The 72,089-nt window shown below is 36.2% G+C and overlaps 2 protein-coding genes across 12 annotated transcripts in view; both read left to right on the top strand.

The window, feature by feature from the left end:
- The window catches only part of LOC144979806 (uncharacterized), a 95,381-nt gene extending 94,504 nt beyond the window's left edge, over nt 1-877 (top strand). For all 8 annotated transcript variants that reach the window (XM_078926913.1, XM_078926916.1, XM_078926914.1 and 5 more), the window contains one exon: nt 749-877. In XM_078926913.1, coding sequence (XP_078783039.1) covers nt 749-759 — 11 coding nt within the window. In that variant the 3' untranslated portion in view covers nt 760-877. The remainder of the gene's footprint in view (nt 1-748) is intronic.
- A 10,941-nt stretch (nt 878-11,818) lies between these two features.
- LOC144979804 (uncharacterized) lies at nt 11,819-59,270 on the top strand. 4 transcript variants are annotated; one of them, XM_078926906.1, is made up of 37 exons: nt 11,819-12,017; nt 13,823-13,997; nt 14,383-14,523; nt 14,844-14,983; nt 15,904-15,979; nt 16,496-16,648; nt 17,259-17,560; nt 18,074-18,150; nt 18,914-19,084; nt 19,407-19,454; nt 21,162-21,291; nt 24,939-25,034; nt 25,522-25,611; nt 25,827-26,075; nt 26,551-26,664; nt 29,285-29,579; nt 30,274-30,447; nt 30,977-31,262; nt 31,625-31,830; nt 32,103-32,329; nt 32,829-32,923; nt 33,528-34,858; nt 35,440-35,629; nt 36,870-37,475; nt 37,923-38,029; nt 38,336-38,529; nt 39,374-39,629; nt 40,941-41,377; nt 42,319-42,537; nt 43,546-43,772; nt 48,755-49,178; nt 51,121-51,294; nt 51,789-52,173; nt 52,683-52,987; nt 53,237-53,761; nt 55,056-55,716; nt 57,253-59,270. In XM_078926906.1, the coding sequence occupies exons 2-37, from the start codon at nt 13,883-13,885 to the stop codon at nt 58,320-58,322; spliced, it is 10,296 nt and encodes a 3,431-aa protein (XP_078783032.1). In that variant the 5' UTR covers nt 11,819-12,017; nt 13,823-13,882; the 3' UTR covers nt 58,323-59,270. The 4 variants fall into 4 exon arrangements, with proteins under 4 accessions (XP_078783032.1, XP_078783035.1, XP_078783034.1 ...); XM_078926909.1 differs by having other exon boundaries at nt 40,941-41,236; XM_078926908.1 differs by having other exon boundaries at nt 32,106-32,329.
- The last annotated feature ends 12,819 nt before the right edge of the window (nt 59,271-72,089 follow it).

Genomic DNA, 72,089 nt, shown 5'->3' on the forward strand with positions numbered 1-72,089 from the left:
TATGAAGGAAATAAAACATTGTTCAATGCATTGGTTGTGGTAAAACCATGGAAATAGTCAATACAGTTGTCCTAGGGAAATATAATTTGCACAGTTTCCCTCGTCCACCCAGCAGTGAGCTAGGCTTGTCTGATCTGGCCAAAAGTACTTTTGCAATAGATTATCAATCCATTCTTTCAATAAATTATTCATCTAATCAAAGGGGAGTAAGCAATTATTACTTGTAAGCAATTGTTACTTTCCATGGACAACTACAGAAACTAGTGTGCGGCTATGTGGTCTAGTGGTATGACACTCGCTTTCGGATCGGAAGGTCCTGGGTTCGAGCCTCATGCTCAGCACATAGTTGAGTCCTTGGAAAAAGCTCTTTACTCACATTCTCTCACCATACTCAGGTGTAAAATGAGTACTTGGCCGTTTTTTGTCCAAAAAATTGTAATATCGCCTAACAGGCGTCATCTCCCGTCCTACATGTTAAATGTTGCTGTTGACCAGGGACCCCTTGTAAAGCGCTTTGAGCACATTTAGTGGATGGTGCGCTATATAAAGCTCATTGTTAAAGCTCATTCTTTAAACTGGAATTAACTCCTGCTTTATGGGCTTTATGGCTCTGGTGGACAACGTTAAAAGTTAAAAAGCAGTTTTTGCACAACCATGTCTGATGGTGAAAGAAGAGCTCATGAATATGTATATTAATATCTATTTTACATTTATTCGTTTATCTTTCTTTACATTCTCTCTATTTCAGATATTATATGAGGTTAAAGGTGAATAGCAGCAAACAATTCACACATACTGTCATTGTTTTCAAAAAACCTTGAGAAAAAAACAACCCAGTGAGTTATTGATTGATGAAAGTAGTAAACGTCAATTCATCAGATCATCAGTAATCAGAGATCATGGATCATTTCAAGATCTTGACAGTGGCCTTAATCCATATGATAATTCATTCCTCACTATCTTTTTAAAATTTGTTTTCACGTAATGAACTGTCTCCAAATGATATAATATTATAGCAATAGTACTTAACCAAATGTTTTATACCGTCTTCAATTATTATGTATATGCCCATGCTATAATGTTCAGTCTACACAAATGGCTGCCAATGTTATCTTACAATTTGAAACAATATAGGCCTACATTGCATTCATAAGATATTACAATTTTTATTTTTTATAAATTCCAATTACTTATTTCTTTATTAAAATGAAAATACAGTAAACAATATACAATAAATTCTTGTGCTATAATGATTTTTATTTAATGGATATAAGATAACGTCAACGTTGCAGACGTGTCTATATAATTTATACATTTTGAAACACGTATTGTATATGGGGCTCATTTGTTGAACACAACAAGCATACTGTGTACTCAAATGATCTTTCTTCAAGTGGTGACTATCTAATAGGTGTGATGCATGTAAAGTTAGTACATACAAGGACATCTGAAGAAATATTTGGCTAACTGCATACGATTTATCCTACTTTTATTTCTTTTGGGGGTTTTTTTTGGTTGTTGTTTTTTTTTTTTTTTTTTGGCTTTTTCAATCAGAATACTAATTTTCAATTGATTTGGAAATTCACTGCTTTTTGATTGGTTGGTAAAAATGAAAGCAAGAATAAATCTGTGGTCACAAATTTATGGATGGTATCGTCTAAATGTCACTATCACTCATGAATAGTGTCTTTTGTGTAATGATAATGTAATTAGAATCTTTTTCTATTTATGATATATTATATATTATATATCTGCTTTATATCAACTTTGTGTTGTTTTAATACCAATACAAATTCACCACGTTTTTTTTTTCTGTAGAAGTCTTTCAGTAGCCATAGGTTTATGGAAGTGGAGTCTATATTGGTTTATGTTGCATACATTTTTAATTGGCAGTAAAAATTTGAATTCAATCCTCAGAATACGATACTGGTCTATTGCAAATGGACAATTAGTTCCATATGATCTGCTAGAAGAATAAATCTCGTATTTATAAGTGCGTTGATCATAAAGAGTCCATGGAATAAAGGTTCAGATTTATTAATAATTTGTTTTTATTCATTTGATCTAATGTCAGAGTCACTACTGAGGCCAGAATAAAAATCAAATTTAGATAGGTTAGTTTCCTAGAAGTTTTTTGGTTTTTTTTTTAAATTTTTATCCAGTATACTAAATATAGACAGTGTGTTGAGTGTTTTACATTCACAACCCACGAATTATATGTTGATGCTGAGCAGGGTTTCTGGCCTCCCAAGGTGGGCAGGGTGGCACTTATTGTCTCTTCTATCCTCTTGTATCTGTTTTCTAATTTGCTTTCTGTCTCTGGCTTGGAATGAGATTACTTGGTTTTGTCCTGGTCTGGCCGAAGTCAGTGGCTGTGAGGGAAACAGTCAAATCTATAGTTATTGTTTTGGGAGATAATATTTTTGTGTTGTTAGTTATGGATTCTGTTTTGGATATATTCTGTAAACATTTGAGCGTATTTCTCTTAGAGGGATCCTGTGCTAGTGTCTGGATGAGACTTTTATTTCAGCATCTTGATCAATGTGGTATTTTTATTTCTTCCTTTCTTATTTTTTTAAGTTGTCTTGTTTTTAAGTGTCTTGTTTTTACTAGCTTCTACCAGTGTAAATTTTATCAAAGAACGCTTGTTATGAGTGTAGACAATTTTTTTATTGCAAGAATAAATTCGTAGATTTGTAGTTTCAGTTGTATTTATTCTATTTACATAAATTTTACTGCCGGTTTCAATTGCCTTAATCATGGATTTATGTTGAAATTTAATTTTCAACGAACTTTCTAATTGAACAACTAATTTATTAAATAAAAATGTTTTTTACCTGTTATGCCAAATATGATGATAAATTGTGATTGATGATATGTGATTATACGCCCCATTTTCAGTGTGGTGATTTGCGTGATGATACTTAGTTTAGCTTATTTATTGGTGTAGAAAGTTTGTAAAAGATGTATCTACTATTAAAGATTTTTTCATGTGAATGTTTTTTAAAATTCTATTTACTGTAATCCTATTTTTTCATGACACAACGATTTATATTGCAGAATGTATTTAAGACAAAATGTATCTCTTGTTACTCTTTATTTATTTGTTGATTTATTTACTTATTCGTCTATTTATTTCTGGGTGGGGTTCCCTACCTCCCATAGTGGGCAGGGGGGTACTTGCTGTGTCTTCTATCCCCCTGTACCTGTTTTCCAAATGCTTTCTGTCTTTGTCTTGGAATGAGGTTACTTGGTTTTATCCTGGCCCTGCTGGAGTCTTGGCTGGGAGGGAAACAGTCAAATGCATAGTTATTGTTTTGGGAGATGATATTTTTTTCCTTGTAAATCATCTCTCTGTTATGTATTATTATTTTTATTTTGAATGTATAATGTAAGCATTTGAGTGTGTTCCTCTTTGTTGGATTTTGTGCTTGTGTCTGGATGAGACTTGTAGGTAATTTCAAACTAAGTACATTGGTGGTATGCTCTTGGAATCTACATCTGATCCCTATTTGTTCTCGGTTCCCCTTTGTCTTACTTTTCTTGGGTGCTTTAATTGTAATTCTAGAACTTTTTACTATACCATTTTCTTCCTTTTTACTGGCGCTGATATAACCTAAATGTGTTGCAAGCGCCGTAAAACCCTTAAAAACAAAACAAAAAAACAATACTTGGTTTTGTCCTGGCCTTGGCTAGAATCCTAGCTGGGAGGGAAACAGTCAAATGCATAGTTATTGTTTTGGGAGATGATATTTTTTTTCCTTGTAAATCATCTCTCTGTTATGTATTATTATATTTGTTATTTTGAATGTATAATGCAAGCATTTGAGTGTATTCCTCTTAGTTGGGACCTGTGCTTGTGTCTGGATGAGACTTTTAGTGATCTCAAACTAAGTACTTTGATAGAGTGCTTTTGGAATCTACGCCTGTTTCTTTTTTGAACCAATTCCCCTTTGTCTTCCCTTTTCTCGGATGCTTTATTGTAATTCTATAACTTTTTACTATCCCATTTTCTTTCTTTTTACTGGCGCTGATATGACCTTAATGCGTTGCAAGCGCCGTAAAACCCTTAAAAACAAAAACAAAACAATATATTTATTTATTCATAATTAATTTATTGTTTTTATAATTTTGAAATATATATTATTTTATCTTCGAAATGTTTAATATCTTAAGCCAAATATAAACATCAAGTTCCATCTTTAGTTGAATATGATTTCATTTTTGACTTAGTATGAGTGTGTGCGCTATCATCTCTGGTAGTTTATTTTTTATATTTATATTATGTTTGGTTCTCACCCATTTGCATTTAAAAGCATTTCAACGGTCACAACTAGTGATTTTAAAGTAGTTGTTTAGATCGTTTTCCATTTAAAACATTTTTTTCGGGTTTGTTGTTTTGTTATGGTTTCTTTTTTAATCTTAATTTTTTGTTTTTTGTTGGGGTTTTTTTTGTTGTTTTTTTTTTTTTTTTTTTTTTTGGGGGGGGGGGGGGGTTGTTGCTGTGGGGTGTTTTTGTTTGTTTTTTTTTTAATTTGTGTTCTGGGTTTGTTTGTTTTTTTATTTATTTATTGGGTTTTTTTTTCATTTTAATTTTCATTTGTATGAATACCGTAGTTCTGAATTTTAAAATAGAGATTGCATGATTGCGTTTTTTAAAATTCTGTATTGAATCAATAATTTTCATAGTAGTAGGTATTACAGTTGTATTTAAAGTTATACTGTAAAGTGTATAATATTATCATGACAATATGCCATTTCTGTGATAAATCGAAAGATGACATATCAACAATAAATTTACAACCAAAGCTTTCTGTTGTTTTACCTTTATTATTTGAAGTTGACATACGAGGAGCTTTTTTCTGGGTTGGGTCTTTGACCTCCCATGATGGCCAGGAGGTCACGCTGTGTCTTCTGTCATCATATTATTTATTTTCCGAGTTGCTTTTTATCTTTATGATGGGATGGGATAACTCGTTTTGTCTTAGCCCTGGTCGTAGTCCTTGACTGGGAGGGAAACAGTCAAATGTATACATAGTTATAGTTTTAGGAGATGATATGCTTTTCCTTATAAACCATCTCTCTGTTATTCTGTTATGTACAATTTTTAAATTGTAGATTGTCCCAGTGACAAGAAACAGATCTGCAGGAGTAATAATAATTATAATTAATTAATATATATATATATATATATATATATATATATATTATATATATATATATATATATATTATATATATATATATATATATATTTATATATTGTTCTTGTCCCTCGATTCAGATTAACCGAAGGGATTTCACTCAGCTTGATATTGGAATAACGTCCGTTGAGAGACGTTTCCAACCTACAACGATCGAGGAAAACAAACGAAGACCTGTTCTAAGACAGGACAACTTTTCGTTTTCTTCCTTGTCGGTCGTTGTAGGCTGTAGGTTGGGAAGTTTTACTCAACTCATATATTAATATATTTTTGGTTTGTTAACATTTAAATGTGTTCCTATTAGAGGGGACATGTGCTTGTGTCTGGATGAGATGGTTCCCTGCCACCTAATTCAATGTCTCCTCTTGCTGGCGGAGAAACTTGGCAATTTCTCCCCCAGTCTCGAGGAGTTGATGTCTCGCCCCCTCGAGGGATTGGATTCGTCCAAACCGACTTCTATCTCGTATATTATGCAGCTCTGTCCGAAGTCAGGGAAACTATATACTTGAGAGGGGTATCCCCGTTCTCTCTCTTTGTTGATCTTATTAAGCCAGTTGTTTGTAATCGTCTCCCGATGGAAATCGGGGGCCTGGATGGCTGCATTATCGGGCCCATTCTCTAAGCGTTGTTGACAGCGTTCCCGACACTATATGCATGGACTTGCGAAGTTTTACATCAACCTTCTCTGTGTTCTTGCCTTTAATGGATCACAGCCTTGACGTTTGGTGGACACTATATGCATTGACTTGCGAAGTTTTACTCCACGTTCTTGCCCTTAATAGATCAACGCCTTGACGTTTGGAAGAAGTGCTTGGAGGCATACCATGGCCAAAGGAATTACGGTTGACCGTCACTAGACCATTCCGGGTGTCGAGTTGATACGCGGGCGCATGGAATGGCCCGCCCTGATATGTGAGGGAATGGAGATCCAACCCGGTGCCCGAATGGTTTCGGCCATCCCGTGGCTCCACACTACTACAGCATAATCCGGGCGGCGAATCCGTTGCCGTTTTCCTGTGCAGTCGCGAACCCGCTCGGTAGCCTCGTCATAACACATACCACGCTCTGCGCTTTCGAGATCTTTGCCGCAACGGGTACATGTGGGACATGTGAAAGGTCCAAAAATTGAACCACACAACTGATTTCGTCGCGTTCCGTTACGCACGTAGTGCACGGTAGTCACCATTGCAGTCACTGTCTTTTGAGTGTTGGTAGCTATGGATCGTAGCTATCGAGATAACATCCCATATATGAACCCGGGAGAAGTTTATTTCAATTCAGATGACCCGCAGGGATTTCACTCGGCTTGATATTGGAATAACGTCTGTTTAGAGGGATTAGCGAGTTAACGAATACGTTCCCAACCTACAACGATCGAGGAAAACAAACGAAGGCCTGTCCTAAGGCGGGACAAATATCGTTTCCTTGTCGATCATTATAGGCTGTAGGTTAGGAACGTTAACTTGCTATGTAGGCTACCCTAATCTGCCTCTCTATTTTGCTACATCTATTTCCGATCATCATCTCCCACCACGTCCCTTATTTTTGTTAGGGTTCCCGACACGATGTTGAATAATAATGAATAATGAATGACTTTATATAGCGCCTACTGGGTGGGGATCCTGACCTCCCATAGCGGGCAGGGGGGGGGGGGGTACATACTGTGTCTTCTATCCCCCTATATCTGTTTTCCAACATGCTTTCTGTCTTTGTCTTGGAATGAGATTACTTGGTTTTGTCCTGGCACTGGCCGGAATCCTAGCTGGGAGGGAAACAGTCAAATGCATAGTTATTGTTTTGGGAAATGATATTTTTTTCCTTGTAAATCATCTCTCTGTTATGTATTATTATTTTTATTTTGAATGTATAATGTTAGCATTTGAGTGTGTTCCTCTTTGTTGGATTTTGTGCTTGTGTCTGGATGAGACTTGTAGGTGATTTCAAACTAAGTACATTGGTGGTTTGCTCTTGGAATCTACATCTGATCCCTATTTGTTCCCAGTTCCCCTTTGTCTTACTTTTTCTTGGGTGCTTTAATTGTAATTCTAGAACTTTTGACTATCCCATTTTCTTCCTTTTTACTGGCGCTGATATAACCTAAATGTGTTGCAAGCGCCGTAAAACCCTTAAAAACAAAAAAACAAAAACAATATAGCGCCTAGATCCACAGTGTGCTCAGAAGCGCTTTACAATGCAAATAAAACACAACAATAAATTGATAATTTAAGCATAAAATCTATCATATTGGAATAGCATTAATCAATTTGTAATTTAATTACCACGTACTGTGCTACAAGATGAAAATTTAGGATATCTATAACATGTAGGCCTAATAGAAATGTTAAACATCAAATGATTTCCTAAAGAGATGTGTTTTAAGTTTCATTTTAAAGTTTTCAAATGTCGGACATTTTTTGAGGGATGAAGGCAGTTGGTTCCATAAGACGGGTGCCGACTGGCTAAAAGATCTCTCACTTAAAGACGATCTACAGCGAGGAACCTGGAAGAGATCATGACCACTGGATCTAAGTTCTCTCTCCGGCACAAAGAGATTAACCAAGTTTTGTAGGTATACAGGAGATGTCTTATTAAAACATTTAAAAGCATAGCTTCGACTTAGGAATCAAACGGTTCAAGTAGAGGGAAGTAGATGAGCGGAGAGAGCGATTCGGATTGTAGATAGAAAGAAGAGACGTGAAGTAGTTGGGAGCAGTGCCATGGATGCACGTAAAACAGTATCAGGCAAGTTTGTAAGCAATCCGCTTCTCCACAGGAAGCCAATGCAACGACCGCAAGACTGGGTGATGTGTTCTGACTTGTTTGGTTTTGTATTTTGTAACAATACGAGCAGCTTTATTTTGGAGTAGTTGCAGTTTGCAAATTTCATCATTGGTCACTCGCACCATAATTCTATAAAGACAAATTAGGAGCGACATCTAGTCATCTCCTTGTTTGTTTTTATTGATTCAGATTGGCCGTCTTCACACTTTCCCAAGGTCATTGAATGTTCCATTTTGAAGGGATATCTGCATGGGCATGGCGTAACTATAGTACTCTAGTCGGCCATGGATATCAGACATAATTTCTATGGTCCAGGTCCATGTTGCGAAGACCCGCGCCATGATGTATATATTTGCGTCATGCCCGCGGCCCAAGATATGGCCTTTCTTAATATAAGCAGTACCCTATATCCCCGCTGTTTTATCTGCACCCAACTCTGATTAAGCTAGTCTTGATGCTCTGAACTAAACAATGTTATTCAGTTTTGACTCTCCCGAGGTAGCGAATCCCAGATATGTCGGCAGTAAAAATATCGCATTCGAGCATTGGATAAACTCCTTAATGATTTTGGTGATTTGCAGGGACGGCTGGTAATAATGGGCAGGGTGGGCAAATACCAGCCTGTTTTTTCAAGTTATATGCTGTATTATCAGGTCAGAAATAATCTAATTTAAATTAGATAATTTCAAAAGTTACTACTTAAACTTGATACTTCGTACTGAAATCAATTTGTGTGTATTTTTGATAGATTGCGAATCACCATGCATCATGTAATGCATAAACCAGGATACGCTCCTGTTCTTTTTTATCACCCCCCCCCCCCCCCACCACCCAACCACTCCACTCCGCCCACATCGTCATCTCATCGTCACGTCGCCTGACGGCGAACTAACTCCGATTTTTGCTGTCTGGCCTCTCTAGTTCTAGGTCGGGCTAATTCAAATGAGCCCACCTTATTAACCAGTGAAAACTAAATAGAGATTTTGGCAAACGAACTTTTTCTTATTTATTGCCTTACTTGTGCTGGTACCATTGATGTAATGACTTTGGGAATGTTCCAGTATTGAATTAAATTTATTAATTTACTAATTTTATATCAATTTAGTATTAATTTGTGTTGTTTTTATATATTTGTTTATCCATTTAAACTTTTCTTTTTTTCTCGTTTTCTTTAGTGCTTCTCAAAACTCATTTATTTAAATTGTTTTCTTATTTGTTTTTGTTGTTGTTGTTGTTTTGGGGTTGTTTTTTTTGTTTTGTTTTTTTAACAAATTAATTTGTTAGTTTTTTTTTTTTAATTCTTAAAGTAATTACCGCTGTATTTTTATTGCCAGACAAAATAATTTTGCAAAACAATGTCATTTTCTATTGTATTCCGTCTAATAAAACAAAACACTTTTATTCAAAAGTCACGACTAAATAAATATATAAAATACAACCACCATTTTGGTTTTCTCTGAGAAAAGGAGAGAGTTGAATTCTAACTAAGTTATAGAGGAAATACGGAAGGGTGGGCAGATTCCGTACTTGCCCGTCCTGAAGCTAATACATACATAAGATAGTTCGCGATGAAGAGGCGGGAAGCTCGGGGTTGGTTGGGTAAGGAGTAAAGATAACACGGTCGTTATAGTCTAACGAATGCATGAGGGAAATTGGTAACATTATTTTGTCTTAATTGTATTGTATGAAGTATTGGCGAAAGCCTAAGATTAAATAAACTTTGTTTTTGTTTGTCTTATTTTGACTATGGAACTGATATTTGTCATAGCAGACCTGCCTACTTGAAATAGGAAATAAAAATCGTAGTTTTCAGGGCTAATAAAATCGTAGATATTTTAACTACCCTTTAAAAAAATGACCGGAATTTCGTCTCTTTTGATAGATATCAATTTTTTAAAAACGAGAACAAATGATTGGAAACGTAATAATGATGTGATGGTGGTAGTGATAGTGGTAGCGGTGGTGGTAGTAGTAATGATGGTGGTGGTAGTAATGATGATGGTAATATTATTATTGTTATTATTATTATCATTATCATTATTATTATTTATTATTATTATTATTATTATTATTATTATTATTATTATTATTATTATTATTATTATTATTATTATTCATTATTATTATTTTATTGTCATCATATTATTATTGTTATTGTTGTTTTTTATTATTATTATTATTATTATTATTATTATTATTATTATTATTATTATATTATTATTATTATTATTATTATTATTGTACGTATTGGTGGTATTACTATTGTTGTATTTTTTTGTGGTTATTAATGGTATCAGTTTATTGTTTGGTTCCATTTACCATTTTTTTTCCACTTTCATGTATGTGGTCATCAAATTCTATGATTTATTGTCGAAAGCCTAAGATTGAATAAACTTTGTAATATCGTATGGTAACCATCATTGTCGACGACATCGTCGTTGTCATCATAATCATCATCATCATCATCATCATCATCATTAACAACAACAACAACAATATTAACAACAAGTACTACAATAGCAATAAAAACAATATCAACATCATCATAAAATTTCCGTCATCGTCTCCACAACTATCATTCTAACCAACAGCACCACCAAAACCACTACCATTATTACATCCTCCTCCTCCACCACCACCACCACCGCTACCACTATTCCAACCACTACCACCACCGGCACAATCATTCTGATCATCAAGACAGCAGTGAAATGCAATTTGAGCTCTGAATGAAACTCGAGTCGTATCGCTGTTGTTGCTTCTCGATTAAAACTTTAAGGTCACTACATACTACTGAAAACCAGTCATGTAACAGAAATATTAATCTCGCCGTTGATGGATTAAAGCAAATCTTTAATTTTTCGAGTGAACGAAATGGACTTGTATTGTCAAGGTGTTGTCGCATTATGTCTCGTCGCTTTATTTTTTAGTTGTATTCTCTTTCGTGATTCATTTTTGATTACGTTTGGAATAATTAAAATCTACTGGTATTGTCATTTCATTTTGAATGTGATTATTTGTGGTTGAAATATTATTTTTTAAAAGTGAAAAATAATAATTATTAAAAAAAAATTAATTAAAAAATAAATAAATAAATAAATAAATTTAAAAAAAATTAAAAGATAAGTAAAAAAAAAAAAAATAAATAAATAAATAAAAATAAATTAAAAAAAAAAATAAAAAAAATAAAAAAAAAAAAAAAAATATATATATATATATATATTATATATATATATATATATATATATATATATATATATATATATATATATATATATATATAATGACCGAATCATATTTGCCCCACCACTGTAAATAGGCTAGAACCGCCACTGGTGATTTGTCTGATTAGTGTTGGCCACGCATTTTGACGCCACCGTGATTTCGAAGAGCATGGTAATAATGAAATCATGGACATACGAGTATATTTCTCTCTGTCTTTTTGATAAATAAATCTCTCAACACAGGTGTGTTTGAATACCAAGTGTTGGCAGTAGTTCAGAAAGGTGGGAAGCAGGCGAGTTGTATTTTATGAAAGGAAAATTTGGTTACGCACTAGAGAGTAGAGTGAGTGAATCATTAAACGCATTGATCATGGTGAGACCTTGGGAATGTGCTTACTCAATACTCACTATTTATTTATTAGCCTCATTGCTCTCGAAATAGATATAGGAGGGAGGGGAGAAACCGAAAAAAAATTCCCCAAAACAACTACAGCAAAGCGAAACAATCGGTCAATAAATAAAGGATGAGGAACTTGAACTTAAAAATACCACTTAAAATTTTAACTTGTCAACTGATCGACCAAGTCCTTTCGTCTGTCTCATTTGCTTTCCTTTCCAATGCATTATGGGCTATGACGTCAGGTTAAAAATTTGCATATTCATTGATTGTATTCGCCATTTTGATGGTGTCCAAAGAATAAAATAAATTATCCGTTCCAATCGATCAAAATCTGATTCATCAGTGATAGATCAGTGGATTATTTCTTCACATATAGTTAGAAAACTTTCACCCAGGGGAACGGGCCTGCGTAAGTTCTTCCATATAGGTCAAAATGTTAAATAGGTCATCTGTAAAATCTTTGTTCTTTAGTCTCTATGCACTAACTGAAGGCTTGGAATGCCAATCTATTCTCCCGTCTAGATGCCGGTGCACTGGAAGTGATGTCTGATGCATTCAGTAACTCACTGCATTCACCGTATAACATTCTATCTTCAACGATTTATTTCCAAACTGGTACATTTATTTAAGAATATCTTTATTTTGCTCCCTTGCATTCGTTACCGATAACAAGCTGACTTCGGGGCAACTGGGTGGCTGCACGGCAACCAGCGCTAAGCAGAATCGAAACTTGTGAATCTGACGGTTTGAGGTTGACTTTGATTGAATATAAATTATAAACATTAGTCCTTTTACTTAGTGCTGCCTTTTACTTAGTGCTGCATTGCAAAATCTAAAGCCCCAAGCTATCTCCATTGTACTGTTTCGTATTCAATTCCGATTAAATTGCACTTCGACTCTCTTTACTGGCAAAATTCACTGATGAAGTGAAAGTTTCAGTTTCAGTTTCACTCACACTCGCCTAAGCATAAGCTGATACAAATCAAAACGGAATAAAATACTACTGGCCAAGACCAAAAGCGACCACTTTCTAGTTCTTCGTCAAAGAATTAGAGTGAGGAGAAATGAAAAGTACAGAAGTCGTGCATTGCATTGATGAATGAAAGCACCCTTCGCCTTCCTATTATTATTAAATTATTCCGTTCCTATTTCTGCTGATTCCTATGCTCTGCTCTTCTTCTACTCTACTTACTCTGCTTCTTTCTACTATTTCTACATTCAAAATTTTATAATTATAATTCCAAATTTAATCCCATTCCATTTATAGGCTGATCTTACGTTAGTAATTAGTAAATATTGTGAATGGTTTTGACTCGAAAGTATTGAATGGGTTAGCAATGGCAATAGGCCATTGAATTTGGTGCCATTCCTTGTTGTCCTTGTCCTTATCACTATTCAGCTGTACTGTTAATGAACTGTTATTGTTAAGAAAACGCCTAGATTAATTAGATAGATTTTAATTTTAAACAAAAATAAACTACCAGAGTTTAAGTTTAAAATGACATAGACAAAATTAAAATGAAGATATAAATTTGTTTTCTTCAGGAAAGACTATATACTAACTCTGAAGTATTCAAATTATTCTTTTACTTTTATTTTTATTGCAACAATAGCAGATAAGATCACGATCAAGAGCCAATTCAGCCACTCCCACTTGTCACATGTGACATTCCAAGAAAAAGAAAAACTAAAATTTGATAACGTTTCATTATCTGTAGTATAGGCTTATAATAATTAAGGACAACCTATTTCAGTGATACTGAGAAAGATAAATCTGAAGTGTTGGTTTATTTTTTTACCAATTTGTGCATTATTGTGGTCTTGATAATCTTAATCACAGTTTCTTTCAGATATTACATTAGCCAGGTAATCATGCATGTTTATAAGAGGAGGAGGATGTTATTAGTGAAATTTGATTTTAAACAGCATATAGTATTATAGTATAGAGTTTGTAAATTTCTCTTCAAACAATTCTACTTCGTACAGCAAAAATTTCCTACTTAACATGAAATTGTGACTGGAATAATGTACTGGACACCTTACCAAATGAAAAGCTGAGCCGGTCGAAATGGGAATTAATAATCAATGGAACATTTTGAATCAAGACATTTGACAGATTGTTGAGGATGTGCCAATTTTGCAATTAAGGCTTGTGATCTTGATTTTAGTATCCCCAAATATGAAATTCAGCTCATTATTTTTATTTCCTTTCAGATACTTGCGGTTCGTTCAGTGGGTATATGCTAAAAACTTCAATGTTTCTGCTTCGGCAAAATGTCCACCATCTCTGGGATTGGTAGTAAAGGGGAGAAGAACAAAAACAAGTACAAGGGAATAGATATCAACACATTGTACAAAGGGAAAAGTGTTGAACCCCAAAAGTCAACTGGTAAGTATGTCTTGTTTGTGTCTGTAGAGTTCTGATTCTCACTGCCATTAAGATAAAGTAACAAACAGTGAGAGCAATGGCTTGTTGGATACGAAATATGATTTTTAGATTGATTTAATAAATATGACTTTTTATGCAATAATTTGAAGAGGAAAGCGAAATGGTCATACAATTTCATGTGGCTCTTTTTTGTTGTTGTTATAAATGAACATGTGTTGTCAGAACTATGGAAACTAGCTCAGAACTATGTTACCCTGTGTCCATCCTGTCAGCAAGTGAATGGTTGTAATTCAATTTGTTTTTATTTTCACTAGCTAAGTCTTTTATTAAGTCTTTTATTCATGAATTCTATTTCAAGACCATACTTCGTGTTTTCCCATTTCAGTTCCTAGGCAACATGGGTTGCAAAGTTTGGGCAAGGTGTCCAACCTGCGGCGTATGCCGCCTCCGGCCAACTTACCCAGCTTGAAGAGTGAGAATAGTGGCAACGATCCCACAGTCAGTCTTGTTCCTACTGGAGGGTCAGGTACGCTTCTGCCATAGTTTGAATTCATAAATTAAAATTTTAATATTCAAAATTCAAAATGACTAATTAAAGAATATCGGGAGGATCAAAACCAATTATTGTTTTGGTCACTATTTTATTGTCTTTAATTTATATATAATTTTTCAAATCTTAAACCTTCAAATAGAATTTGATTTGCATTCTTGGAACTAAAAACTGGTTGGCCATGTCTGACATCATGGTAAATACAATAGTAGTACTTGCATAAATTATTAACTATCATTATAGTCAAAATCAGTTTGTATCAATTCCTTCAAATCAATTTTGTTGATCTTTGCCAGGATGGGGGTCGAAGGAGGAGAAGAAGGAGAGCAGTGGAGGTGGGAGTCGGCCGCAATCGTCGCAGCTGCAGCAGGGCACGCAGCCTGCACCAACATCTCAGGTGCAGACTTCGCAGCCGCAAGCACAGACTGCTACCAAGGTAAGTTTTTTATACAGCAGAATTTACATTCACTGATTTTTCAGTTTTAGGATTTGGCAATGCTGCATGATAATTGCTCAAATTGAATTTACAGAGAATTTTATTTTATTGGCATGAATTTGATACTATTCTAAAACTGGTTGATTTGTGTAAACTTTTGGTGTTATTAAGTGCAGAATTTAATATTATTTATAATTTATGATAATCTACCCCTGATCTGCGAAATAACAGGATTTGGCATTTTTTCAGAAATTTTCTTCAGATTTTGACATGAACATTTTTCTTTGAAGGCTTGGGTCACGAAGTTGAGGATCTGTGAAAAAATCACCATCATGTCTTGTCATATTTTGAGACCTATGCTCAATTGCAGGAATTTTGGTGCTAAAGCCATTTTTATGACATTAGCCTTGACAGGCTAACACACATTTCAAGTGACACAAGACTAGCGGTGGTCTTTGAGTTGGTCGCAAGAGAAGATGGTGGGGTTGCTATTGAATCACCGTTATAGAAGTTTCTGGCAATAGATAATATATTTATACGGGCAAGAGTATTCAACTTAGTTTACTCATTTTTCCTTTGTTAGGATATGTTCACTGGTTTATTAAAGCTTCATGATTTATAAGCTGCTTAACCACCAAATTGCCGTCACAAAAATTGAAGCCTGCTTTTTAAAGGCAAAACACAATTGTTATAAGTAATATTGAGGCCTTTAATGTGGTTTTCAGGAAAGGGCATGTTATTTAAAATATTTACACATGGATGAGAATGAATGTAACTACCAGTAGTAATATATTACATAATATTACATATTGTATTTTCCATTTGGTTTAGTTAGACAGATGGACCAATACATTGTCATCCTTTTTGACAAATTGCCATTGTCATCACTGTTTTAATGCTTTCATTTATATTTTTTTCAGACCAACACCCCGTCTGGGGGGCAAAACAGTACGGGTGTTCGGTCTTGGAGCAACATTACAGGGGGAGTACAACCAGGTAGTTATTTGTACATTTCCTTATTCAGATATATAGAAACGTGTTTTACCACTTTTAAAAAAACTCAAGACTAGCTTTTAAGTGTCTTTTTTCCTGAGATTTTCCTGTTATTTCCTTTATTTTCCCCCTGGTGGATAATGCCCAGGGTTTTTTAAGATATCATACAATATATTTCAATTAAATAATATTTCATTACAAGCATTTTGATTAATCATGTCTCCGTTTCCATTAGTCAAAATTATGATTTGCTTAAGTAAGCCATAGGATTTATTATTTTTTAATGTGAAAGAATATTGTCTTTTTGTCTTCAAAGATGTTTGTGGTTTGGTTTATTAGGGGTTTTATTTTGTTATTTGTTTTTTTAGTTTTTCATATATTATGGATGAACTTAAGTTTTAGGTAAGAGAGGACGTTTGTTTCTTTACTCTCGATACAATAAATTATATTTTTGGTCCTTTCTGGAGTATTGCTTATCTCATGTTGATTGTATTTTATATCATGCACCACTTATTTCAGGGGGATTAGTGAGTCACAAGTCACCATTATTTCAAGAGGAATTTCCAAGTCTAGCGCAAGAGGAAAAGAACAAAGAACCAACTCAAGCTTCAAAAAAAGAAGAGGACATCAAGGATACTCAATATGGACCAGGGCCAAGCTTGCGACCACAGAGTAAGTCATAAAAGTATATGTTCAAGAGAAAGAGGAGAGAGATAAGTTTGTATTTTTCCTTAAGGTTGCCAATTTTCTGTATATTTATTGAATTCTGTATGTTATAAACCCTCCATACATTTTTCAATCACCTGCTAACTAAACACTCTTTTGTCTGGAGTTCTGCATTCAATCAGGGGTCAGCCTATGTGTAAAAGTTCAGTAAATTTTTGCCTCCTGAATTGGCAGCCCTGCTTAAAAGAATCCGTTATTATTTATGATTAAATTTGTGAATACTTTTCCTGGAAATACAGAATATTATTTTTGCTATGCTTGTCAGTTGATAGTGCAAATTGGATCATTGTTGTTGGTATTTCTATTGTCTTGGAACTAAAGGTGTTGTTTGTAGACAGCTTTTTCGAAAGTCTCCCTTTAAAAACAATTTAATAATTTGTTTTAAATTTTTTATTTACATCCTTAAAATATTATTCTGGTAAATATAGAATTTTCTCTCACAAAAAAAAATATAAAAATAAGACAAATGCTGTTATTAATTTTGAATAATAGTACTTAGTAATCAGCAGTTGAGAATTGAATGTTATTTCTCATTGGCAATATTTTTTAATGTCAGATGTTGCAAGTTGGCGCGAGGGCGGAGGGCGTGCAGTGCCCCAACCCAAACCAGAGGAACCACCGGCGAATACCCCAAACTCAAACCAGACAGAAACTCAGCAGAATGGCCCCCCGATGTCCGGTGGGATTGGCGGAAATGGACCAGGAAGTATGGGTGAGGGTCCATCTCCACCCCCAGTTGGCCCACCGCCACGCCCAGGGTCAGGTCATGGAATGCCACCTTCAGGCATGCCTATGGGACCACCGATGGGAATGCCTCCACCTCATCATCCACAATACAGGGGCATGATGCCTCCCTATGTAAGTAGACCATAACAACCTGGACAGTTATTTTCTTTCTTTTCTTTTTAAATTTTTTTTTTTAATCATTAAATGAGTTGCAATAAGACAATTGCCTCTCTGCTAGTGTTAGGTGACATGTGCAAGGCCACACATTGTGGTAGGCATTGGTATTTTGAACATAGAACCTTCAGGTTATGAAGCGAAGACTAAACCACTGCAGCATTGCCTTCCTGTTGTTATGATTATCTCACCATTTTTATATTTTTGTTTTTCATAGGATTTGATTTATAAATAAGAAGACAAAGTTGTGTTGTAATGCTTGGATTGTTCGCTGAAATTGTGAATCCCATTTAAACATCCTTAGATTGTGATCCTATTTTATTGTCAGAGTTTATTAGGTGCTTAAGTTTCTTCCATTTAAGTTTTGGAGAGCAAGAAAGACAGATGTGTTCGCTAGCTATATATATGTGTTAGATAGTTTCTTGATTATTTGTTATGCTCTTCTTCTTTCTTCCTCTCTTTTTTCTCCAGATGTTCGGAAGACCTCCACATGGAGGGTACCCACCAAACTATCATGGATTTGCTCGACCTCCCTTTCCAGACCCAAGGTATGTACATCAGTTTGTTTAAATGAGATTGTGACAGAAGTCTTGTCTTTTTATTTTATTTAGGGCCATAAGCTCATCAATATTAAATGCATCAAAATATTATAGAAATGATCGTGATTTTTCTGGCTTGAAATAAAAAAAAAAATCCAAAAACTGAGAGACTGGCATCAAGAGAAAGACAGGAATAATATCTTGTGTCAAAAAAAGTGTTGACAATGAGTACTACTTTGCCCACACAATTTTATATTGATGTGATTTGAGTCAGCCATGGCAACAACCATTTGTTACAGTCTTGACCCATTTTGTAGGTGATAATTATTTCACTTCCAATTGATGGATTTATTGCCTGTCGATCCAATCAATGACATGATACCATTCATATATAGCTGAGCAAGTGGATACCTATGATATACCTTTTAACTTTAAAACAATAAAGGTGATTCAATTAATATAGCTTAATCCAATTAAGATATTTAATTGCTGAACAATGAAAGTTAAAAACGTTATCCAAGCTTGATGAATTTAAGATTTTAAAAGACACTCTTTTTTTCGTTGTATGGCTGCATCAGTAATATCTAAAGGAAGTGTTAAAAACAAATAATTTTTTAAAATATGTTTTGTTACAAATATATGCAGCACATAAGTCCTGGCAAAGCACACCACATTTGTACAACTGAACTTATTGTACAGGTAAGCAGTTACTTTTTATGTTTTGAAAATGTAGTCAATGATATGTCAACCGTTTTCATTCATCATTGTTCAGATTCCGTGGTCCTCCACCTCCCTCAATGCAGAGACACCGTGGAGATGGGGAGGAACTACAAAAGCGACCTGCCATTGTGTCAGATAAACAACTAAATGACTTCGATGAGCTTCTAAAAACAGACAAAGACGAATCAGGATGGGCTGGAGCTCAGGGTGAAATTGACTACAGGTATGTTATTTCTTACTTATCAGTTTTGTTTTGTTGGAATATTGGAGCTGTCAAATACTATAATACAGACGTTACTTTCATTAGTTAAGCACGTGCCTAATAATAATACCATTGCAAGTGAAACACGTTCTTTTTCTTTCTGAATCAATGCTTGTGGCCTCATCCAAATTAAATTTTTATGCATTTAGGTCTACTAAACTTGGTCCAGCTATTATTCTTTAGACTGTTTAATGATTTAAGTTTGACATATCATGTCATGTGTAAAAATATGTTCTCTTTATCTTCTCAAAAGTAATGAACTGTTCCGCTTGTCCTTTTACAGTGAGAAACTTGTGTTCAGCGATGATGAAGATGACTCAAGAGGCTCAAGGTTTGCTCTTTCAATGATAAGCATTACTTGATTCTCTCTTTACCTAAATTTTCGAGGTTTATTTTCCTCCAGAAATGTCATAAGACAAAATATGTTTTTAAAATCAAGTTCAAAGCAATAAATATTTGTAATATTTGTTTATACCAACAGGCTCTTCAACACAGCATCAAGTGTTGATAGCTATAAAATTTTGACGAACAAAATAATTCTGACTAAGAACCATGTATGTTAAGTCATGGCAATTTTGTGTGATTTTACTGTAGTCTTTAGCGAAGGATTAATATTTTACCTATCATGTAGACCTGTAAATTCTCAGTCAATTAACTGAAATCAGTCAATTTGTCAAATTCAAATATTTAAAAAAAAAAAAGGAAAGAAAGAAAGAAAGAATTCACAAATCGTAGTCGAATGACCGTAAAGTAATTAGGAGTGTTCCATAACGCTATGCATAGCTCATGGGAGCCGTTAGTATTAACAATGGATTTATTGGCTAAGCGCCGCTTTTTAGAATTGGCGTGACTGAACACATCCCAGTGTAATTTCACACAGCCTTCGTTAAATTATTTTTTCACTTTCCAACCTGTCGTGATCCCAACGGTAGCCAATTTTAACTGAGCCGCCGAGCGATAAATTTCACTGTTTCGTCTAAGCCAAAATTGACCACAATTACAAGCAGGGGTTTAAAAGTATAAAAAAAAATAAAATGCGAATGCCGGAAGTAACATCTCTAGTAGATGATGGAGACACCTTTAAATCGAAAGTTAGATTAGGATAGATTGCTACAAAGCACATTTCGATTGCCTCACATTGTAAACAAACTGGTTGACCGTTTCTTCACTGATTGAGTACCTGATTATAAGAACAATGGTAAGTAGCCTAATTAATTCCCGTGCAAATCAGGACGTTTTCTGCCATTGTTTTTGCTCAAGCCCAAGCGAGCTTGCTGTTTTGTGGCGATTTACCTTAATTTCGATTCTTTGAATTTTTCCGCTACGCCTGCCGAAGTTTCTTCTTGATAATTCACTTCTACTTAATAATTCAGTGTATTGGCCAGAAGTCATATTTATTTAAGTTTTTTTTCTCTGTCATTTACTGATTGAAAATCAAGTTTGCTCATTGCTACATTATTCTAATGTTCTCACAATGGCTGAGCTGTTCGTGGATCGCAATTCAGACTTGTCGAGCATCGATAATAAAGATGTGAGTGTGAGGAATAAATTCAACTGGTCATGGCTAGAAGTTAAAGATGATAATGGTGATTATTTTTCTATGTCAAAAAAAATTCCAGAGGCAGGAATATGACTTTGATGAAGTCATCTTTACCTATATGAATGACATGCTTATTTAGCATTCCTTCTACATCAAATTATGGCAGTCATACTTCCAGTAAGAAATAACACCCACTATTTTAATGTATTGTTTTTATCACTCTCCTCTCCAATGATGCCCTTATTTTTTTTTTAATAATTGAATCTTCAGTTTGTCGAAGAGTTTCAGTCAATTTTTATAGAGCTCATTTACAGGTCTAAATCATGGTGGGTACTGTTTCAATGTTTTAAAATAAGATAATGATAAATTATTACAATTTGGAAGATTTTGATTTATGAAAAGTGGTGGGAAGCTAAGTTTGCACTGTAATTTTTAAGTTTTTCTTCTTAAAAAATTTTTTTTTTTTATTGTCTTTTATTTTATTTATTTTTTAAACAGAGACAAATCACATCATGAAGACAAGCGTAACCGAGATCACATGGAATCCTCAAGGGAATCTCGAGATGATATCGGACCTGAGAAAGAGGACAGAGATCGAGACATGGACAAGAAAGATGACAGAGACAAAGTAAGTCTTGGTTATCAAGGGTCAGGGATGATAGACAATTTTAGTTGATATCAGACCATCTTTTATAAGAAAAATATGCAAATTCTTTCTAACCATAGAACAACTTTAGGGTGTTTATTTCAATTTAATTTATTGCACAAAAGTGGTTTGGTGCCTGAGAACATCTTTTTGCACGACTAAATAGTTATTGATTCCTGCTTAGGGCGAAATAATGAATTAAAGTTTGATAAAAGTATATTCTGTTGATTCCCCCCCTTATGAATTGTGAATTTTTTAAAATTTCAAGTTGGCAGGTATGGGACAGATAGTCTGTTTATATATTAGTAAACAAAGAAATGACCTTTGAAAGTCTGATCACCAAATATCTTTCAGTACTGAAGTCTGCTTGATGACTTGATATTCACCACTCACTTCCTGATGGTGTCAGTGTCAATTTCCCCTTAATTGGGTTGGATTAGAATTTGAGGTTTTATTTATTTATATATTGTTTTATGCCATTGATCATTTTTAATGGTCTTTGTGTCCGTGTCAATTTCCCCTTCATTGGGTTGGGTTAGAATTTGAGGTTTTATTTATTTATATATTGTTTTATGCCATTGATCATTTTTAATGGTCTTTGGAAGCTTATACTTTTGAAATATTTTTTGCCTGAGCACCATGTGATGTTTGTAGATTCTGAAGTTCACTTGACGACTATATTCACCACTCACTTCCTGATGGTGTTATTTTCAGTGCAATATAAATATATTTCCCATTTATTGGGTTTGATTATATGAAATTGTAAAAGACATCTGTTTGTTTTTTTTTTAATGGTCGGTTTGCTTTTAATTTTTAATAATTATTTTTTTCCTGAGCACCATGTGATGTTTGTAGATTCTGACGTCCACTTGATGACTATATTCACCACTCACTTCCTGATGGTGTTACTGTCAGTGAAATATAAATATATTTCCCATTTACTGGGTTTGAATAAATGAAATTGCAATAGACATTTTTTTAATGGTCTTGGCTTGCTTTATTTTGTTAATTTTTTTTTCCTGGGCACCATGTGATGTTTGTAGATTCTGAAGTCCACTTGATGACTATATTCACCACTCACTTCCTGATGGTGTCACTTTGCTCTTGATAAAATGTGAATTTTACTGTCTTTAGTCTTTAATTTTTCTCTTCAAGAATTTTCCTCTTTTAAAGCAATTTTAAGATTAAATTTTTTGATCTGTTTCAAAATTCTGTAATTTTTAAAGAGTGTATTGAATAGTTCTTTTTCTGAGCACCAAGTGATGTCTCATGTTTCTTAAGTCCTAATGATGACCACATTCACCACTCACTTCCAGATGGTGTCAATTTTCTCTCAAATAAAGTCTGTATTTTACTAGGTCTTAATTTTTTAGCTTTATTTGACATTGAATTTCCTTTCCATTATTTTTTATCGAGTTAAAATGAAATTTTTGAATCTTTTATAATATCCAGTTTTTATTTTTGTGTCTTGAAAAAAAATGTTTTGTGAACACCAAATGATGTCTAAAGGTTCTGAAGTCTTAATGATGACCATATTCACCACTCACTACCTGATGGTGTCAATTCAGTAGATCTTTTTTTTTTTTTACATTTATTTAAAAATTAATAATGGAGGAATACAGATTCAGTTCTTCATCATATATACGATATTCATTTAAAGTTAGCCAGAATACAAAAATGATGTATTACAATCCATAACTTATTGTGGATGACCGTTTATTCACCACTCACTTCCTAATGGTATCAATTATATATATAAGGATTTTTTATAAATCGAGATCAAATGAAAGTAAAGATTTTAGCATTAACATAAAGCTTTGGTGGTGGGGGAATCATGATGACACCAAATGATGTTTTCAAATTCTGAAGTCTTATGTGATGACAATATTCACCACTCACTTCCTGATGGTATCAATTATATATATGTGGGCGTCCCAGAGATAATCAGTCGCATGGTGAAAATCTTCAGAGATATTGACAATTTTAGTCAAGAGATCAATTTTTATGAAAAATGAGTTTTCTTTAAAAGATCATTAAATCAAACATTTTTCTACATATTGATGAAATATTTTTATTGAATTCTACTCTTAAATATTTTATTTTAATTTTTTCATGAAGGAAATTATTATACTTAACTCTTGCCAACTTTGGAAGCAATTTTCTCAAAATTAGAGTTTCACACCCCGGCCCATGCATATGACCATAACTTCATGAAAAATCACCCGATTGGCTTCAAATAAAGATTAAAATGTTCAGGAGACATTGGGCTTTCAAAAATGCAAAAATTTTCACCTTGCGACTGATTTTGTCAGGACGCACACATATAAGGATTTTTTATAAATCGAGATCAAAGCCTTTATTTCAATTTCAAATGAAAGTAAAGACTTTGGCATTAACTCATAAAGCTTTGGTTGGGGGGGGGGGGGGTTATCATGATGACACCAAATGATGTTTTCAAATTCTGAAGTCTTATGTGATGACAATATTCACCACTCACTTCCTGATGGTGTCAGTATTTTATCCTACCCTGTTGTGTTTTAAAGTGTTAATTTAGGCCTGGGTGGTTTATTCCCTTGGTTATCATGTAGTGTCTGGATTGAACTGTTTGTTTGTCATGATTCTTGCTGGACGATGAGGGTGGTTCAATGATCGATTAGGAAGCTGTCTGGTAGATTTAATCTTATAAATTTTGATTACTTTATTATGAAGCTGTTGTTGTTTTAAAAATATTCAACAGTTTGATACCACTGTTGACACCAAGTGATGTCAGTAAATTCTGAAGTCTTGCATACTGACTATTATTCACCACTCACTTCCTGGTGGTGTTAATTCGTTTTTTCCTTTGTTATTAAATGAGTTATCATTTTCATTTAGTGAAAAGACTGGGCATATTTCTTAACAGGAATACATCAACTGGCTGAAGCTTTGTTCATTGATATTCAAAATTCTTGCATTTCAGATATTGAGATTTGATTGATAGAGAAATATTGTGGGAACAATTAAAAATAAACACCAAATGATGTACTTCAAAGTGCTTTAACTCGATGACTATTTATTCACCACTCACTACCCGGTGGTGTCTAAATCAAATTTATCACTAGAATAGTAAACATTTGTTTCCGTAGGGAAGAGAAATCTAATTTTCATCATAGAAATTTCCTTTGGCAGGGGTACAATAATCATGTGGCATTATTTAATTACTTTTTTCTTTGATCGAAATTAGTATTTGATTCTGACATCGTATAGTATCTATTGCATATTAGATGAAGCGTAGAATTAAAATTGGTTTGTTGTGGCACCATTAATATGTGGCTAAGAGATCTGATAGTCTAATATTAAGATCAATTCAAGTAAGATGAGTATGGTAAGTGACTGTGGGTGATCCCAAAACTCCCTAGACATTACTCTTGGCTTGAACCACTTTACCACTTGAATGAATTCTTCTGCAAGCAGTAACAGATATTGAAGAGTCTGAAGTGGAAAAGAATAATATGGCTGCATGAAAATGTTTTGGATTCATGTGTCAAGTTGAGGATTTAAATGTATTTTTGCATATTTAAAAATGTAAATGTGGATGTTTATTTTGTTTTTGTACCTAACAGTGATTGAAATTTGTTGCTTTTAATCAGGATGAACAGGGACCAATGATGATGAGGGAGGCCTGGCCTCATGGTCCACCAAGATACAGAGGAGGGCCTAGACCACCCCACCCTGGAATGGATGCTGTGAGTGCAAATATCAGTCTTTTTTAAAAAAAAAATTTGGGGTTACATTTGTTGTGAATGTTTTAACATTCAGTAATTTTTTTTAGTGTATTGAATATTTATGTATGATGTTATGTTTAGTTGTAAAGTGGCTCTGAATATACATGCCTGCACTTAAACAGAGGAATCGAATATAAAAAATAATTTATTTTTTTTTATGGCCAAATTCTGATCTTAAATCGAAATTTAAGAGGAAAAGTGATACTGTATTTTTTACCAATAAACCTTAAAGAAATGTTGCCTGTGGCAAGTCTGAATACTGTTAATTATTAATTTGATAGTTGATTATTAATTTTACAAACAGATTCATGTGGTGAACGATTTGTGATCCCATTTGACAAGAATTAAGTTTATTGATAACTGTAAAATATTTCCTTTTTAAAAATTTTAATTACTCTGAATGCTTTCTCAATCATTACTAATTCATTTGAAAATTGTTCCCTTACAGCGGGGATGGCCACCTCACATGCATCCCTACGAGTTCATGGGACCAAGAGGAGCTCCACCGTATGCTTTCAGGATGCCACCTCCTCAAATGGTGAGACTTGGATCTTAATGCAGTTTGGTATACTTATGTTTAATCATACTTATTTTGAACAGCTCATTTTGTTTTTTATAAACATAATTTATTTTATTTTTGTCTCAATAAATTTTGTATCTAATGAATAATTAACGTCTTATTGTGAAGATGTATATATTAAAAGCTGATATATCAATACCCCCATTTTTTTTTTTTTTCTATTTACCATGAAGCGCCCTCCATATGGACCTCCACCACCTCCTGTTTCTAGTCCAAGCCCTATGCCTCCTCGCAAACCGGGCGAAGATGATGATGAAATGTGGCGTATGAAACGCCGTGCCAATGAAGGAGAGATTAACACAGCAATTGGCCGGGCACGTCAAAGACGTGAGGAGGAAGAAAAGAGAAAAGAGATTGAAATGAAGGCTGCTGCAGCTGAAAAACTCAGGCAGCTAGATGAGAGGAGCAAGAAGAAAGACGAGGTGATTTGCGAGTCATGCAAACTTTTAAATAACTAGTTCTTTCCTTTAATTGAATTCAATTTTTTTTTAAATGTGAGAGACCATGCTGGTCTCAAATTTGCGAGATTTTGGCTCCAAATTCAGAACTTCATGAGCATCTGTAAATTACTGAAACTTATTGAAAATTAAAGTTGATGCCAGACCACATAATTTTAAGGATTTGAAATGCTATTTAATCCTTGTGAGATTTATAAAGTTAATTATAAATGGCTGCAATTTTTATCTTCTAAAAATTATGAATTTAAAAATTTTCATCAAGTAGGCTGGTCTGGTAAAGTAACCTTGTGACTTAATTTGCCTACAAAATTTTCTATCCATTATAGAAGTTTCAACTGGCATGTATTATTTGACTATAAAATACAATATTTCAATATCATGTCGTCATTGAGGGCTTTAAGAGAGAGAAAAAATGAACAATTCTTTTTCAATGATTCAGGGCAAAGATTCAGATGCTGAGAGGCGCAGCAGTCGTACTGCTAGTGAATCGAGTGATAAAGATTCTATGGACAGCAGACACAAGGATAGGCCATCCAACTATAACGTGACTCAGGTGATTGTTTTTTTGTTTTTAAAGAATATAAGTTCTGTTTAGATGAGAATTTACCCACATTTTAAAAGCACCCTCTGCCAAAAGGATATTCAGGAAATCACTCCAACTTGTCAACTCAGTTTTCAATTTAATTTAAAGCAGTGTTGAAATCAACCTTTTTGTATCTCCAACCAATTGAGATAACCCATATCAGGGTGTCCAGCGAGGTCGGATAAAGTCGGATTTTTTACCTTAAGGGGAGGGGCGACACCTGAAACTATTTTCAAGAATAATGGCTATATCCAATATCTTTTTATATTGGGACAATGCCTATGACCAATGGATTCGAACCATGTGATTTATTTCGGTGGGCGTGTCCGGTTGCCATGGTGACGGCCATCTTGGATTTTACTCTTCTCTGGGTGCTATTTTTAAAAGTTACTTTCTCAATAAGTTTCCATGGAATTTTCTTGAAATTTTGCATGGTTGTATTTTTGTATATTATAAAAAAAGAATACAGAGCATTTTTTAAATATTTTTAATAGATTTTTATTTATAAATTTTTAAACAAAATAATTTTTCGGTATGATAAAAATCATGTTTTTTGTCATAAAAATGTCAATTTTTCAAAAAATAATAAAGATATTTAAAATTCCTTCTGTATGATTTTAGATAATCACCATAGCTCTAGACATGCAAAGTTTTAAACAAATTGATTGATAAATGACAAAATAAGATAAAAAAGATTGTTAAAAAATGTCATTTTGAGAAAAACGAGATCAAAGATAACAATAAATGAAAATAATAAGACAAAACGGTACAACCAGCTCAGAACATACCAGCACCGTATGAGGGTCCCCCGTGTTCTTTTTCTGCCTCCCTCTGGGCTTTTTCACGGGTCTGAGCTTTCATTTTGCCTCTTTTTTTTCTATTTATGTTGAGCAACCCTTATGCTTTGGTCAAGTCTTTTTGACTCTGCTTCCTGACTCAACATCTGGGAGTGTTCTCCCAGTCCACCGATGCTCAAAGACACTTTCAGGGATGTTATTTCTGTTGGACCAAAATTATACTCTGCACCAAACTCAACTTTTTTCAGGGAATGGAAGTATGTTTTATGGCATCTTGACCAAACAGAATTATGAAACCTTTCGTTTGGATTTTGTGCTGTCTTCATCTCACAAAAAAATCATATACAGGCTTCAAGTGCTCATGAAGCAAATCAAAATTCAAAGGTGTATGTAGACGCTGCTTGTGTCAACAGGATACACATGGGCAGCAATATATTTTTTATAAAAGCATATGGAGTCCGGTTCAGGAGGACAATACCTATGTTGAGGGAAGTCATTGGTGGAATAACCGTGGTAAAGACCGGCAAGAATAGCCCATCTCATTTCTTTCCGCTGCGGCATTGCTTGGAATCGCTTTATCATAATACTACTATCACACACCCAATTCCAATCAAAGATTTGTGGCCACGGATCAATCATGAGCCATCATAACTTTCTTGCTTTCTTGATTTTGTAGCAAATAATTGTTGCCAACGTTTGGATTTTTTGGTCACTTTAGGTATATTTATAATAATCCAGTAAAAATTGGAAATATTTAGAGATAATTAACGTGAATACGTGTCAAAATTTGATAAAACAATTGATCAATCGGAATGTAAACAAATCGTAGTAAAAGTAATAGTAATAGAGGCGAACTTTCACCCTGACTCAACATCCAATCCCTGGCGCGGAGTCGGAGGTCGAGAACAAGGTCAGCCAATCAGATCGCACCATTCGTGATCACGTTGTATTTACCTGACAACTTGACCTCTTATCAGCTGTTTGACACACAATCTTTGTTCGCGACTAACAGTTTCTAAACCCCTCCCCTGCCCATATTGTGATATTTATGAGACTGAAACCTTTTCAACTAGACGGGCAAAGAGTAGACTAAACTATCGATATCAAAATCTACAACATCGATATGTATTATAATGCTTTTCAGCCCTATTATTTTCAGTTGAATTTTCACAAAAAATTGAAAAGTTTGGTATTTTCATGACGATTTCCAAGTTTATGAAAGACGATTTACAAACTTTATATTATCCAAATCACCTTCTCAGTGCTGAACATATGTGAAAAAATGATTGTTCTTTTATAATAAATAAAAAACTGAAATTTTATATTTTGACCCAAAAATCGATATTTCAGGTGTCGCCCCTCCCCTTAAGGTCGGATTGGTAGGAAAAAGTCGGATAATTGCACCCGAGGTCGGATTTTTAAAGTGATCGTGCGATTCCGTGCGGAAATGCGAAGCGCGTTTGCAACGAATATGCCGATTGCTAGAATCAAGTCGACCTAAGCCTATGAAAATACTGAATCCGAATAAAGGAGAGTTAACTACCTTGAGAGCTCTTCAATATCGGTGATAATTTAATACAAGTATTGACCACACGGTTGACTTGATCATGCGGCTTTTGCTTTTAAATTGCTAGGTAGGATTTTTGGGGGGGAGGTAGGATTTTTAAGTCTGATAATCTGCTGGACACCCTGCCATATGCAAATGAGGAAGTTAGAAATTTTAAAGGGTTTTTTTTGTTGTTGCAAAGTGTCAATTTTTAATTTATTTTTCCTCCTTGTTTGTTTCGTAACAGGGTGATCATGGTAAAGGCTATGCCCGCCAAGTACCTCCACGTTTCCAGAAACAAGAGGCACTGATTGGCGCCCCACCACCTGGCCAACAGCCACCACCACCACCACAACAACAAAGACAGCAGCCACCAAGCCCTGGTGTTGGTGGACCCCCAACAGGCCCCATGCCTCAGGGATACAGACCCCGTCAAGGGCACCCACCACATCCATGGGGACCATATGATATGAGGGGTTGGGGACCAATACCCCCTTTCATTGATCCTCGATATGGACCCAGACCACCTCTGGACATCCAGGGTAATTAGCTTAATTGTCATTTTATTAGTTTTAGCCAATTTTGATTATGCTTTCGCGCCCCTCCCCTCTCCTCTCCCCCCAATAGTTCAAGGTTCAATGATCGTTTCATTTTGCTGGTCTGGTCTTCCTGGGTGGGGTTCCCAACCTCCCAAAGAGGGCAGGGAGGTACTTGCTATGTCTTCTATCCCCCTTCATCTGTTTTCCAATAGCGTTCTGTCTTTGACTTGGAATGAGATTACTTCCGTTTTGTGCTGACCCTGACCAGAGTGCTTGGCTTGGAGGGAAACAGTCGAATGTTTAGTTATAATTTTGGGGGATATTTTATTCCTTGTAAATCATTTGTTATGTACTGTTATTTTTTTATTTGTAAACATTTGATTGTATCCCTCTCAGTGGGATCTTGTGCTGTTGTCTGGATGAGACTTTAAGGTGATCTCCAACTAAGTACACTGATAGTGTGCTCTTGGAATTTACATCTGTTCCCTATTTGAATCATTTCCCCTTGCCTTACTTTTTCCTCAAGTCCTTTTAATTGTAAGTCTAGAATGTTTTTACTATCCAATTTTCTTCCTTTTTACTGGCGCTTATATGGCCTAAACATGTTGCAAGCGCCGTAAAACCCTTAAAAATAAAGGTCTGGTCTTCTGTTATGGATTAGAAAAATTAAACAAAAACAATTCCTCTCATCTTTCAGGCATGCCTATGTATGGACACCCAATGGCACGTCGTCGCCATGACAGTCAGGAGGGAACAGGTAATGAGGGTGGTCAGGACACTGAAGGTGGCAGACACCCTGAACAATTTGACTCCAGGCCTGACTCAAGGGCTGCCCAACAGTGGATGGAAAGGGGATACCCACCCCATCCAGGTAAGTTGTCATTTTCTCTCAAACTTTTTGTCTTTATTTATTATTTACTTTTTTGTTAAATCATATTTAAAAATTATATTTGATTAACAAATTGGGGTTTTAAAATCTAAACATTTAGAATTCCTCTGTAATTCAGAGATGTCAGTCATTGCCAAAATCATCCAGATTTGTCTAGAAGGTGTAGAATTCAGGTTTCCCTATTAGCTTTTGAGTACTTACCTATTGTCAAGGCAATCTATCTAGATCTGTAGATATGAAACAGACTGGTTAAGAAGTGTAGACTTCAACAGAGCTGGTATATTAATAATTGACTGGTTTGTTTCTTGTCATTTATTTAGAATTATTCATTTTTTAAAATCTTTGGTGGTAAAGGGTTGGTATTTAGGGTATTTTAAAAAATATGTATTTATTTAGTGCCAAAACGAGTCCTCCCTTTTCTTTTGTATAAAACAATTTAATTAGCCATTTCTTTCCATAGCTAATCCCAATTTTTAGTGAATTAATTTCATTTTCTTTATGAATTTTCTAGGTCATTATGAAGACATGAGGCGTTATCCATACATGGATCAAAGAGCTTACCAAGAAAGATATGACTACGACAGGCGGGAGTATGAACATCATGATGATGATCGTTTGTCAGCACACAGTGAATCTGAGAAATCACTGAAAGAAACTGAGCAAAATAGGCCGCCTCCTCTTCTTCGAAGGGAATCCCAAGAAGACCGTGAGAGAAGCAGCAGCAAAGACTTCATGGACAAGGAGGAAAGAAAGTCTGAGAGGAGCAACAGCAAGAATTCATCTGACTGGGACCAAAAGTAAGCTGATTCATGATTCACCTGGGTTGATTCCCCATACCTTCCATCATGGGTGAAAGTTCGCCGGAAAAATCTGGCATGGTCTCGCCGTTTATTTTTTTGTCTGGCCGGAATTCGAAAATGAAAAAACCGGCATTATATAATTAACCGCACTTCTGTTTTTTCCTCTTATTGGTAGTTGCAGGATTTTTTTTTTTCTGAGCACCTGCCTTTGCAGGATTAATATCATTGAGTAACTTTCACCCATGCCTTCCATTTCCTCTTATGTTCTGTGTTGTTATTTTGTTTTTCTGATTTCATTAATTATGCAACATTAAGATGGCACCATATTAATGAACTAATTCTTTTTTTCTTTCCTACAGATCATTCAAAGATTCTAAGGATGAATCATTTGATCAGTATGATGATGAGTTCAGTAGGGATAAGTTAGGAAAAGAGAATCTACCAGAGGAAGAACCTGAAGAGCCGTACATCAATAGAGGCTACAGACGAGATGGTCGCCAGGGTCCAGTACCAACATTTAGAGCCTACTCCTCTGAGGAACGTAGTCGCAGGGAAGCATCTGGAAGTGAGTTATCTTCTTTTTTCTTTTATAAAATGAAGGTCTAACCTCTATATTGCTTCAATTTAGTTATTCTATAGGAGCATGTTAAGAAACCACATTTTCCCACAGATGCACTGTCCTCAAATTTTGCCTTGCTGAAGCCATGACTATCAATTTGCTTCTGTGCTAAATGCTTCATATTTTGAGGGAGTTTGTTTTTGTTGCAAAATATTAGGATTCTGATAACTTGTTTTGAATTAAGCTAAAAGCATGTTTTCTTTTCAATTTCTTTCAAGTAGAGCATGAGGGAAGTGGTTCCAATGGTCCACAACCATTATTAGAGACCAAACAATCCAGCAAATCTAACATGACATCCCTCAAACGAAGTGCCTCAAACATGTCTAGCAGTTCAGGGGCTTCATCAGAGAAGGACAGGGCTGAACAAAGAAAGAGTGACTCACCTAAAGAGAGTTTGATCTTTGAGAGATCAACAACATTGCCTAAAAAAGAATCTGGTTCTAAGGTGAGCTGTCAAATATTAACTAAAATGATAGGAAGGTGTTCAAAAGTCGAATAGTTCTTTTATAAAATAAGCACTTCTTAAGTCTTGAAATTCAATGAAGAAATGGACAGATATACAAAATGACCATAAATGTCCTTGTTCCTAGTGATTTGCTTTATTTTTTTTATCTGGTCAAATTTGTCATTTGGCAGTTTATTATGTTACCTTGAGTGATTGCATTATGCAACTGCAACTATCTGTAATAATTTGGTTCGACAAAAGCTAGTACAGTAATAAACTTGCATTTCACTGTGGAAAGAAAAATTAAATGCGGTGTCTAATTTTAGAAATACTCTATATTTTTCTAATATTTTGATCCTCTCTTCTTTGACAGATCAGTTCGAGCAATTTTTATTTTATAAAGTGAATTATTATATTTGTAAATGGTATGGAATTTCCTGAGATTACCGCTGTTCTGCTATTCTATAGGATATTGATTTCATCATTGGTATTTCTACAGGATTCTGTGAAGGATTTCAAGCCACCCAACAAAAATAGTCCTTTGCTTGCTGAGCCACCTCGCCCCAATGCATGGGAAATAAAAGAGCAAGACAGGTATTTAATAAATATTATTAGAATTAAGTTTTTGAAGCCAAGGGCAGACCATAGACTTTGCAGTTCTTAAAGATAATTAACAATTTTTGAATTCTTAATGTAATTATGGTTGAAATAAAATTGCATGGGTTGAAATTTAGTGTTTTAAAGAAATCAAAAATCAATACCATTATAGTGGTATGTCTTTTGAAATCAAATTTCATGTTTAGATTATGTCTCACTCTCACAATAGCAGGACTTGGGCTCTGTCGGGACTTTTGTCGTTTTTCACAGATAATTTTTAGTTATTTCATGTATTCCTTCCTTATTGTTTATTTGAAGCGAACCAATTGTTTCCCTTTTGCTGGTGCTCAGATCATGGGATGACATGAGTACTCAGGTTAGGCATGGGTTGATGGCTGTTTAAATCTTTTTTTTTTTGTCTTCAACACTCTAGTCCTCCATTTTCTCTGAGAATTCTGAGTGTCCAGAATGCATATTGCATCAGATTTTCAAAATGAATTGTGGGTTGGTTTCGTGCTTTTTTTTTATTACCTTTAAATTGTGATTTTAAATTCTCCCCTGTGATTAAAAAGTAACTGGTATACTTTAATTGCGTTCTCAGGGCAAAGGCCAATAAAGAGCCAGAGAAGCCAGAACCACTGATGCCTCTCCCTCTCCCCAAGGAAGATGATGCTGATAAGGAATACAACCATGACCGCGTGGACAGTCCTTTCAATAATCGTCCACCTGTCAAGAAGAAACGTGAAGACTATCGCCATGAACGGGAAAGAAGAGATTATGATGATGATGATCGTAAAGATAGGGACCATGACCGTTATGATAGAGGAGAAAGACCACGAATGGCCAGCAGTCGTGGGCGAGAATTTGTCAGAGGGAGAGGAAGTTCTCGAAGCAGAGGTAGAGGATCAGTACGAGGTGGTGGCGGCGGCGGCGGCGGTGGTGGTGGTTTTGGAACATCAAGGTCAGCCAGAAATAAGGATTATTACCCATCAAACTTTGACAGACCAAGTGGTGGAAGAGGTCCTCCACCTTCCAGAAGGGTAGATAGGCAACCGTTGCTGAAAACTGATGCCTGGAAGTCAGAAGGAGAAAGTGATGAGAACGACTACCCCAAGCCTAAAGGGAATGACAGGAACGATGATAGAAACAACAAAGATGGAGGAAAGGAACCTGGTGGACCAAAGGAGCGTGGTGAAAGAAGGGAGAACAGAAGGGAGCCATTACTCCAAACCAGAATCGACAGGGAACATGTTGAAGGCCAGAATGAGACTCCTTCATTGTCACAAAATAACACATGGAACAAAGATAGGGACAGCAAAGGTTCTCTGGTCTCTGCACCTCCCCCAGCTCATAACCCCTGGAACAGAGAGCCCAATAAACCTTTACTACCTCTACCTACAACTCGGCCTGACTGGGGACAGAATAGTGGCGATATGATGGGTGGTAGTGGTGGAGGAAAAGACGATTCTGGTATAGGTGGTGGAGAAAAGAACTTTTGGAACCAAAACCCTCAAAGACATGGTGGTGGTTTTAATGAACACCACAGTGGAAACGGACCTGAGAAACCCATTGGACATCTTCACCATCATGATAATGATGGCTCGGACAACAGGAGAGATAGGCGGCAGGATAATCGTCGTGATAGAGATGACAGGGATAATAGACGCAGACAGGATAGAGATCGTGATGGTGGTCACAACAGACGTGGTGAGAACAGAGATGATGGACAAGATGTTGGGGACAAAGAGGGAGGTGCTGGAAAGGAGAGGTTTGATCGCTCCAACAAAGATAGAGACAGGGATAGAGATCGTGACAAAAGAAATAGAGACAGGGATGGGGGTGTTAGTGGCCAGGATCCAAGACAAATGCAACACAACACCCAAGGGGGAAATGTCTTTGTTCCCCGTGGTGAGCCTTCAAGGAGAGGCAGAGGTAAGACTATCATGTTTTACCAAATAATGCCATTTTGTGACATCATTATTACACAATATTAAAATAGATTGATTCCACTTCAGTCGACAAACTGGCCTGCCAGTTAGTAATTTTTGTTAAAATGGGCAATCAAAAAAGAATAATATGTAAAATAGAAATTAAACACAAATAGGCATCAGCTATTGCAATTACTTATTAACTTTAGTATTTTGACTTATTCAATGTTTGAGAAACGATGCATTTTTAGTAGTCAAATGGATCTTAAGCTATTAAGTGACAATGACATGCATCCCAACAATGGTTGGTATGTCTAATAACGTACTGATGGTGTCAAAGGGATACAAAGTCAACATGTTGCTAGAACTATTAAATTATTTGATCTCCATGCAATTTTTCTAGTTGATAAACATCAAAGGTCACAATGTCATGTTGTTTTAATTTATTTTAAAAAAAATTGCAATTTATCAAATTAAACCCTATTTATCTAAAACTTTCAACTGACATTGTGATCTTGTCACATGATATCCTGCTGAACCACTTCAACTGTCACAAAATTGATATGTTAGAATTTTTCCCCTTAGGTGGTGCTCGAGGTGGAAGAGGCGGTGGTCGCTATATGTCAGCTCCCTCTGGACGTGGTGGTGGCAGTGGCAATAACTCCCACCGCATGGAACCCAGTAGCCAAAATGGCTCCAATAGTACCAATGGGAGACATCCAGCTGCTGCCAGATCAGACAGTCGTAATAGCAGCTATGAAGGATCCAACTACAGGTAAGACCTCCTTTTGCTGTGGTGTAGAGTTACTGTAAACTTTAGCTGAGGATTCGAGCTGGTGATCAGATCTCAAAAGTAGTCCCTGAATAAAAAACATTTTATTTATCCTTTTAGAGATGGTTATGAATCAAAGGTCCCTTGATGTTAAGCAAGTTGTAAAGTTGTATGAAAATTGTACTGATAGAGCTGCCAACTATACGCCAAAAAGGCGTATTATTATGATTTTTCTATCAAAATCAAATCACACGTTTTTTGTTTTTTTGGTTTCACATTACGCCTTTTTGTTGTCATCAAGGTCTAAAGCATGATGTTAACTGCTAATAAGTGCTGCTTAAGGGGCGGTTTTGGTCTTTTCGAAAAAAAAGTTAATTGCCTATATTGGGCAGTTTTAATCATTCTGTACTATTATTATTGGATAAACATTTTTGTAGAACAAAAATATATGTTGTGTTGATTCCCATTTCGCTTCCTAATTCGAGGATCTGGCATCAAAAAGTATAATAATCTTGTGGGAAATTTACTACAAAAAATTATGAAGGAATAACCTCCATATTCTTTCTTCTTATCAACATTGTAGAATTTCTGTGTTATAGAAAGATTTTACGGGTGGGTTTACATTACAACGTTGAAAATGGTTGCGAATCAAATTTTTCGGACAAAATGATGCTAAAAATTTTGTGATTTGGATTATAAGTCAAAATACACATACATGATCAAAACGATCTCTCTATGGTGACATCACATATTACCTCTGTGATAATTGGGACATTTTCAGACAATTGCGAAATATTTGACACAGTATCCCATACCCTAGAAAAATGACATATTGAGAAAACAGCATAACTCAATATTTTTACCCTTTTCTACCATGTTTTTCTTGCCTTATGGGGTTTGGAGTTTGCGACAGGTCTTCATTAATTACTTGGTAAATAATTGCTTTGGATGAATAATGTGATAACCATTTGTCACAATGTCTAATTCTATTTTTCACCAAAGATTTGATATGCAATCAGTTTTATTCTGGTTGGGTTTTACAAGATCTCATGTTAATGTCTTGTATATATGGTTTTATTTCTTTGCTAAAACTTGGTATTTAGTCTGATTGCAGATTTTATTATTTGATTTGAAGAAACTGGTCTGTATTTGCTCGTGATTTTCATTTTTTTTTTTTTTTAAGCATTTCATAACCTCTTGGCACATTTGATCTCATTAAAAAATTTTTTAAAATTTGTTTCAGACGCGACAATAGACGCCCAGACAGTCGTAGTCAGCAAGCACCCCGGTTTTCTAGAGGCACTAATGAACGAGGACGTGGCTCTGAAAGGGGTTCTGGCAGAGGTCGTTCTCGTGGAGGCAGAGGAGGTAGCGTCTCTGCCAACGCACCTAATAAGAAACCTCCATTAACCAAGCAGACCTCCAATGATGGGGAGGAATGGGAGACAGCTTCTGAAAGCAGCGAGCCAAAAAACGATTCGCGAGAGTCCCGGGACAACAGGAAGGAGAGCTCCGGCAATAAACCCAAGAGCAATTCCAACCAGCCGCGGCAGTTCAGCGACCGGCAGCAGCAGCAGCCAAACAACAACCGGCGTATGAACAACCAGGACTCTCGCAACAGTGTTGAGCGCCGCAACTCAAACAAACCAGAGAACAGCCACAAGCAGCAGCAGCAGTCGAATTCAAAAAACGGGCTAGCGCCGCCGATTATGTCGGCGGCGAACGAAAATGTAACAACCAGTATGACTTCCACAGCCACAGCTAAGGAGAATGTTGTGCTTAGAGTGGATGGAGTGATTCCCTCAGACCCCACTGCCATCAACAATGCGATCAACAACCTCCAGTCAAAGTAAGCATTTTTAAACTCTTTCTTTTTTTTTTTTTGCATGTGATTTTGTGAGCTGGCAGATACTGTACGAAATGAAAATATGGTTCCATGTGGTCCGCTGGGGTGTGTGTGGGGGGGGGGTAAATAAAACGTGAAGTGCACCAAGAGGAGCAAAACATGAAGTGCATTGAACATATTTATATTTAAGAATGGGAGGGTTTAAAGATTAGAGTGGTTGGATAAAGAGATTAAAACAAATTAATTGGCCAATATTTGATCTTGAAGTAATAAACATCCTTTTTTTAAACGTGAAGGTAAAATTTGAACTGATTATCTGTTGTTGTTTTTTTAAAGCATTTTATTTCAATGATGTATTGTTGCTGAATCTATTGTTGGTTTTGTTTCTGTTGACTGATCAGTGTGTCATTTTCCACGCATGCAGAGATATTAAACTTTTTTTTTCTTCAGAAAACAAAATTCAAAAAAGCCTCAAGAAACCACAGAGCCCTCTGCAAAAATTACAAAGGCTGAAAAAGAAGACGCTTTAGCAAATATTGATGTTAATAATTATGCCAGTAAGTTAAGTTTTTGTTTTGTTTTTTGTTTTTTTTCCCCCCATTATTGATTCTCAGTGATTATTTTAAAAAGTCTGTTTATTCATTTCTAATTGGAGTTGACTTGGCTTGATTTTCATGTTTTATTTTAATATTTTCTCTCAATTATTTTTTCTGTTGTCAAGTTTAGTACCTATTTTGATAAAGTTACGTGTATGGCTTCCTGAACTTGTATCCACCACCCTTTCCTTCTCTTTCTCATAGACCTGTTTTTAAAATTTATTAGTGTTAGCGGTTTTACTGATTTTATATGTATTTCTGTTAAAGGTGTTGTGGTAATTGACGACCAGCCAGAGGTTACAACTGATGATCCTCACTTCATTTATGAGAGGAATGATGGCTTCCAGGAGGTCACCTCCAAGAGGAGCAAGCTCAAGCAGAAGCAGGTTGAGGCTGAACAGCAGAAGAAATCTGAAAAGGATATTATTAATCAACAAAAGAAAAAGGATCATGCTAACAAGGTTAGATTTTTCATGTTTGTATGTTATTTTTCTGTGGGTTTTTTTTTCTCCTTATATTGTTTGTTTGTTTTTTGTTTTTGTTTTTATTTTTCTTTAAACATTATTTTTGGCACGGAGGATTTTTTATATAAAGCCTAGCATGTCAGGTCATACAGTGTTGGCATAGTAGCTGAGGTTCTTTGTTTCATCCGGTCCTCGATCATCAATCTTCCCCAATAATCCACTTACCTGATACCCCAGGCTGGAACCTTTGTTGAGAGGAGCAGTCAAATTTATCTTCCTTTTCCATGTAAATTGTCTCATTATGATCAAATATTTTTATGATTTGTACATGGCCCCCTTAATTTTTATCCTGTACCTGTATTTTGGTGTCCTTATAACTCCTAAAAGCATGCAAATAGTGCTTGCATGATTCAGATTCCGTACAAATGATCATCATTCTCAACCATTGTATAAAGATGATCACCATGGTCAACCATCGAAGGGTTGCATATCACTTTGGGGTTTGATAAAATGAAATACACTGTTATCCTGAATTGAATTTGGATGGTGTTTATATGGTTAGATTTTATAAATTTATGCAAATATCATCACGTTTTTAAAAAAGAAAATGAAATTTGCGCACATTTTTTTTTTTTTTTTTGGTGTTTTGAAATATTTTGTTTTCATGTTAGATTTAAAATTTTGAGGTGACCATTTCTTTTTATTCTTTATTTATTAACTCTCTCGAGTTCATATGCATGGAAAATCGAACAAATTTGTTCGATTTTCAATGAGGGTGAACTTGAGAGAGTTAAGACAAAATTTTTATCACAATTATTCCTATTCCTTCATGCTGCACTAGGTTGTGGCAAGGCCCAAAGGACTGAGTCCTAAAACTAGCAGGATCGGTCTGAAAGCAAGTAGCAAGTTGCCTCCAAGGCTTGCCAAGCAGAGGGAACAGAGAGAAAAGGAGAAAGAGATGAGTAAGAATGTCATGCCTAAGATTGAATTATGGGACAATGAGCTGGCCAACAACATCCCTTCATCTTTAGAGCCTGGCAATAATTCTGCTACTGCCTCCTCCTCTGCTGCTGACCTTTTGCTGGATGATGGTGGAGGTAAGATGTTGGATATGTTAGATTTGCTTGTACAAAACTTTATAAAGTAAATTATATGTTTTGACAATAAAAATGTATGAAATATTGTCACAATTTCAGTTAATTTGTGATTTCAGTGTTGCCTAGCATTAACCAATCAAAATATTCTTTTGGCCAATTCCATCCACCTTACTTTTTATTTCCTGGTAATGAAAAAGTATGTCAAGCATTCCTTAATTTTCATTGTTTACTTACAAAGAAAAGGAGTTCAAACAGCTTTTGAAAATACTGAAACGATGCAAATAGGGAACTTGTAACGACTGATTGTGTCCCAAATGTTTGGTTTGGGGAGTATTTTTTATTCCCTCCCCAAAGGCAACATGAAAAGTGTTTCAGGTGGATTTCTCTCTGCAGTCCATAGACTCATAGCCACTTTTAGCTCATGCCAAGCAGCTGACTGAATCTGTCAGCCTCACAGTATGTGAAAGTTTATCACAATATTGTGACATTGATGAGGGAATTGCATCGCAACACCTGACAACGCTGTTTTTTTTTTTCAATTGTTTGTGTTAAAATTATTACAAATGCTCAGGATCTGTGTACATGAGTGAAAGTCTGCTGGCATATGCCAGTATTCTGGTTATATAATAGACTGCTGACATTTAAACTCATTATTAGGTCAGTTAAGTTTAAGGTGGCAGTTACTTGTTCTAAAATAGCATCTCTTTCAGACAAACTTATCCCTCTGAACTTTCATCCATGTATTTGGGGCTCATTGCTTCAGGCGATAGGCAAGTACTTAAGTTGGTTATGGGTGTTCAGTTCTCTGTTATTGGACGATAACGTGGGCAAAATTTATTATAAATTTATTTATAAAATTTTGAAATAAAAATAGAACTACTTAATTATTCATTCAATTAGTTTAAATGAAATGTATGGTAATTGGTGTAATTTTCAACGGTTTGTGCGCTGTATGTTGATTGAATAAACTGAGACTCATACGCATAGCAACAAGAGATGGCGGATGGACATCATGGTCATAAATCAGTCATCTTGAGTTTCTCATCAAGAACTGGGAAAAAATGGCACAGCAACTGGTTTTTATCAAATTTGTGAATGAAGTAGATCATTCCTTTGTATATACTCGTCATATAAGAAATGCAATGACATTTTGGCACATCATAATTTAATGTTTATTGTCCAATAGTAGTAATAGATAACGTAAAGTGCCAAGACTATGGTAAAAAGACAACTTTGATAAGCCAATTTTATTTTTTTTAAAACTTTTATTCCTTTAAAAAAACAAAAATTTCCTTGCTTTCTCTGCAACAGACATGTCACCACCAAGCACCACCATTATCATCAACTCTAAGACAAACAGCCTGTCATCCATGTCAGCAACAGCTGCTCCCAGCCCAATCCCTAATGCTTGGTCCAAGCCTTTCCGATTGCCAGGTGCTGTGGGCAGTCAGCCAGGACAGTCCCCTCATACAACTTCCAGTCCACCGCAGCAGCAACAGCAGCATGCCGTAGTAGCAGTTGGAGGGACAGCAGCACCAACTTCTGTAGCAACTGCTAATCCCAAAGGACACCACGACAAGGGAGATCAACATGATAGTGGTATAGATGTAAGTGACCACCAGCCTAACTCTGCCTCTTCATCCACACGGAGCTCTCCCAGCGCTGATAACAAGCTCACCATCACAGCAGTCTCTGGTACTCCCATCCCGCCACAGCCATCACCTCCATCTTCCAATACAGGGCTTAAGGTACCTACAAGGCCTGGAGAAAAATGAAACAAAAACCAAACTTCTACAATCTCCCCTACCCCCTCCTTCCCCAATTCCCTCTCAAAATTTAATATAGCATGCACTTTTGTCACCCTCGTTCAGTCTACTTATTTACTTTTGGTTGATTGTTTATTTAATTTTTAAAATCATAACTCTCATAGCAAATTTCTAACCTCCCTATATTGCTTTTGTTTATGTTTTTACTTGTTTTTTGATCACCTGTTTCAGTTAACTCATGTCAAAGCTACGAAATTCAGCTACATGAAATTAATACTTTTTAAAAATTTGAGGCATGAGTTACTGTTGTTGAATTTGTATGCTTGTCTTACAAAATATATCAAGAGGACATTGGAGCTGTTAAGGAGAAGCCAGCAAAATTTGATTTTCCTCTGTGACATTCCCCCACCCCAATACTTTGATGTACTAAAATAATAACATTGTCCCTCATGCAGATATTGGAAAAGAAAAAAAAATCGATTGGTATTTTATTCAAAAAGGGTTACTTAATCTAGTTAGCCATATCAACATCCAGGATTCCATTTTCTTGGACTTTCAGTTGTTTTTTGGCAGCCACCCATAAATATTTGAAAAAATTTACAATTTCAGAATTATAGTGCTGCAGTAATCAGAAATTTTAAATCAAAATCATATTTCAAAGTTAATCAAAGTTATTTTTGTAAAAGGACCGTCACCAAGTTGTCATGCAAAACTTTTCAAAATTTTTTCCAAAGATGTCATTTGAAAGCATGGTTTTCCATTTTAACAGATTGATTAGGACCACGCATTTTAAAATCTAAAGTCATATCATGCACTATATATTTTGGAGCAAAATAACAGGTATAAGGTCACATTTCATAGCTGGCTTATCAAATTTTGAAATGGTTGACCAATTTTTGATCTATTTTTTTTTTTTTAAACAGACAACAGAAGAAATCAGGATGGACATTCCACATGCGAATGTTGAACTGCCTAAACCTCAAAGGCCAATGAAGGTTAGAGAAGAGAAGGTTATCTCAGCCACAAGTGAGCCATTGCCAAATGAGAGAAATGGTGAGGTAATTATCACCAAAGACATATCTGATAGTAAGCCGGAGCCAATTCAGATGCCACCAAGTTTCAAGGATTCTATCTTTGGAAAGGTATGGAATGGGAGCGTTATGTTTGTTTATGTATGAGTTATAGGCATATCTATTTTATTTTTTGTTCTTATTTTGATTAGATTTGTTTGGATTCTTTTACAGAGAAAATTGAATAATGATAATTCGTCTTCAGTAGATCTCTCTTACTTTTTTTTTAAAAGCAACGATTTAAAATATATTGTAAATGTAAGATTTAAGGGATGGGGAATTTAACATTTTGTTCAATAATCAGTCCTGAGAATCTTCCTGGTGAATTATCTTCTCCCACCACCGTTAAAATTCCGCCTTTTTCAAATTTTTCTATGAATAAAAAAAGACGCCCCTCAACCACTACATCAACATCCCTACCACAGCTACTATTACAACTATCACCACGTCATCTTCCCTACTACCACCACCTCATCACCCACTATCCCTACCACCACCACTACCCTAAACACCACATCATCATTCTTACCACTACCACTACTATAGCCACCACCACCACATAATCCCTATCACCACCACTACAACCACCAACACATGATCATTGCTATCACCACCACTACTACAACCACCACCACATCATCATCCCTTCCACCACTAACTGCGACAACCGTTACAGCATCATCCCTACCTCCACTGCTATAACCACCATCACATCATCGCTCTCACTTCCATTACAACCACTACCACATCACAATCCCTACCCCCACTACAATTACTACCACCACCACAACACCACTACTAAAACCACCATCACAGCCTATCATGAATACTACAACTATATCTCTACCACTAGAACTACTATAGCCACCACCACATCATACCAACAAATCGTACGTACGAGTATTTTTTAAATTTAAAGTGAAAAATGGGGATGGATGGTGACTTTTGACACTGTATGATCATATACTATTCTCTAAGGAGATAGATTTTAAATGTTAAAACATTTCCTCCTTTTTTGTATTCAGTCATTTTCAGCCCTGAATAATAGTTGTTTATTTTTTATTTTATTTTGATGAGCAGACAGAGGGATCATCTTTGCAATTGGATTTTAATTATGACGAAAGCCTAGCTGATCACCACACTCCAATTCCTGACAAAGTAGAGGCTGCTGCAGTTCACAGTGAGAATATTCATGTCTCATCATCTGGACCAATTGTATCACCCACCTCACCAGCAACTGAAGACTTGAGCTCAAAGATTGCCTCTGTGAAAAACTTTTGGGATCCCTTACCTTCTTCATTTGAGCAGTAAGTTAAAGTTTGTGTAAGCATGTGCTCTTAAAAACAGAAGATAAAATGAAGGGAAGGTCCTAGAATGCATTATTGCTTAGTCATAGACTTCTGTTGGTTTGTAAAAGCAAAAGACCTGATCATACAACTGGAGGCAATGAAGTTGAGTTGTTGCTGGTAATTTTTGATGGCATAGGATTTTTTTTTTTAATGGTTGATATCCCTGGTCATCTTGTATTTTATTTTGAGAATGAAACAAATTCATCGTCCTATTGAAAAATTCTGACATGGACAAATTTGTTTTGTATGGTTGTTACTCACTTGGTCTTTAAGAGCCGAAACGAATATTTTGTGTTCGTGGATAGCTCACACGGTAGAGCCACGCTCTCACCTGCCAGGCGGAGTTGTCGTACCAATAAGGTCGCAGGTTCAAACCCCACCACCGCCGCGAAAAATTTTTTATTCTCTATTGTCTTCTGGCACTTTTCTATTCACTTCATATCTTGTTGTTACCAACATAAGTGCCTGCTCCACTCACTTTTCTGAATTAAAAATTCACCCCATACACCGGAGCATACTCAATGTCTCAATCGTTTCTATGTTATATGTTTGTGTTGAGAATATTGGCTATTGGGCTTAACTGCTGGTCAAAATTATTCGCGATGGTGGTGTACGAACGAATCGGCGGTCTCAAGAAGTGGGTGAGAGAGGGATCTAGTAATGACTTTGAGTTTGAAACGAATATTTTGTGTTCGTGGATAGCTCACACGGTAGAGCCACGCTCTCACCTGCCAGGCGGAGTTGTCGTACCAATAAGGTCGCAGGTTCAAACCCCACCACCGCCGCGAAAAATTTTTTATTCTCTATTGTCTTCTGGCACTTTTCTATTCACTTCATATCTTGTTGTTACCAACATAAGTGCCTGCTCCACTCACTTTTCTGAATTAAAAATTCACCCCATACACCGGAGCATACTCAATGTCTCAATCGTTTCTATGTTATATGTTTGTGTTGAGAATATTGGCTATTGGGCTTAACTGCTGGTCAAAATTATTCGCGATGGTGGTGTACGAACGAATCGGCGGTCTCAAGAAGTGGGTGAGAGAGGGATCTAGTAATGACTTTGAGTTTGAAACGAATATTTTGTGTTCGTGGATAGCTCACACGGTAGAGCCACGCTCTCACCTGCCAGGCGGAGTTGTCGTACCAATAAGGTCGCAGGTTCAAACCCCACCACCGCCGCGAAAAATTTTTTATTCTCTATTGTCTTCTGGCACTTTTCTATTCACTTCATATCTTGTTGTTACCAACATAAGTGCCTGCTCCACTCACTTTTCTGAATTAAAAATTCACCCCATACACCGGAGCATACTCAATGTCTCAATCGTTTCTATGTTATATGTTTGTGTTGAGAATATTGGCTATTGGGCTTAACTGCTGGTCAAAATTATTCGCGATGGTGGTGTACGAACGAATCGGCGGTCTCAAGAAGTGGGTGAGAGAGGGATCTAGTAATGACTTTGAGTTTGAAACGAATATTTTGTGTTCGTGGATAGCTCACACGGTAGAGCCACGCTCTCACCTGCCAGGCGGAGTTGTCGTACCAATAAGGTCGCAGGTTCAAACCCCACCACCGCCGCGAAAAATTTTTTATTCTCTATTGTCTTCTGGCACTTTTCTATTCACTTCATATCTTGTTGTTACCAACATAAGTGCCTGCTCCACTCACTTTTCTGAATTAAAAATTCACCCCATACACCGGAGCATACTCAATGTCTCAATCGTTTCTATGTTATATGTTTGTGTTGAGAATATTGGCTATTGGGCTTAACTGCTGGTCAAAATTATTCGCGATGGTGGTGTACGAACGAATCGGCGGTCTCAAGAAGTGGGTGAGAGAGGGATCTAGTAATGACTTTGAGTTTGAAACGAATATTTTGTGTTCGTGGATAGCTCACACGGTAGAGCCACGCTCTCACCTGCCAGGCGGAGTTGTCGTACCAATAAGGTCGCAGGTTCAAACCCCACCACCGCCGCGAAAAATTTTTTATTCTCTATTGTCTTCTGGCACTTTTCTATTCACTTCATATCTTGTTGTTACCAACATAAGTGCCTGCTCCACTCACTTTTCTGAATTAAAAATTCACCCCATACACCGGAGCATACTCAATGTCTCAATCGTTTCTATGTTATATGTTTGTGTTGAGAATATTGGCTATTGGGCTTAACTGCTGGTCAAAATTATTCGCGATGGTGGTGTACGAACGAATCGGCGGTCTCAAGAAGTGGGTGAGAGAGGGATCTAGTAATGACTTTGAGTTTGAAACGAATATTTTGTGTTCGTGGATAGCTCACACGGTAGAGCCACGCTCTCACCTGCCAGGCGGAGTTGTCGTACCAATAAGGTCGCAGGTTCAAACCCCACCACCGCCGCGAAAAAATTTTTCATTCTCTATTGTCTTCTGGCACTTTTCTATTCACTTCATATCTTGTTGTACCAACATAAGTGCCTGCTCCACTCACTTTTCTGAATTAAAAATTCACCCCATACACCGGAGCATACTCAATGTCTCAATCGTTTCTATGTTATATGTTTGTGTTGAGAATATTGGCTATTGGGCTTAACTGCTGGTCAAAATTATTCGCGATGGTGGTGTACGAACGAATCGGCGGTCTCAAGAAGTGGGTGAGAGAGGGATCTAGTAATGACTTTGAGTTTGAAACGAATATTTTGTGTTCGTGGATAGCTCACACGGTAGAGCCACGCTCTCACCTGCCAGGCGGAGTTGTCGTACCAATAAGGTCGCAGGTTCAAACCCCACCACCGCCGCGAAAAATTTTTTATTCTCTATTGTCTTCTGGCACTTTTCTATTCACTTCATATCTTGTTGTTACCAACATAAGTGCCTGCTCCACTCACTTTTCTGAATTAAAAATTCACTTGGTCTTTGCAGTGTTAACTACAGACCTGTTTTCACCCGTAGTAATGGCAATGCAAGTTTGGCTTACATGAAGTATGTCGTGTTAAGGCTTAAAGTGAGGTCCAGGTCATATCAAATTGCATCACTGTAACTGCTCTCTGAAAACTGAGGTGTTATGTCACATGAGTTACATTGCACCCTGTCAGAAATCAGTTCATTAATCTCTATAATGTTGTGTTCTTAGTGATTCTTTGAATTTAATCTGGTTCTATCCCCCTGTATCTGTTTTCTAATAGCTTTCTGTCTTTAACTTGGAATGAGATTACTTAGTTTTGTCCTGGCCAGAGTCCTTGGATGGGAGGGATACAGTCGAATGTATAGTTAGAGTTTTGAGAGATGATATTTTTTTCCTTGGTAATCATCTCTCTGTTATGTAGTTTTTTGTTTTTTTTAAACATATGATTTGTAAACATTTGAGTGTATTCCTCTTAGAGGGATTTTGTGCTGGTGTCTGGATGAGACTTTTAGGTCGTCTCAAAATAAGTTGACTGATAGTGTGCACTTGGAATCTACATATGTTCCCTATTTGTACCATTCCCCTTTGTCTTGCTTTTTGCTCAAGTCCTTTTAATTGTACATCTAGAATATTTTTGCTAGCCAATTTTCATCCTTTTACTGGAGCTGATATGACTTAATTGTGTTGCAAGCGCCGTAAAACCCTTAAAAACAAAAAATAGACCTGTAAATTCTCAGTCAATTAACTGAAATTAGTCAATTTGTCAAATTTAAATATTTTTAAAAAGGAAAGAAAGAATTCATGAATCGTAGTCGAATGACCGTAAAGTAATTAGGAATGTTCCACACTACTACGCATAGCTCATGGGCTGTTTTTATCTATATTGTCAAGGCTATGCGGCTATGTGGTCTAGTGGTATGACACTAGCTTTCGGATCGGAAGGTCCTGGGTTCGAGCCTCGCTCGACGCATAGTTGAGTCCTTGGAAAAGACTCTTTACTCACATTCTCTCACCGTACTCAGGTGTAAAATGAGTACCTGGCCGTTAACAGCGTTGTCTTTGTCCGAAAAATTGTAATATCGCCTAACAGGCGCCATGTCTCGTCCTACATGTTAAAATGTTGCTGTTGACCAGGGACCCCTTGTAAAGCGCTTTCAGCACGTTAAGTGGATATTGCGCTATATAAAAGCTCAATTTAATTTTAATTTAAGCGACGCTTTTTAGAATTGCCGTGTCTGAGCACATCCCAGTGTATTTTCACACGGCCTTCGTGAAATTATTTTTTCACTTTCCAAACCTGTCATGATCCCAATGGTAGCCAATTTTAACTGAGCCGCTGAGCGATAAATTTCACTGCTTCGTCTAAGCCAAAATTGACCACATTTACCTGGAGGGAAGTAAAAGTATGAAAAAAGTAAAATGCGAAAGCCGGAAGTGCATTATGTAGACACCTTCAAATCGAAAGTTGGGGATTGCTACAGTACATCTCAATTGCCTTACATTGTAAACAAAATGGTTGACCGTTTCTAGTTTCTTCACTGATTGGGTACCTAATTATAAGGAACAATGGTGAGTAGCCTAATTAATTCCCATTCAAATTAAGTTTTCTGCCATTGTTTTGCTCAAGCGAGTTTGCTGTTTACTATTCATTTCGATTCCTTGGATTTTTCCACTACGACGAATTACGAAGAGTTTCAGTTTCAGTCAATTTTTATAGAGCACATTTACAGGTCTAAAAACAAAAACAAACCTCTTAGTGGGATCTTGGGCTGGTGTTTGGGGGAGACTTTTAGGTGATTTCGAACTAAGTACACCAATTGTGCTCTTGGAATCTACATCTGTTCCCTATTTGAACCAATTCCTCTTTTGTCTTTTTTTTTTCTTCAATGTCCTTTTAATTGTACATTTGGAATTTTTTTATTTACTGTCCAATTTTTATCCTTTTTACTGGTGCTGATATGACCTAAATGTGTTGCAAGCGCCAAGCGCTGTTGAAACCCTTTAAAAAAAGAACAAACAATTTGGTTGGGTTTTTATTTTGTTTTTGTTTTTTGTTCCTTCAGAGCAAATATTACACCAAGCTCCAGCGGCACCTCCAGTGAGACTCTCCCACCACCACCACCATCAGCTGCAAACAACAACAGCAATGCCTCCCCGGCAGCACCAGGGACACCAAGTTACCACCACAGCTTTGGTAGAGCAGATGTTAGCAATGTGGTTAATGTTAGCGTGGGCATGATGAACGTCCAAACAGAGACGCCCTCCCCATCCCATCTTGAGGAAGATATCGGTTCAGTTTCTCAAGTGAACAAGTCAGCCCATTCCCCATCTGGCTTGCAACGCTTACAACACTCCCCTCACCCAGCAGAAAAGTCCATGATGGGAGAGGTGGTGGATGCAGCTGCTGTCCAAGCCATTGGTGGCGGTGTTGTGCAAGACCAGGATGACAAGGTTGTGCCTATGATGGAACCTTCAAATGTCTGCAAGGTGAGAAATCAAAGTGAATTACTATACTTTAATAAAAAGGAAAATGGCTTATCATATTTTTAAAACATTACGGCCACATCTCGCTGAAGGGGAAACCTCAGCAGTGGAAGAAAAGAGTTGTGATACATGAATCATAGTTTATCACTGCTTATTTTGTCTGATCGTTGGTGATGGATAGATTCCAATACTGTCACCTTCTGATTTTTACATGATACAGGGTCGCAACCTGTACATCTGGACCACATAGTTATATTTTCAGGCCTGTAAATCTTCCGACTATTGTTGGATTTCCGACAGTACGATATTTTAAAAAAAAAAAATTAATAGTAAAAATAAAATTTATAACGTCAAAAAACAGAACCAACAAAAAAGAAAATAAAAGTTTTATTTCGTTCCTCGAAAAAAATCAGATTTTATTCAGTTTTGAACGCTGACTTAAAAAAGAAAAAAGAAATTTTTTATTTGTTGTATCAAACACAAAACAAAACTAGACTGTCTATCAGTTAGCTATATTATCATACCACCTACACACTCCGCTAGACGTGGATGTATTCACTGCCTGCCTACTGTGAGAGAGGGTTGCACATGATAAATGAGTTAGGGAAAGTGACAGGATTTGACTTGTCAATTTATATGTCATATCTGAGCATTCGTGAAAAAGAATCTTTGTCTATTTTTAAACGTTCGCTTAAAACATATGTTTCGATTTTAGTAGATGGTATGAGAAGCAAGATAGGTTTGGTTTGTGTTGTGTGTGTGTGCTTGTGTGTGTAAATGATTATGTTTCAGCCAAAGTAATTTGTAATTTAAGCGCTTTGAGTCTGGTGTCTCGGAGTTATAGCGCTATATAAGTTTTCAGCATTATTATTATTATATCTGTGTTGTGTTTATTAATTAATCCATATTTTTGTCCTGTTGGTCTATTTTCGCGTGTTCAGAAAGTTCTGACAATTTTTTCACCAACCATTTACAGGCCTGTATTTTCTAGTTGCACTTTTTTTGGGTTAAAATGATGCCCTTGTTCAAAGCAACTTTTACTCTTTCTTGTATTAAAGTTGGTATTTTGAATACTTGGAAGTGGATTTAAAAAAAAAACACTATGATCCCTCTTCTCACCCCCCCCCCCCCCCCCCCCCCCCCCCCCCCCCCCCAATTAAATATGAGAGACCATAGCAAATGCAACGTTATTGAACTCTTTTAACACAAACTTAAGTACAGGTGACAACTCTTTTTTTCCTCTTAAAATAGTTTGTGAACACGGGCAATCAAATCAGTGTGATCTACAGTCATATTTACACTGAAAACAGTTCACTTATTTACTTTTAGGATCAAATAGCTCATGAACACTTTTTCTTTGAATGGGGAGGGAGGGATGGGGGTGATTGCTCTACTTGAAATTAGTTGTTTAATCATTCTATCTTTTAACTTCAAGTTCTAACATGCGACATCGTGATATACTTCTGTGGTTGGAACAAAATGAAATGGTATGCAAGATACCCCCAATGTTCAATGCAGTTTTAGTAGATCTGCAGTGACATAAATCTTACTCCTCATTTTTCTTTTTCTACTATTGGTTACTAATAGACAGAAAATATAACCCAATTCTGGTTTGTTGATTTATTACAGGTCCTTATAAATGCATAATTATTTGCGGGGGGAATCTTTACTGGGTTTATCTATTAGGAGCGTAGAATAAATACTTCTCAGCATGAAATATAGTGTTAGCAACTCATACATTTTACATGCTTGAATTAAAATTCCAATTCTATTCTTTTCACTTCAACTCGAGTTAGCATTAACCTTAGTTATAAATTGTACATGGTCATTTGAGAATCATTCCTCAAAATGCAGAAACGTTGACATTGTTCTAGATGGTTTTTATTTTAGACATTGCTATCTTTGTGATAAGTAGATAAACATTTTATAATTCTATTTCCACCAGGTCCGACCTCAACAGCTCCAAGTTGGTGAAAGCAATGAGATCATCAGTACTTCAGTCCTGTCTTCAGCAATTACAGGTCCAATGCCTTCTGTGGCTAGTCCACCTATTGTACTAGCCAATCAACCTGCTTTCCAAATACCAATTGGATCGCAGTTTGTGCCTCAGGAGCAAAGGGTGAGTATTGGTTGATTGTCATAGACCTGTCACTTAAACAGATTAAATCGGTTTTTACAGATTCAAACCTGCACCTATACAAATGAGACCCCTCACCTGCTCAAGGGAAGAGAAAACGCTTAATGTGTTTTTTTTTTCTGTGGCTTTGCTACTAAGGTTATGGTTTGAGTTATTGATACCTTAGAGTTAGAATTTATTTATTTTCTTTCTTTCTTACCTTTCTCTCTCTCTCTTTCTCTCTATCTATCTCTCTATCTCTCCCCCTCTCTTTAAAAACATTAATGATCATTTAATTAAGACTTATCAGTTATCAACTGAAAAATTGAAATCTGGTATATCCTTTTCATGGTAAAAACTTTTCAAGGGGAAGGAAATACCTGATTAACAATTTCATATTCGAAGAAGAAATTATATATCACAATTTGTAATTTAAGCCTTTTAAATTTCCACCCCACCCCTATCATCTTCCCCCTCAACGACGACGGCGATTACAGTACACCCAGCCAGGCTTTAGTTTTAGTCTGACCCAAGGTCAAGGTCATGGACTTGGAGGCCAACATCACCAGCCCCCTATGGCAGCGGCGCAAACACAACAAACATTTAGCCAACCCAGTTTTATTGTACCGTCTACGCCCACCCAACCTGCAGAGCTTTTCCCATCATCCCAGCTTGCAGCCTTCCAGCAGCGTAACCCAGCTGCAGGTCATGGGTTTGCAGCACAACCTGCTGCTGCAGCTGTCCCTGGCCCACCACCTGCCCAGCCTAACACTATCATGGTGTCATCTGCCTCTTCTACATTGATGTCCTCCAATATCAAGGCACAGGGCGGGCCTTCTCATGCTGGAGCCCCTCAAGGACTTGGATCCAGTTTCAATGCAGGTAAAAAAAAATTTAGTTGTGGAAAGAAGTATCTCTTTCTTATTTTTGTTTGATTTGTTTTACGCTTCCTTCCTTCCGTTTCTTCTCAATTCATAGAACTTAGTAATGAGTGGATACAGAGCTCCTAGAATGCCTGATCTGAGGGAAAGTACTTATTTTATAGACTAACATCTTGGTCCATGGTTAGCAAGCTATGGTTGCTAACACCATGGGAACTGGGATAATCTCTGGCTCCATTCTTTTATGTATAGGGGGAAGATGGCATTGCATGAACAACAGGATTCCAGTTTGAGTCCTGTTGTTAGCATTTTTTCTTCTTCTATGACTTCATCACTCTTGCTCACGTGTGGCAGTACAATGCGGCTGACACCTAGTTTATCTGGGGTCTTCTTTTCTTTTCTTTTTTTCTAGGGGAATATTATCTATTCAAAATTCTGTCTAAAAATAATTACTGTTCATTAAATTCTACACTGTCCCTATCTCACGTTTTTTATACATTTTCTCTTCAGATCCCCTTGGCAAAAATATTGGCCACAGTCAGATCTACAGTGGTCTTGGCAGTACCCAATCCCAGCAGCTGTTTTATTATGACCCCCACCCACATCTGTTCCAGCCTGCTCCTGCTGCCGCTCATAGTCAGCTGATTGGTGGAAGCCAGCCCCCAAGTCAGAATTTGAACAGTTCACAGATAATTGGGTCGCAGCTGTTACAAACCAGGACACCAGTGCAAGCTGCTAGTTCTTCTATTTTCCATCCAGCGCAAGCAGTTAGCTATTTCCAAACCCAGCAGCCCAGCTCTGCTATTCAAGTTGGAGTAAGTTGTAAAGTCTATTTTTTCTTTTTGCCTTAAAAATCTCCCAAAACAATATTTTTAAAGAAAAAAAATTGGTTCATATTAAAATGCTGTCTATCAAGCTGCAATATATTTTGTAATGTATTATATTTGGGAAGTTGTTTTTTTTCTCTCCAGGCTTTTGATAAGGGCTACATTTTTCTTTTTTTTTCTTCTTCTTTTTTCTTCTTCTTTTTCTTTCATTAATGATACAATTTGTTTATTTCCTAGGGTCCTATTCAACAAGTGACCAGCGGTCATCAGTTCCCTGTACAAACAGCTTTTGGAAGCCAGAACCATGGTCTTGGTTTGACCCTCCAGCCTGCCGAGTCTGCTGGTCCACATCATGGCACCCCTGCCAACATGACTCTGCACCACACAGGACACAGTCATCATGGCCATGGGGGACCCAGTTTGCCTCCAGCCGCTGCTGCACCAGCCCCTCAGCAACATATTCTTGGACCACCGGCAGCAGTTGCTACTGCCAATAAACCAACTTCTCATTTTGGTGGAGTGGTTGCTGCCCCAGCTGTACCTCAACAGCAACAACAACACCCACAGCCACCACATCACCCCCATCCTCAACATCATCATCATCCCCACCATCATCCTGGTGGCAGTAGCTCACACCTTCCCCAGCAACAGCCACCACTTCAACAGCAACACATGGGGCATAGTGGACCTGGTCATCAACAATCAATGCAACCACATGCACAGCAGCATCAGCATAATCTAGGAATGGCTCGCAGTACACAGGTAGGATCTTCTTATGTGCAACCCTGAATCAGTTCCTTTTATATTACTTTACCACGGTTGTAAGACCAATAACTTTAATAAATCTGTCCTTTTTAAAAAAATCGCCTAGACTCAATTAGAAAAAATCGTCAAGACTAAATTAGACGAAAATCGTCAAGGCTAATCATTTGCTGTTGATAAAGGTCCATACTTGTTTCCAGGAAACGTTAGTTTATTATAGTGTTGGTTTGTTGATGTTCGTTCTCCCAGTCAATATCAGGAAGATTAAAGTCACCACTAATGGGAAAGTTTGAGTTTAAGTTCTTCATGGTAATTTGTGGAGTATTTCACAGACTCGGTTGTTTTTGTCCATGGTGCTTGAAGGTGGTCTGAAAATAGCACCTATAACTGCAGAATATTGATTCTGTGTTTCAAAGAAGCTAAACCGAAAAATACCTTAAACAGCAAAGAATTTAATAAATTGTACTAGTTTCTTCATTTTATTTGTACTAATTCTTACCATTAACCGAAATACTTCTAAGCAGGACTTTCTTTAAACCGAAACAACTTGAGAGCACCTTCCCTTTTTCTCTATTTTTCTTCAAAAATTCGGAAAGGTGGCCACATGTAGGCCGGCAATATTAAACAAAGAGCCTAAGTATAAAATGAGGGTGGGTTGGGGGTGAAGGGTAGGCAAACACTTCAATCACTACACTTGGGCTTGGCCAACACCACAATCGCACAGACTGGAAAAGGTTGACAACGGTGACTGCAAGGTGACAAGGGAGGAAAGAGGGGGAGGTGGGGCTGTAGAATCATGCAGGCGAGGTGTTCTCGCTCATGTGTTGGTGCTTTGGAACAGACTGAATTTTCATCACGACGATAAGGGGGGTGGGTGTAGACAACTTACCATTGACATGCCATTTCATTTCCACTTTGTTTAAATGTGTGTGTGAGGGGGTAAGAGTAGCAGGCTATCACTGCGCCTAGCTGCCTCTCATGCTGGTACTGGTAGAGGGGTCATGAATGTAAGACAGGTCAAAAACACTTAGGGCCACAGGGAGAGCAACAGCACCTTTCTTTTCCATTCAATACAAAAAAGGCAATGGATTCATATCCCTGAACGCACAAGTGAATGTCCAATTTGATTCAAGATTTAATGTTGTTCTCCGAATGTGTTCCCAATATTCTTGCTGCCAATACTATAAAAAAAAAAGATTAAAAGAGTCATTTAAAAAAAAAAAAAGTTCCATTTCGCAGCAATGAGATAATGCCCAAGATGAACAAAACTTTTTCTTTTTTTTTTATTCTTCAGATAAAATCTCCTCCACAAAGTAGCCTTCAATCAAACATTTTCATTAGCTCTGGCAACAGCGGAAGTGGTGGTAGCAGCAGTCATATCTTCAATAATCAGAATCAGCACAGTGTAATGAAGCCACCACAGCAGTCACAGCAACCAGTCAACAATAGCATGAGCAGCAGTATGGGAGTGTCTTCACTACCAGTGGGTGGTAGTTCCAGCTTCAACACCACTACAACAGCCACAAATAGCATGAAGGGATCGAATACCAGCTTCTCTCACCACCAACACCCTCACCACCATCAACCTCACCACCCTATGGACACCGGAAGTGGTAGTGGTGGCATTAATAACTCCAACAAAGTAGGTGCTGGAGGTACGGCATCGTCTGCTGCAGGAATGCCATCCTCATCTTTCCCATCATCCACTCCAAGCTCATCTGTCAATCAACAGACAAGCTCCAGTGTTATCCGCAGCAGTGGCCCTCCTGGCCCATCTGGCCCACCTACCCAGTCTCGCTTCCCCAACCCCAATGCACCCAACTTCTCTGGTGGGTCAAAGTATAGTGGTTCTGTCAGTGCTAGTTCAAGTGGCAATATGAATAGCAACACTCCCTCCAGTCAGCAACCCATCCAGTCGGCTACATTCACTGCCCAGAATACTGCTTCCCATTCTAGTAAGTATCTGTATAAGTGGATTTGTGTTTTGTTTTGTTTATATATATGTTTGCTATAATTTGAAGTCTCCCATAGTTTATTTGATATTGGGTAGAGCAAACCTGTCACTCGTATAGATTTCATAGGTATGAACAAGATATTTTGGAATGAAATTTTTTGTTCTCCAGATTAATTTTTTAAAGCCAGAATTTGAGTGGTAAACTTTTGAAAATGTTATTTTATTTTAGTCAACTAGCTAATAACCTTCTTTGAACTAAGTTTCATTTCTCTTCACCTGTAACTTGATCAGTGAAACGCGTTTCCAGACACAGCAGACCTGCCTACTGTTGCGAAAAATTCATAGAATTACAAAATTTCAGCTCCAGTTTCAGAACTTCATGAGCATCTCAAATCATTAAAGCTTATTGAAAATGGAAGTTGATGCCAGACCACATAGTTTAAAGGGTTTTGTAGTGAGGGTAAATTGTTGATCTATAATGTTAACTGATGACTACAGTATTTATTTCCGAAAAACGAATTTTTAAATTTGCAAGTAGGCAGGTCTGCATCAGCGACTACTGTTTTTCCTTAGGCAAATAATTACGTCTCGCATTCATTGCATGCTGCAATCAGCTAGATATGATAAAGTGCAAATTACAAAATGGTCTGATGTGATGATTTCGGTATAAACTTGTGTGTGTTTTGTGTATTCCCCTATATGTGTTCAACTTGCTTTCTTTGTCTTGGAATGAGATGACCTGGTTTTGTCCCTTACGGGATTCATTGGCTGGCCGGAAAAGTCACATATATAGCAGTATAGATTTTTGGGGAGAGATGTTTTCTTGTAAATAATCTCTGTTATGTACTGTAATATTTGTGGTTTTGGATATATAAAAAAGGAAGCATTTAAGTGTTCCTTTCAATGGGATCCTGTGATTGTGTCTGGATGAGACTTAGGTTATCTCAAACTATGCTCTTGGAATCTACATCTTTTACCTACTTGAACCACTGGGTGGGGTCTTTTGAACTTCCTATGGTGGGCAGGAAGTCACCTGCTGTGTCTTCTATCCCATTATATCTGTTTTCTGAGTTTCTGTTTTTGTCTTGGAATAGGATGACTTGGATTTGTCCTGAGGGAAACAGTCATATGTATAGTGTTAGTTTTGCGAAGTGACATATTTTTCCTTGTAAATAATCTCTGTTATGCTCTTATAGTTATATTTAACATATCTTGTAAACATTTGAGTGTATTCCTGTTATCGGGATTCCATGCTTGTCTCAGTTTGACTTTTAGGTGAAATCAAACTAAGTACATTGATGGTATGCTTTTTGAATCTACATCTGGTCCCTATCTGAACCCTTCCCCTTTGTCTTTTTTTCTTCTCTTGTGCTTTTAATTGTAAATCTATAAAAAAAAATTTAGTACCTTTTTTCATTTCCCTACAAAATTTAACCAACCATACTATTTATTCCATAATTTCTGCCAAGTTTGTCCGGATCATGTACAATCCCATATTTTTTTCATTTCTTTTCTTCTTTTTTTTTTTTTTCTACAGACAATATAAGACCTCAAATGATGATGGGTGGTAACATGCCTCCAAGAGGAAATGGACCCATGCAAGGACCACCAGGACACAGACATCCATTTCCCAACCCCATCCAGCGTCCTGGCAGCCCGCAAACTTCTGGACCTCGTGGTCCGCCCTCAAATATGAGTGGACCCCAGGGGCCCAACAAGCATGGCAGTGGCCCTCCTGGTCCTGCCCAAAATCAACCCGGTCCCCCAGCTGGAGTCAACCTAGGCAACATGAATTTAGGCAACACCAATATCCTCAGCAGCATGATTCTTAATGCAGCCAGCGTCATATCTCAGACAGTAGGCTCTCAACTCGGCCTGCATCACCAAGGTGGAGGAGCCAACCACCCCAACAACAACCAACACAGGGGATTCCCACCTAACAACAAAGGAATGCCTGATGGTGGTGGATTTGGTGGTCCTGGTGGTGGGCCTCCTGGGCCCCAAGCAGGTAACAGAGATGGACCTCCACCACCAAGTCGACAAGGTGGTCAGCTGCCACCATCGTTTCCTAATGCCATGTCTGGTGGACCTCGTGGACCACCACCACCCCAACCACCAAATAACAACAAACCGCCTGGCTCTTATCCAGGCCCACCTAGTGGAAACAACTTACCCAGCAACTTGAAAGCCCAGCAAGCTCAACAGAGACAGGCTCTCCTGACCCATGCTGCTAACTTCCTCAACAACAAGGCTAGTAGCAGCACAGCTACACCAGCCAACTCCAAGCCTGGAACCAATAATCCCAATCCCAACTCCAAACCAGCAGGTAGTGTTGCGAGCACCAGCAGTTCATCTACTGTTTCCATGTCTACCACCAGTACAGTCAAAAAAGATGAGAAGAAGCCTCCTTTGCCCATGGTATCTAATCCAGGCTTGGTGGGCACCAGTGTCAAAATTGATTTTAGTGCCAGCAGTAACTCTAGGGCTCCAGCTGTATCATCTAGCAACAACACTGCAGCCACTGGTGGAAAAACATCTTCATCGTCAACTACAACCAATAGTGATAATGGTAACAAGAAATCTGAAACAGGGTCTTCCAAAAAATAAGTGGAACTGATCAGGCCCCTATACCGGAATAGACATAACTCACGGACTTGACCTTTCTAAACCATTCTTAGACATAGAATTTTGAACATGCTGTTTTGAAAATAAGGCAATTGAGAACAAATGTAATAACGATAGTGAAAAATGAACTTGTGATTGGAGCAACCATCTTTCCAAAATAGAGGCTTTACTTTGCCTTGCTTTTCCTATACTACAGATAATCTGATGGAAATAGCATTGTCAGTAATTTTACCAAGGACACTATTTAATCTCTTAGAAAAATACAACCACTAGAATCTTAATGTGACCATACAGTATCCATACTGCAGTGACAAAAATCCGTCACATATGACGTATTGGAGTTAAAGAAAAGAACATTTCCCAACAACTTGTTCAATTCACCCACTAAAGTGACTGAATCTTGAAATGTCTCATACCATGCTTCATTTCTGGAATCAGTTTTTAAATAATTGTCAAGATTATTTTTCTTTTACCCAGTGAGAAATTGAAATGAATGGGAAAAAAATCGATTTGAGTCGGAAAGGAGAAATGGATATATATGGTTTTTGTGTGAACTACCTGCTGTGAATTCTCGTCAAAAACTATGGTCAGATTTTATTCCACGCTTCTAGTCGTGTTCTTTTAAATTTGGTTCAGATAGTATGACGAGGAAATTGTTTTACAGTTCGGTTTTCAGAAATATGAAGGGAACATTGTTTGTTTTAGCAGCGATGTGGACCAGGAAAGAGTTAGTTGTGGAAATATGTATTATTACACAGAGTGGTGTTTGGTTAATAGCTCCTTTTATTCTAGACCAAGCCTTGAATGAAGGAGCAGGCAACGATGCTTAACAAATGAATGAGAATAAAGAGTTTAGTACAGCTACAGTTGATGAACTTGATGAAAAAGGAAAATGCAAATATTGTTGCTTGGTGTCCAAAAAACTAAAAATAATAATGTTGATTGTAAAGTTTGGTTTGATCAGCAATGCCAAATGGAGTGGATGTTACTGGTTATATATCACAGTGTTGACGAACGACAGTTATCTAAGATCTATCGCTCTTCCACACTGCTGACTTCAGGAAAGATAGTTGAACTGTACTTGTCAGTTTACAATCACCTTTTTTTTTTTTTTCCAATGGAAAAAGGACATTGTAGCTACCAGCTGCATTGAGCTTGTTGATTTCTTACACTGAAGTTAAACTTCTGTAGCTGTACCATTCCCTTTACTCTGATTCAAATGCTTGTGTGATTTGATGTACAGTAGAATGTTGCTTTCCTTGCTCATCCATTGTGTACATGTAGTCATGTTAATGAAGAGGGTTTTGATGGATGAATGTCATTCATTATCAACAATTGCTAAATATGATATAACTATTGTCGTATGCCTTTATTATAAAGATAATCCACCACATACAGCTAATGATTTATAAATCTGTACATGAAAAGGACATTGCTCTTGCTCTTTTACCTTTTGGGGTGATATCTCTCTTTTTTTCTTCTCTCCTGTCTTTCTTTTCTTCATTTGTTTCTTTCTTCCCCTGCCTCTCCCCTCATTGCTTATACTTCTCCTCCCGTTGTTCTTTTTCTTTTGTTTTTTCATTTTTGTTCTCTTCTTCTCTCCCTTCCCTGGGTGGGGATCCTGACCTCCCATAGCGGGCAGGGAGGTACACACTGTGTCTTCTATCCCCTTATATCTGTTTTCCAACATGCTTTCTGTCTTTGTCTTGGAATGAGATTACTTTGTTTTTTTTCCTGGCCCTGGTCGGAGTCCTAGCTGGGAAGGAAACAGTCAAATGCATAGTTATTTTTTTGGGAGATGATATTTTTTTCCTTGTAAATCATCTCTCTGTTATGTATTAGTATATTTGTTATTTTTTAATGTATAATGTAAGCATTTGAGTGTGTTCCTCTTTGTTGGATTTTGTTCTTGTGTCCGGATGAGACTTATAGGTGATCTCAAACTAAGTACATTGGTGATATGCTCTTGGAATCTACATCTGATCCCTATTTGTTCCCAGTTCCCCTATGTCTTACTTTCTCTTGGATGCTTCAATTGTAATTCTAGAACTTTTTACTATCCCATTTTCTTCCTTTTTATTGGCGCTGATATAACCTAAATGTGTTGCAAGCGCCGTAAAACCCTTAAAAACAAAAAAAAAAAAACTTCTCTCCCTTCCCTTTCATTTAGTAGACAATTCGGTGATTGCATGATTCTGGATTTTTTTGTCTTTCGTCTCTTAATTTGAGGTGAAGTCTTTGAAGATATATTGTAGTGTTGTAAAATAAAATTACCCTTGTAACTTGTAACAATCTTTTTACTCTGAAAATGATCTGCTGAATATTTATTTGGAAACGCTGAAAGATTGCTTATGTTATTGTGTCTGTGACAAGTATCTGCAGGCAGTGTTTAAAGATAAAGATTCCAGATAGGTGTAAATAAAATTTTGTAGTGGAAGTGCCCTCCTGTATGGAGTTAAATTTTTAAATGAAAATTAAGATGCACTTCTCTCCTGCATTGAATATAATTTTTTACTTTGTAGTCATTTTAACTTGTAATATAGAAAACGATGATTAAAAGAAATGGCAAACAAGCTACTGCCTCTTTATGTAAATAGTTCCAACACCATAACAATTCATGTAATTGGTGTAGTCATTCTAAACATCGTGCTTATTCTGTAGGTGCTATAACCTGAACTGTCTCTTTAAATTATTATAATTATCATTTTTGGCATTTATTATGATAAGTATACTCAAAAGACAAATTTGGTTCTCTGTAAAAATTGTAAAGTTCAGTCATCGATTCATTTTTTTTTTTTCACTTCACGTTTATTCATAAATTATATGATTTTATCCTTTTATTCATAGTCGTGTACATATACTGAAAAAATCGTTTTACTATAACTTTAAGTGTACATAAAATATAATTCATGTCTTACTGTATATTAATGAATGTATGATATTGGTCGTCATGCTATAGGGCGCAGTGATATCTTGGTCCATGAATGCCATCTTGTATATTTTGTAGTATTATGTTTTGGTGGTGTTGAGTGTGTGACTGCAGGTTTCTTACACAATGGATGAGGAAAGCAACATTTGTATTATGTTATCAACAGTGCACGCTTGCAATCTGCTTAGATGGTCTTGAAAGAGATGTTTCAAATTGTAATTGGATTCTCCTGTTAATGGAACATGCTTATTGTTATTGTTCATGCTCTTTTTATGTCCTTGTGCCTTACATTGGACAGAAAGGAGTGGTAAAACACAGTATAAAATATTCATTTAAGACACGGTCACATCCACTCAATTGTGGATCTGGAGACAACAAGCTTGCACTGTTGATAAAATATGTCGTGAAAAAGGTTGGAATCTGGCTTGGTGTTTGATAAAAGAATAAATCTGTCTCCTTTTCGAATGAAAAGAGATGTTAGCAAGCATTTTTAATGACTTGCTACTGTAGAAATTCCGACAATATTCTACAAATTATTGCCTTCAATGGTTTTTTTTAAAAAAGCAAATAACACATTCAAACAAAATCAATAGAACTACATATGAGCAATTATTTCAAAAACATTAACATAGATTTAAAAAACAATTTTGATTTTAATCAAATATTTAACAGTTCATCATAGAATGTGCTCATCACATAAATATGATGGACGAAAACATAATTCAAGGTGTCAATGACTACCTTAGAGAAAAATGAAAGAAATAAATGACAATTGATGACATAAATTGTCCTCAGATAAGCAAATTCGTTAATCAAGATAATAATAACGTAAATTGGCTCAAAATGACCGATACAGATTCAATCAATCAATCAATCGGTTTTATAAAGATAATTCCTCTTGCTCAGATAATGAACATTTGTGACTCATTAAAATTGTTGAGATTCATTGGAGGTTTGTCAAACGTATCACATAGTCTGTTGATGACAAGTGGCATCTTGGTGTGCCTCAGTAAGGAAATGCCCCCTTCTTTGCTGAACCAGCGCACAGGGATGTCATTGTGGTACAAGACATATCTGTAAACGCAATGATTTCTCTCAGGCAATCATCGCGTGTGTGCACATGCAATTACAACATGGCCTCTTACAATTCAAAACTCCCCCACTTTAAAAACTTGTTTTGTAAGGCCAGTTTCTAAAAATAAAATGTATGTGCCACATGCAACCTCTCCCTGCCCCCTTTTCCCCCCATCCTCTCACTCCACAGGACACTCCCCCTCCCAAGCCCCCTGACTCATTCTATAAATATTATTTTATGTGTGTGAATTTCTTTACTTACTTTTATTTTTATTTTTTTCTTTCACACTTTATTATTATTATTATTATTATTATTATTATTATTATTATTATTATTATTATTAATATTATTATTATTATTATTATTATTATTATTATTATTATTATTATTATTAATATTATTATTATTATTTTATATAGCGAGTAAATTCTCCCCTTACAACATTGTATTTAAGTGTGTAGATAATTAGTCAAGTGCTAAAGGAAAGCATGTTTGTTTTGGAATGATGATAATGATATTGGTGATGGTCTTTATTATTACCATCATTGTAATAATTTATTATATCATTCTACTCTATTAACTTTTTAAAAAATATCTCTCTACCTTGTAAATGTGACGACTGATTCGTATTTTTGTATTTGGTAGAAAAATAATTTGACGAAAGGAAGAAGAGAATCTATGATGTACTCATAATAAGGAAGTTGTGAATTTAGATTTTTTTGTTTTTTTTTGTTTTTTTGTTTTTTAAAGTATAACTCAATTTATTTTTCCAACCGAATCGTGCGTACAGTCAAGTGTAGTGGAAAAATTTTCAGTTTGGTTTTGTAACTTTTTCTCTCACACGTGTAATTTTTTTCTTCTTTTTTCTTTGAAATGGCCATGATTGCCTGGTTTTTTGTGTCCGGCAGTTTTTCTCAGGGATAACAAACTCAAAAAACTGGCTTTTACATGTGGCCTGAAAATAATAGATTATTATTTTTCATTATATTACTATTATTTATTTTATTACTATTATTAAATTATGATGATGTGTGAAGGACTTCTTATGAGGAGCGTTGTTGTATTGTCTGGTTTTGTCACTGCTTTCATCACTCGACATGTTGTGGACTTGTGGTTGAAGGCAGTGTCAGCGTAATAAAAAATATGAAAATAAAGTTTTGGTGTTTTTATTTTATTTCTTTCATTTTTAATTTCGAACTCGAAGGTTCTGCTTCTTATAATCCTTTGGGCTTGGGTGTTATTACTTTCCATGGTGGGCCGTTGAGGTCGCTCTATTATGTCCCCTCTGTTTCCCTTTCCTGGGTGGGGTTCCTGACTTCCCATAGTGGGCAGGGAGGTACTTACTGTGTCTTCTATCCCCTTATAGCTGTTTTCCAATTTGCTTCCTGTCTTTGTCTTGGAATGAGATTACTTGGTGTCCTGGCCCTGGCCAGAGTCCTTGGCTGGGAGGGAAACAGTCAAATGCATAGTTATTGTTTTGGGAGATGATGTTTTTTCCCTTGTAAATCATCCAAAAGGAAAATCGTTTTATTTTATTTATTTTGTTTGTGGGGGATGGAGGGTATTTTTCTTGTGCGAATAATCTCTTATCCACTGGTATACTCTCTCTCTCTCTCTCTCTCTCTCTCTCTCTCTCTCTCTCTCTCTCTCTCTCTCTCTCTCTCTCTCTCTCTCTCTCTCTCTCTCTCTCTCTCTCTATATATATATATATATATATATATATATTAAATAAACCATCTTGAATCCGTCCCTAATGGTGGAATACTTTCAGTCAGGCATCTTTTCAAATGGCCTCCCGTAGTGGGTAGGGGGTCATTTGCTGCCTTTTCTATCCCCCTAAATAAGTTTCCCGGATTGCTTTCTGTCTTAACCTTGGAATAAATTATTTGGTTTGTTCCTGGCCCTTGGCTGAGAGGGAAACTGTCAAGAGTATAAATATACGAGTAGTATTAGTTTTAGGGAGATAATTTTTCCCCTGTAAATTACGTATCTCTATTACTATTATTTTTTTAGTTTTGTTGGGGTTTTTTAAAATACATTTGTAAGTGTTGGATCCTGAACTTAGTCTTATCGATGAGGTATTTTAATGATTTCAAACTAACACACCGATCGTGTGCTCTTGGAATCAATATCTGCTCCCAATGTGAGGCATTCCCCTTGTGTGCTTTCAGCTGTAAGTCTATAACATTTTTTACAAGCCTCCCCGTTTTTTACTGGTGTTGAATTGACCTAAATGTGTCGTAAGCGCCGTAAAAACAAAACAAAAAATTTGGTTTGGTTCTAGCCTTGGCAGGGAAACGGTCAAATATATACATAGATAGTATTAATTTTGGGCGACGTGCACTTAGTTGTAGGTCTGATAACCCAATTTCTTATGGCCTCATTGTTGGAATGGAAGTCTAAAAAAAAAAATACGCAAAATATTTACCATTACAACGTTAAACTAGGCCCATAAGTTGGGATGTCAGACCTGCATATATGTACGCGTCGGTTTGGGGAGATAATACACTGTAGTTTCCCTTGATAACTGGTAAATAATATATCTACATACTGTAGTTAATTTTTTTTTTTTTTTTATATATAACTTTTTTTTTTTCTGGGTGTTTTTTTTTTTTTTTTTTTGTTTTTTGTTTTGGTTAGCATTTAAGCGTATTCTTCTTAGTAGGATCATGTGGTAGTGTCTGGATTATCTCAAATAAAGCTGGGTGGGGTTCCTGACCTCCCATTGTGTGCAGGGAGGTACATACTGTGTCTTCTATCCCCTTATATCTGTTTTCCAACATGCTTTCTGTCTTTGTCTTGGAATGAAATTACTTGGTCCTAGCTGGGAGCGAAAGTCAAATACATAGTTATTGTTTTGGGAGATGATGTTTTTCCCCCTTGTAAATCATCTCTCTGTTATGTAATATTAGATTTGTTGTTTTGAATTTATAATGTAAGCATTTGAGTGTATTCCTCTTAATGGGATCCTGTGCTCGTGACTAGATGAGACTTAGGTGATCTCAAACTAAGTACATTGATGGTATGCTCTTGGAATTTACACCAATTCCCACATTCCCCTGTGTCTTACCTTTTCTTGGGTGCTTTAATTGTAATTATAGAACTTTTTACTATCCCATTTTCTTCCTTTTTACTGGCGCTGATATAACCTAAATGTGTTGCAAGCGCCGTAAAACCCTTAAAAACAAACATCTCAAATAAAGCATATTGGAAGTTTACTCTCAGAATCTTCCTCAATTCCCTTTTTGATCAAGTACTACTTGTCTTCTTTTTTTATAGTTAGATGTTTTTTTGCCATCCCATCTTATTTCTTTTTACTCGCGCTGAAGTGACCTCAAAGTGTCTGTTAAAACCCTGAAAAACTAAGAAAAACAAAAGTCAAGTGGCCTTTGGATCACGAATAGGTTGCGACTGAAATAGAAGATACTTTTTAATGAACTGTTCTCCGTCTTTTTCTGAGGTGCTTCTGTATGCATAGCCTAATGAAAGCGATGCTTTTTGAAACTCGGGCCAACACACAAAACCATGAACTGTTAATACAGTTAATTGAGAATAACTCTTAAACGTGGATGGCAAAAAAACAATAACAAAGACCCGAGTGACGTCAACTTCATTCTATTTATAGTAATAGTAATAGTGCAGCAGGCGTTTGGTGAAATCTACTCACAAATGTGATTTAAAGTTTAAACAAGATTGGCGTCACTCAGCTCTTTGTTATTGTTTTAGAGCCATTTTAGTGATTCGTTCACACTAAATGCGCTTGGCCAAGGAGTTCACAACATTGCCATCCGGAAGTATAACGGACCAACACACAAACTCTGTGTAACCATGAACTTTTATAGTCTGGATAATACAGTTTGGTGAGAACAACTCACAAACGCGGATGGCAAAAACAATAACAAAGGCCTGATTGACGTCATCTGCATACTATCTATACCAGACTAAAACGTTTAAGGTTACTCTTAGTTTTGTGTGTTGGTACATTTTATCTGGCTGGCGGGCGTTGTGAGTATTTTACATAAACGCACATCATCAGTTGACGCCACTCAGCTGCTTGTTTTTGATTTGGGGGAATGAATAGTTTTTACAACATTTTTTCAATCTTTATAAACACGTTTGAGGTTAAACATAGGTATGCGTTTTTCAACGATTCACCTATCAGGCAAAACTGAAAACTGATGTGTATTTTTCTTAAACACATCGCCACCTTCAACAGACGGCATGAAACATGTGAGTAGTGTGCTAGACAGATTATCGTGTTTCACAGTGCTTGAAATATTTTACATAATTTGCTTTTGGATTTTAGGAAGGACTTCCGTAGTTTCACAGCACGCCAAAAGAGGGAATTATTATTATTATTATTATTATTATTATTATTATTATTATTATTATTATTATTATTATTATTATTATTATTATTATTATTATTATTATTATTATTATTATTATCGGAGGGAGACCTCCCAAACCCCATCAACCCTAACTAAAGGTACTATGACCCGATGAAACATAATGTTTGCCATCACTTGCAATATCGAAATTGATGGGGAAACACAGTAAGTAATAATGACGTCGGCCGGAGTCGTAAACGACAACCGACTCAGCAAATTGTTTTTGAATTTAGAAAAATCACACCACTTATAAAAATGAAACAGTCCAGCTTCTTTCTTTGGATAACTAAAACTTACCTTTAACTCCAAGTGAACACTTAGTATATTTACTAATACGAGTAGGTACTCCTAATAGTCATTGAAGTCAAAGTAGTACCAAAAATGGAATTTCTCCCCAAAACAATTATAATACACGTAAAGTCCAAATAGACGGGAAGGAAGGCCAATTTCTGACTATCAAATCGGAGTAAACGATGTCCTCCACCTTTATTAGGATATGATGCCTTGTAACAAGTAAATTCAAGCGATGTTGAGCGTAGTCATTGACCGTATTGATGACAATTTCAACAGCGTGAATTACAGTAATTTTATGATTTTCTGGATGCGGTTTCCGACCTCCCATGGTGGCCAGGAATGATATTACTTTGGTTTTGTTCTGACCCTGGCTGGAGTCCTTGGCTGGGAGGGAAACAGTTGGATGTATAGTTATAGCTTTGGGAGATGATTTTTTTAAATTTCTTGTAAATCATCTCTCTGTTTTGTACTATTATTTTTTTAAAATTTAATTTATAACATTTGAGCGTGTACCTCTTAGTAGGATATTGTGCTGGTTTCTGGGTGAGACTTTAAGGTAATCTCAAACTAAGAACACTGATATTGTGCTCTTGGAATCTACATATGTTCCCTATTTGTACCTTCCCCTTTGTCTTACTTGTTCCTCAAGTCCTTTTAATTGTACATCTAGAATGATTTTACTATCCAATTTTCTTCCTTTTTACTGGCGCTGATATGACCTAAATTTGTTGCAATCGCCGTAAAACCATTAAAAACAAAAAAAAAAACAAAAAAAAAAAAAAAAAAAAAAAAAAAACCCAACTCGATGATTTATATTTCAATATCTCTTAGAAAGTCACGGGAATATATTACGATCGAAAGGAAGAGAGTTCCATACCAATGAGGCGGCGTGAATATAAGATTTATATAATATTTTTCAAGTGCAACATACTATAATTTCATGATACGATCACAGCCAACAAAATAAATAAATAAATAAATAAATAAATAAATAAATAAATAAAGCTGGCAACTCCACAAATAAAATAGACAGGAATAAATGTCTTTCCACATCCAGTCGAGATGTTCGGGCTGATTGGTAATCAGGAGGTCTGTGGTTCGGTCCCTCGTCGATGCAGGCTGATTTTTTTGGGAGGGGAGAGGGGGGGGGGGGTCTTTTTCTTGTATTTTTCTCTTTTATTATCGGCCCTGTTCCATACACATCTTTTCAGATATTTATCTTACATCAATACCTTCTCCCCAATTTGTCACTTAGTTTTTACCGTCTTGGTAGCAATGATTACAAATCCATGACCCCACTCGACTCCGTCCTGGCACAAACAGCGACGGATATTAGTAAAAGTGAGATAGTACAAAAGGGGGCGTAAATCAGAGGGACGAATTTTTTAAAAAATTGAGCTTTATATAGCGCAATCTCCACTAAATGTGCTCAAAGCGCTTTACAAGGGGTCCTTGGTCAACAGCAACATTTAACATGTAGGACGGGACATGCCGCCTGTTAGGCGATATTTTTCGGACTAAGACAACGCTGTTAACGGCCAGGTACTCATTTTACACCTACGTACGGTGAGAGAATGTGAGTAAAGAGTCTTTTTCAAGGACTCATATATGGGCAGAGCGCGAGGCTCGAACCCATGACATTCCGATCCGAAAGCGAGTGTCATACCACAAGACCACATAGCCGCACATACCACAAGACCAAATAGCCGCACATAGACGAAAAAAAATAAAAAATTGAAAATGTATGTCATGTATCCTGTCGGAATGTTAAATGAACAGTTATGATGCGCACTGAGCACGGCGAATCCGAGGGAATGCGTGTAAACACTTTGCACTGACGTGAACATATTCGCAGGTCTGATAACCGAACGCAATATGGGCTTGATTTAACTTAATTGTAATGGACAATAGTTCGTGTTGGTTTGAGAGTATTTCCATTACAACAACGAGTCAATAACAGTTTGGGTTATCAGACCAGGAAGTAAGTACATCGTCGATGTGCCCATACAATCTTATATCAAATTATGTAAAATGTCGAAAACTAACCCAAAAAAAACAAAAAAACAAAACAAAACAAAAAAAAAGGGCCGTTCATGAAACCGTGCAAATATTCCAAATCAGGGGTGAGTGAATCAATGCGCAGTAAACGTTCTATCCGCATGTAGATACCTACATTGAAAATAATTTCAGCCCCAGCCTCTTTTCTCCTTTTCTTCAAATTCGTCCATAGATTCCATTCTTAAGTTGTTCTCCAGAGGTCCGCTATTCTTTTTTTAGGCTCCAGAACTTAATAGTTTAATAATAATAATAATAATAATAATAATAATAATAATAATAATAATAATAATAATAATAATAATAATAATAATAATAATAATAATGATAATAATAATAATAATAATAATAATAATAATAATAATAATAATAATAATAATAATAATAATAATAATAATAATAATAGTAATAATAATAGAGCTTTTATAGAGCGCAATATCCACTAAACGTGCTCAAAGCGCTTTACAAGGGGTCCCTGGTCAACAACAACATTTAAAATGTAGGACGGGACATGACGCCTGTTAGGCGATATTATAATTTTTCGGACAAAGACAACGCTGTTAACGGCCAGTAAGTAAAGAGCCTTTTCCAAGGACTCAACTATGCGCCGAGCGCGAGGCTCGAACCCAGGACCTTCCGATTCGAAAGCGAGTGTCATACCACTAGACCACATAGCCGCAACTTAAAATAATTTGATTGTTAACATTTGATTTATTTATTTTTTTATTTTTTTTTTTTAATAACAACATTCGTAGCTCTGCAAACGCCAATTGCCAAATTTATGTATTGCAGGCTTACCCCACTTACCGATAGAGTTCTCGAAAGCTTTCGATAATGTGGACGATAGCAAAGTTTTAACAACATTTAAACAAAAAAAATTAATGACAAAAAGAAAGATGTAAGGAATGTCAACAGGTATTAATTTTTTTACGGTTAATTTCTCTTAATAGAAGTAGAGTATAAACTATGAATAAGATAGAACCAATGATATTGAACCGAATAAAATACACTTGTGATAGCATGAATCCCGCAAGGGGAAGTTTTGAGTCCACAGACTTTCTTAATTTAAATACATTTTATTGATAAAATCCAGAAGTAAAATTAGGGGGCATAGGTGATAGTTTCTTGTCCAGACATTGAAAACGACAAAACTGTGACCAATAGTCTCACTGAAAACGACAAAACTGTGACCAATAGTCTCACTGAAAACGACAAAACTGTGACCAATAGTCTCACTGAAAACGACAAAACTATACCCAATTGTCTAAATTGGTATTATGTCGGAGTGAATCTGATGCTTTCCAATTGAATTTAAAGCTTAACTTACTAAATTTGAGTTGAAATAAATGCCTTAATTGAGGAGAGTAATTTTTTTTTTCTTATACTTAAAAAAAAATAACAACTTTAACTTCCCTAATAATGATCATTCACTAAACTCAATTTCAATCAATTGTAGCTCCATTCCAACTCCAATAAAATAATACCTACTTGTGTACATTCCAACCTAATACTTGAATGACGTGGTGGTTCACAATTTTGCTAAAAGTTGACGATTCTCTACTACGTTGGGGAAAAATAATGAAAATTAAAAAAAAAAAAAAAATGCCGGATTTATTAAATCACAAAATAGAACACAGAAAGTCTGATGACCTCATTTATAACAAAAGATAATTGTGAAAGAAACCAAACACGAAAAACACACAAACTGAGTGACTGAGTGGTGAGCCACTTGTGTTAGTCTCATCATCTCATTTTATAAATCTCTTCTTTCTATGAAAAAAGTAGAATTCAGCCAGCTAAAATTATAAAAGTTGAGGACTAAAAGCTAAAAGTTATGCGTTTAACTTTTAATTACCGAGATGCCATAATGTCAACACCAGACATACATGTTAAGTTGGTCAGTGAGCGGCGAGCTCAAAGTTTTTGTTATCACAAGCAGTTGACCACGTAAGTACCAGGGTAGTTGTGTTTTCAAATTAATGTATAAGGGAAAAATGGAATTTTATTATATTACGGCTGTTCAATTACGACAAATACATACTTTAAATAAAAAGTACATTGAAAAAAGAGCACTACGACAATGGCTAGCTAGTTGTCTTGATATACAACAATAAATATCGTCAACATGATAGGATGGCTGGCTGCGGCTATCCCAATAAAAAAAAAATTGAAATGAAGACGGGCAAAATAAAAACTTTACTGAAAGGAGTAAATTACTTTTATCTGAAAAGATATATTCTTTAAGTCAAATCAAATATAAACCATGCAGTTGGGATATCAACTTTCAGTATTCTTCTCTTCTCAGATTTTCATAAGAGTATAACATTTAGATTCTGTTCAAACAACCTCAGGTCAACCAATTTAAATGGTAAACGTTTCTACAATTCTGATTTCTTCGTTAATGTAAAAAAAATAACAACAAAAAAAAACAACAAAAAACAAAAACAAAACAAACAAACAACAAAACAAAATAATAACTAAACAAAAAACAAAAACAAACAAACAAACTTGCTTTTACCTTCTGTTAAGGGTAAATTAGTTGAACTGACACGGTCAGACATAATCTTGCAAGTGAAAATTCGCTATCGCGGGTATCTCAGTTGCGGACTCACTAAGACATTTATTTAAAAATAAACAAGAAACTTTCAGTTTATTCGATTACAAAAATACAAAACAAAGCAAAACTGGATACCATATCATTAAACTTTTTGTTTGTTTAATTATATTCTTTTTCCAAAGTGCGCTCGTCAGTTATTGAGCTTGGATAGGTCACTCAGTACATGAAGAAAAAAACCCTAGACCCGTCTACGTTTTTTTCAGTCAGCAAAGCGGCAAGGAGTGTGTTAAATATTTTTCGCCACTGCCAGATTTTTACGAGCTTTAAACTGAGCGATGCTGCCGTCTGTAACAATAATATTTTTTTCCATTTTTAGGTGGAAAAATTCAATTTGCTGAAAAGTTAAAAAGTGTAGGCCCCTGGACTAGAACTAAAAGTGTTCGCCTTG

This window comes from Berghia stephanieae, chromosome 9 (genome assembly GCF_034508935.2).
Source record: "Berghia stephanieae isolate SIO BIC M18660-M18661 chromosome 9, UCSD_Bste_1.3, whole genome shotgun sequence".
NCBI classification, from domain to species: Eukaryota; Metazoa; Mollusca; class Gastropoda; order Nudibranchia; family Aeolidiidae; genus Berghia; species Berghia stephanieae.

Bases quoted from the DNA above. Each gene is read 5' to 3' on its own strand.
- LOC144979804 (XM_078926906.1), top strand. From the start codon at position 13,883: ATGTCCACCATCTCTGGGATTGGTAGTAAAGGGGAGAAGAACAAAAAC. The intron at 34,859-35,439 runs GTAAGACTATCA...TTTTCCCCTTAG, and splicing joins GCCTTCAAGGAGAGGCAGAG to GTGGTGCTCGAGGTGGAAGA. The intron at 52,988-53,236 runs GTAAGTTGTAAA...TTTATTTCCTAG, and splicing joins GCTCTGCTATTCAAGTTGGA to GGTCCTATTCAACAAGTGAC.